Raw genomic sequence first — 66,328 nt, forward strand, 5'->3', positions numbered from 1 at the left:
AATTGGAAAGCCGGGGTTTGAAAGGACATCGACCTCGGGCAGGTACAGGCCTGCTGTGATAAGCTGTGACAGCTAGGGACCGGTGGGCAGCTGGGTCCCTCATTAGGAGAGACTCTGGGTAAATACCAAGCTATTAGATACCCAAACAGAAAGGGGCAGTTTGGGAGGGGATGAGCTTTTGAGGCCGCTCCCCCGTCCAGGCGCGCGTTGGCAGCACCTGCGCACCGTTAAGACTGACTCAAAGGAAACCTGTGAGGGGGAGACAAAGGGCTTTACCGAGCTGAGCTGGTTTGGGAAACAAACAAGCAACAATACAAAACACTTGCTGAATCATGATAAAGGCCTGCCGTTGCTGGCTAGCACTGTACAACTCAGAATATAATTGTAGCGAATTCGGGGGACAACGCAACCACAGGAAGTGCCGCGGCCGGGAAGCGAACCCGTGTCGCCCGCACCGCAGGAGGCATCGCCAACCGCTCGACTAAAGGGTCAGACCCGCGAGCCAGCGGCCAGCGTGTCTTCTTATCCGTGCACGTTACATTATTATTATTATTATTATTTTTAGGTAGCACTTTAGTATGAGGAACGTAGTCACCATTAATTAGGTGCTTATTAGCATGCAAATTAGCAACATATTGGCTCTTAATTGGTCATTATTACGTACTCATTAACGCCTTGTTCTGCGTGGCCTTATTATACAACCAGTAAGCCATTAACTATGAGTTTTCCCTCTATAACCTCAGAATTATTGCTTATTAGTAGTACCATCTCAATATGCTTTGCTTAGTACGGCCTTTATAAGGTGGTAGTACCACAAGAAGAGTTATTCTCCCTTACTAACACTTAATGAATATGGTCTGTTCTTACATAACAACACACAAAACTACAAGTGCTCATAGTGTTAAATTACTCTACATTAAGTTTTTGTTACTTAGAATATGTTCCCCATACTAAAGTGACATCTTGATCATTACTAATTCACTACTAATTACGTTTTTTTATGTTCCCCATACTAAAGTGTTACCTATTATTATTATTATTACAGTACATCAATGGTTCCCTTATTTAAAAAACTGGGGCCCCTGCAAAGCCCCATCATCGATGTGGGGTCTACTGCGGCAACACGAGAGGACAGAGACGGTACCGGGTCCACAGCTGCTAGCAAGCCATAGCAGGGCGCTGGCTACAGCCCGGCGTGGGTAACCGTGGCTCTGGCTAACACTTGTTCAGCAAATGAAATCACTTTGCAAGATTCAAACCAAATGCCCCATGAATGAAAGTCTGGCACCCAGCTGGCTGCTAATCAACATCATCGCAGTCGATCGACCGAATGGCCTCCCCCCTCGCCGTCCCCACGCCTGGTGAATCTCAAACGCAGGCGGTAGAGGCACTTAAAAGAAAAGGAAGAAGAAGAAGAAGAAAAGATTTTACACGCCACTTAATAGGCAGTTATGCCCCGCTGCGCATGACAACAAAGAAGCAAAAAATAGATCACTTTCATTACATCATAGGACACAACCAAACACAGCATGATTAGGTTTTTCTCTTATGCCATGCTATCTTCCTGGGGGGGGGGGACCCCCAATCACTGTCCCTATAGCCGTTTCCATCCCTCCAAACCACTACGTCAGCTCGTCTTTCTATGGAGAAGGCCGAGGGACTTCTTGATGGTGTCCCACCTCCACCATGATCCCCTGCTGCCTCGGTCAAACTGATACAATGTTGACAGATGAACTGTTTCACCTTGTTGGATTGTCTTACCCGGGTTAGTGAGCATGCGTCAAGACGACCTGGTTGGGTCTGAAGGCTAAAGTTCGGGTTGGATTTACAATAAACCTTGGTTTGTCCTCACTTGAGCCCGTCCTCATCCCAGTCATACATTACTGACACACACGTACTTGACAGAGCGTCCATACGTCACATGGAGGTACGGCTTCTGTATGAGACACGGCAGGTTAACCAAAACATATCAAACAAAATGACCAATATTTGGTCTGACTGGCGTAAATATAGGCGGTGCAGCGGCACCAGGGCCCGTCGCTAGGGGGGGCCCCGTCAATATGTCTGCATGCATTGTCCTAGTCCAACGTTACGTGTCTGTTTCGAGCATGCGATGATAGCTCGTTTAGCGCGCGCAATGTCATTTACCTATGTAGCCTACATAAGCACGCAAGCGTGAGTTACACGCATAAAAGTGGGTGTAAAAAGAGGAAGGAGAGCAAAACTGCAGAAATTCGGATGGGTTTTTCTGAAAGAGCGGTATAATTGATGGCGATGGGCGGGAAGAAAATTCGGCACAGACCGGAGGGTAGCAAGTCACTGATGTGGTTTGGAGACCGTCTGTTTAGGTTTCCCAATCCCGTCCGTGGTGCGTCCGCTCTCCGTGGTCCTGAAGTGTAGCCAGTCTTTGACGTACTGACCTTTACAATAACTCATCCGTGCAAACTTTGTCTGTTACTTCGCTATTTCTATTTTATTTGTTATATTTTATGCTGTGTGAAGCACTTTGTGATTGTGTATCTGTGAAAGGTGCTATACAAATAAATTACTTACTAAACCCACCTGTGGTGGTGGTGGTGGTGTGTGTGTGTGAGCGAGTGAGAGAGAGATGGGGGGGGGGTCTAGGAGGGTTGCTTGCACCAGGGCCCATAATAAATATGTTACGCCAGTGGTTGGTCTGCTTCTGTTGGCTGGAGATTTGACTGCACATCATGAAAAGCTTTTTTTTTTCTTATCCTGCATTTTGATTTTACACCAATATACAGCACAATTGCCACCGCCCAAATAGGTGGAATATGTGTGGGTTTTTTTTAATTATTATTGGAATGGCCCTTTAAGATCAGGAGCTTTCTGACAATGGTAAGCTAGAGGCAATGGGGCCAATGGCAAAAAAATTCCTCAGACTTTTCTAGAAACAATTGACAAGGGGGCGTCCGCGCAGTGTGGCGGTCTGTTGCCTACCAACACAGGGATCGCCGGTTCGAATCCCCGTGTTACTTCCGGCTTGGTCGGGCGGGCATCCCTACAGACACAATTGGCCATGTCTGCGAGTGGGCGTTATTGTGTCAAAACAACCTGGAGTCCACACACACAACCTAAAGTGTCGCACCCGACAAATGAACGGGGGGGGGGCAGATGGCTGAATACTTAACCCAGGGGTCCCCAATTACTTTTCATAGCGGGCCACTTTTAAAACCACGGGCCACTCAACCTCCAGCAGCACGTTGTTCGTTAAGTTTGTTTTTGGTGTCGCTACGTTGCAGGTATTATAATTTAAACAGAGATTTTTCATCTATTTTTCGATATATTACTAGTCTTACTTTTACTAAGATTTTTTTTTTTTTGGTAGGGAAATAAAAAAAATTCTGGCATTTCTCCAAAAATTCTCGCGGACCATAAATCAACCCGTCACGGGCCGGACGTGGCCCGCGGGCCGCCTATTGGGGACCCCTGACTTAACCAGACGCACCGCTGAATACTGTAGGCCCGCGCCCGAAACCTTACCCTGCTGAGGATCCCCGGCGCGCGAGGCTCGGCGCGGCTCGGCTCGGCGTCCTAATCTCTTTAAATGTATGCAGCCATTGGTCGGCACAAAACATGACAGCTGTCACCCAACATACCGGATGCGCTCGCTGTGACTGGTAATGGCCGGCTTGCTTTTCAGAGCGGATTCAACCTGCCCGAGCTGACACGCCGGGCACCGGGGGCCGCTCCTGACTGACTGCCGCTTAGCGGGAGATGACATGACAAGCACATGGTGCTCTCTGCCGCCCTCCCCCGGCGCCCGGACTGGCCCACTTTCCCCCCTAATTCCAATCCCCCACCCCCCCACCCCTATAACTCGTGTATCGCTGGGCACGAGGATAATGCCCCTTTTTCTTACGGATGGGGGGGGTTTGGCGCGCGTGCTCCCTCCGCCGAGGGCGAGCTGCAAGGCAACGCCAGGCTGTTGTTTATTCTGATTATGTGATATTATTGTGATTATGACGTCATTCGACGGCATGCGACGCTCCCCGGCTCACGCACAGGGCCCCCGCTGGAGCTGAACCATCCCTGCTTTCCAACTTCTCCCGCTGAAGAGAGACCGAAGAGCCGCCGCCATCATGGAGGGGCGTTACATACTGGGCATCCGGGTGGCGTGGCGGTCTACTCCGTTGCCCTACCAACACGAGGATCGCCGGTTCGAATCCCCGTGTTGCCTCCGGCTTGGTCGGGCGTCCCTACAGACGCAATTGGCCGTGTCCGCGGGTGAGAAGCCGGATATGAGTCCTGGTCACTGCACTAGCGCCTCCTCTGGTCGGTTGGAGTGCCTGTTCCGAACTGGGGGGGGGGGGGGAATAGGGTGATCCTCCAATGTGCTACGTCCCCCCTGGTAAAACCCCTCACTGTCAGGTGAAAAGAAGCGGCTGGTGACTCCACATGTATGGGAGGAGGCCTGTGGGAGTCTGCAGCCCTACCCGGATCGGCAGAGGGGGCGGAGCAGCGTCCGGGACGGCTCGGAAGAGCGGGGTAATTGGCCGGAAATGAAGGGGCAGGTCTCGGCAGAGAAGGCCTCCCAGACGTCCCAGCACGGTGGCCCAGTGGTTAGCACTGCTGCCTCGCAGCAAGAAGGTGCTGGGTTCGAACCCCAGGCCGTCCCAGGTCCTTTCCGTGTGGCTTTTGCATGTTCTCCGCAAGTCTGCGCAGATTTCCTCCGGGCGCTGCGGTTTCCCCCCCACCATTAAAGACATATGTGTTAATGCCCCTGAGCAAGGCAATGACAAGAGGAACTGGAGTTGGTCCCCGGGCGCTTGCACGGCAGCTATACCATAGGCGGGGTTAAATGCAGAGGATGAACTTCCCCCACGGGGATTAGTAAAGTATATCTTCTTCCTCTCCATGATTTAGTATATGTCACTGCGTGCCGTGGCGTTTCTCCCGGGTCTGTCTGCAGAACTAGGTCTACCCACTATAGGGTACTCTGACTGACTGGCTGTGGGGGGAAAGACAGCCTTAACGCAGGCCGACTTCCTGTTTTCCTGCCGGGCTCGGCTGGCTGGGGGATTCTCTGCAGCTGAATAATACATCCCCCCCCCCCCATTTTATTTGGAAAGCAACGGTAATGAGGCACTTTCCCACTGCATTTCCCCCACACTGAGCATTCGCCATGTCGGAAGTACCACGTGGTCGAGTCTGAGGAGGGTTGGTGGATGAGAAGACGAAACCTTAATGGCAGTGTACGGGGGGCGGGGGGGGGGGTTGGCAGCAAAAGAGCCGGAGAACTGTACGCATTTCTTTCGCCTTAATTAGTAGATGCAGTTAACTGGTTCAGATCAAATTAAACTCAGATCAGCGGCAGCCCGAAGAAGCCTCGCGAGCGGTGAGCCACTGATCTGAATCTTCAAACCGGTCGGCGATAGTCGGTTTGAGGCGAGTCAACGGGTACAACTCCGGCACCGCTCTACAGCTGCAACTGAGGTGCCCTTGAACAAGGCACGAATCCCCCGCCTGTTGCCTCCGGAGGTGCCCCTCGGCCGCTACCTCCGACGCACGACGCTGCGGTAGTGCTGGGTATCTCTCCTTTCAGCCGGTGTGCGAATGCGTGTACCCTCGAAGAAGCAGGCTACTCTGCCCGAGCCATCCATGTAATTACATGTGTTTTTTTTAGAGAACTCGCCTGAATTAAATATGACGCCGCCCTCTGTTTTGGGCCTGGCTCGCCCCACTCCGCTATCGTGAAGAATGCAGAGAAGTGGGTTAGGAGCAGGGAGGAGAGCAAAGAGAGGCATACCGAGCATTTTAACCCAGGCGGCACGGCTCAGGAGGTGGAGCGGGTCGTGGGTTCGATCCCCGGCTCCTGCGGAGAGCGTGTCGAAGTGTCCTTGAGCAAGACACTGAACCCCAGGTTGGCGCCTTGCATGGCGGCCTCCTCCGTCGGTGTGTGAATGCGTGGCGTACACTGTAAAGCGCTAGGACTAGAAGTGCTTCATAAACGCGGTCCACCCACACAACGCCTCAGCTGAAGAACACGAAAAGTGGTTCAACGTCTTACGACGGCTTTACCATGCATAGGTCAACCACGTCCTCTATGGTGCGAGGCCATGAATACTGGGACGGCATCCCGCGCTATACTTGTGCCCCCGTCCATAGGGTCAGTGGCTGTGTCAGGAAGGGCATCCAACGTAAAACTTTGCCGGATCAGTACACGGATTGGCAAGACCACACCAGACTGGTCGAGGCCCGGGTTAACAATGGCCGCCGTTGGTGCTGTGCCCTCAACGGGGTACTGATGGAAACCATCACGTTTGCTCTGGTGACCCCTGAGAAACAGGGAACAAGCTGAAGGAAGAAGAACATGAAGAAGAACAACTATAGGGCAATACTGGCAAATATAGGGTTTGAACTTATTTCTGGGTGCTTACTTCAACCACCAAAGGGGAGAGTGAGACAGGTCTGTAACATCGGACCACTTCCTGTTACATTCACGAGCACATCAATCCAGACAAACGAGGTTTGCTCTTGAAGTTTTTACTGGAGGTCCTTTTCTTTTCTATTCTGGTTCACACTAGTCCATCATGGGCAGCATGGCGGCGCGGTGGCTAGTGCAGTCGCCTCACAGCGAGAAGGTCCTGGGTTCGAGCCCCGGGGTAGTCCAACCTTGGGGGTCGTCCTCTGTGTGGAGTCTGCAGGTTCTCCCCGTGTCTGTGTGGGTTTCCTCCCACAGTCCAAAGACATGTGGGTCAGGTGGATCTGCCGTACTAAACTGTCCCTTGGTGTGTGTGTGTGTGTCGACCCTGTGATGGCCTGGCGGCCTGTCCAGGGTGTCTCCCCGCCCGCCGCCCAATGACTGCTGGGATAGGCTCCAGCATCCTCGCGAGCCTGAGAGCAGGATAAGCGGTTTGGATAATGGATGGATGGATGGACCAGTCCATCATCACGGTTCTTCAGAATCACAGGGAATGGTGCGTTTCACCGCAGGCCCGTCGTAGGCTACACCGCTCTTCAGGATTCTTACCAAATTCTTCCTTCATACCTGCTGATGAAATAACACCTTCATTCAAGCCCGTTTAGTCAAAAATTTTGTTGACAGATAAAAAAAAAACAGGATGTTTGCAGATGGAGTCTGTATTGGGGGGGGGGGTTGGGGGCAGGGGGGCCAGCGAGACAGAGGAAAAAGTCAGATTGAGAATAGCAAATCTGCCTTTCCATCTTCACTTAAGATAAGTGATGGAAAAGTGAGATTGCCGTCAGTGGCGAGGCAGACGGCTTGCTGTTTGCCGTATAATCCCCTCTGAGCCGCTATCGCGGCATCAGGAGCATGCGGCCTTTCCTCGGTCTAGACTAGATTATCACTTAGCTTATTCGCAGACGAACAAATCAATTTGTCAAGAAAAACAAAAAGAAGCCATACAGGGAAGAGGGAAGCGGGAAGATAAAGTCCTTGTGTTTGTGTATGAAGTCATTATTAGGTTGCTCGCCCCCGCGGGCGCCACGTCCCCTCCCTGATCTGCAGAGGGGCCTCGCTGCAGCGCCGGCTCAATTAGTCAATAATACTCATATTTTCAATTACATGGATTGTTTGAGACTGATTGATAGTTGATAGTTGAAAGTGAGAACGTGTCGATCTCTCTTAGGACGCCTGCACCACGTGGAGGCTGGTTTAAACACGCAGAAGGTCCGTTTAAACTGATCTCAAACCAGAGAGGAACGGCCGGGATATGGAGCTCTAACATGACCTGAGGAGCCAAGAGGACACCCCCCCACACACACACACACACACACACACACACACACACACAGCTGCACTACTGTGTGTGTGTGTGTGTGTGTGTGCATGTGCATGCATGAGTGTGTGTGCATGCATTGGTGTGTGTTTGTGTGCGCGCACGCATGCATGAGTGTGTGTGTATGAATGTGTGCATGTGTGTGCATGAATTTGTGTGCACGCGCGCGTGTGTGCGTGCGCGTATGAATGTGTGTGCGTGTGTGCGTGCGTTCGTGCACGAGTGTGTATGTGTGTGTATGAGTGTATGTGCGTGTGTGTGTGTGTGCGTGCATGAGTGTGTGTGTGTGGGTGGGTGCATGAATGAGTGTGTGTGTACGCGTGTGTGAGTGTGTGCATGTGTGTGCATGAGTGTGTGTGTTTGTGTGTGCACGAGTGTGCGTGTGCGTGCATGAATGAGGGTGTGTGTGTGCATGCGTGTGTGTGAGTGTGTATATGTGTGAGTGTATGTGTATGTGTGTGTGCGTGCATGCGTGCGCATGTGTGTGTGTGTGTGTGTGTGTGAGGAGTTTAAGAGAAGTTCAGGTAATGTGTGTTCACGGCATTATGGCAGAGAGCCAATGCAAGGAAACGATGCTTTCTACATGCAGCTCATTAACTGGGGTTTAGCAGGTCAACGCCCACACGCTTAATGTCTCTCCTACACCGGCGCAAAAGGCTGAAATACACACAACATGCAGCTTGAACACACACAACATGCCGATTAAACACACACACCATGCAGAGTCACCGCATGCCATCATGAGTGGCGCTCATCTGCTGTCGGTGGCTTAAACAAGCTGTGCATCCCCTGCCCTGCAGTCGGTGCAGCGGTTCCACCTGGCGTCCGCCTCTCACGGGGACGCTCGAGATTCAAGGGCAGCAGCATGGAAAGGAATAGAAGCGATGCCTAATGTATATGAATAGGACTCATTGTGGCATTCAGGTGTTTCACACCGCCAGCCCCCGACAGAAGCTAAAGTGAATAAGTCGTCAAGTCATATTGAAATTCATACTGTATCCCTGACTGGAGCGGAGCCCATTTTCTCTGCTGCAGGCTCGCGGTGAACACCACAATAGTTGGGGAGCCGTCTAATGAGGCGGGAGGAGGCGAGATTAAAAAAGGAAAATTCTTAAAAGTCCGGAATGGGCATATTCAACAGCTGGTCTCCACATTCAATGAGGTGATCCTCTGTTAAAACGCTCCAAGAGGAGGGGGAAGGAGACCAGGGAGGGGAGGGGAGGCGAGGGACAAAGGGGTAAGGGGAAAAACTGAGGGATTGACTGAGATGGGTTAGGACAACGCCAGCTTCGGTCCATACAGAGGACAGGAACACAGCGGGCGAGTTAGTACAGGTGCATAAAGAACATCTGGTGGTATCCTTAAGTATCCATGGTGGCATCCATAAGTATCCATGGTGGCATCCATAAGTATCCATGGTGGTATCCTTAAGTATCCATGGTGGCATCCATAAGTATCCATGGTGGTATCCATAAGTATCCATGGTGGTATCCTTAAGTATCCATGGTGGTATCCTTAAGTATCCATGGTGGTATCCTTAAGTATCCATGGTGGCATCCATAAGTATCCATGGTGGTATCCTTAAGTATCCATGGTGGTATCCATAAGTATCCATGGTGGTATCCTTAAGTATCCATGGTGGTATCCTTAAGTATCCATGGTGGTATCCATAAGTATCCATGGTGGTATCCTTAAGTATCCATGGTGGTATCCATAAGTATCCATGGTGGTATCCTTAAGTATCCATGGTGGTATACTTAAGTATCCATGGTGGTATCCATAAGTATCCATGGTGGTATACTTAAGTATCCATGGTGGTATACTTAAGTATCCATGGTGGTATGCATAAGTATCCATGGTGGTATCCATAAGTATCCATGGTGGTATCCTTAAGTATCCATGGTGGTATCCATAAGTATCCATGGTGGTATACTTAAGTATCCATGGTGGTATCCATAAGTATCCATGGTGGTATACTTAAGTATCCATGGTGGTATACTTAAGTATCCATGGTGGTATCCATAAGTATCCATGGTGGTATCCATAAGTATCCATGGTGGTATTCATAAGTATCCATGGTGGTATACTTAAGTATCCATGGTGGTATCCATAAGTATCCATGGTGGTATCCTTAAGTATCCATGATGGTATCCTTAAGTATCCATGGTGGTATCCTTAAGTATCCATGGTGGTATCCTTAAGTATCCATGGTGGTACCGGGTAAGGGATTGTTCCTTATCCGATACGAGGGTCTAAGCACAGGATGTTGTGTTGCTGTAAAGCCCCTCGAGGTACATTTGTAATTTGTGATTTTGGGCTATACAACTAAAATTGACTTGGCTTGACTATCCTGGTGACGGTAGAAGTGATCTTATTGGCAAAGCGGCATCAGTGGGTGGGATTTATGTGAGGGGGGGTGGAGGGGTGGGTGGGGGTAAATCACGGATGAAATTCGGGCAAGGATAAAGGAAGGAGACACGCTCTACTGACAATTACCAAGTCGCCCTCAAGCCGGGAACACCAGCGTGGCTTTGGGGTCAGCGCTAGAGGACACTGACGGCGCTGCACCGAGCAGCTCCCAGGTAGAAACACGAGGCAGGCTGCAAAACGGAGGCATGTCGACTCGATCGTGCACGTGCGGTATGTTTGCTCCTTGGCCATAGGCCCGCTTAGTCTACAACAGTGTTTCTCAACCGGGGGTCCGCGGACCCCTAGTGGTCCGTGGTGTAATTGCAAGGGGTCCGTGAAAATAAAATCTCTTTAAAAAAAAAGATCCTATGACATTTATAGAAATAGGATTATTTTACTCAAATGTGACTGAGACCTTTATCTACCTAAACCATAAAGGGTAACAGGACTTTTTTCTCTAATTACATCTGTTTCACAAGTGTCATTTGTTGTATTTTAATAAGAGATCTCGCTCCCGTTTGCATTGTTAAAAGTTACTGCATAAAAATGCTGTTGTTACATATATCTGAAAGTTACTGAATACATATTCTGTTTTGTTACACATATCTGAAAGTTACTGCATAAGAATTCTGTTTTGTTAACTATATCTAAGTTACAACTGAAAGCTCTTATTTTTGCCCCCAAAGAGTGAATAAATGCTATAATGCAATTTAAAATGCAGTTTCTACCGTTTCTATCAAATTGCAACCCCCCTCCCCCCAACATCAGGTGGAGGGGTCCTCAGGGTAGATCCAAAATACGCAGGGGGTCCAGGACCCCAAAAAGGCTGAGAACCACTGCTCTACAACACAAGTCAACACACAGCTGCTTGAAGTAATACTTGGGGTAGTATTGGTCGAGGATCAATGACCACACTGGGTTATAGAACTCAGGTTTAATCGTGGCTCAGTAGGCAGACGTAATAACCATACATGGTAGTGGTGTAACCATAATAACAGTCCGGGTAGTACATAACACCTAGTGTAGTTCCAGTGGCTATACATGGCGTTATATCACTACACTGCTGGGCCTGTGCACCCTCTCGCCAAGCCACTGCTGCTTGAGCTGCACGCTATTCGTTAAGAAGCGCGCTCCCAGCGGTGAGCGGGGAGTCGGAAAGCGTGCGGCGAGCAATTAAACACCGCCCACCCTTCTTGGGTGCTGCAGAACGTCTTATCGACTTTCACTCCGTTTCTAAAACCGTCCTGTTGAACGGTAATCCTCGTTCTGACGCGGATCCTAAACTGACCCCTCCTCTTACAGTCAGGACCAATAAAATAACGCAAGCCGATCCGCTGCGGGCTGAATTCAGAGCGCACGCGGCTCCGCGACGGGCGCGCGGGGAATGAACGCGCAGGCGCGGCACGTGCGGAGAACTGCAACAAATAACTGTAAATTTAATCTTCACTTAACATTTGCAACAGACGTTCTTTAAACAGCTGCTCTCGGGCAAAGATCAAATTCCTGTGCCTGTGAGCCACTAATTAGACGTAATTACGATCCGGGTTCACACACATGAAAACAATCCCGGCAAACTGTTTGTTTGATGTCTCCGAGCTCATTTAAACCCGTTTCAAAGCAGCGGCGGCGGCAGCAGCAATCATTATTTCTGAAGTTCGGGTAAATATCTGCTCCGGAGTTGCCGTTTGTCTTCTTCTCAAAAGATGCAGCGAGGAGCTCACTATGTCCGGCTACACACTGCCCCCTAGTGGACGCCCGGTCTCTTCAGCCGGACGCTGCGCCGGCGTCGGCGAGGCCGGTGCACTCGTGTAAATGAGGCCATCAAACGAGGCGTGTACAGTGCTGAATACCTGTTATTATTATAATATCCACCTGCAGAAGTAAGTTAAGTGTTCCTTTGGAAAACCAATTTCACTTCTGCAAAATGACCAGCAGCTTTCAAGGAAATAGTACTCATTGAAGTACAGCAGGTAAAGTCTCTCTTATGATATGACACACACACACACACACACATATATATATATATATATATATATATATATATATATATATCCAGTGAGTCAAGTAAATTCTTTGAGACAGTACAAGCCTGTTTTATGCCACAAGCAATCATCAGCTGTCAAATATATATATCTATATACATATATATACATCGACGTATATATATATATATATATATATATATACATCTATATACATCTATATACATCGACATATATATATATATCAACACAGATACAGGAAAAAAGATTTTAATTTTTGCAGTACAGGCCTGTTTCATGCATCTCGCACTCATCAGCTTATATATATAAGATGGTGGTCCAGTCTCAGCATAATGTCATAGCCTGGTTCTTAGATTGTAATAAAGATAGGAGACGCAGCAGTTTCATTAGCAAAATAGACTCCATTTATTTACAGCATAAGAGTCGATTTCCAAAAAAAAAAAAAAAAGAAAAAACAGGTAGTGAATATACAGATTACTGAGCCAGTGGGCTCAGTAATGCGCTGGGTGGACATGTGCTGTAGGGGTGTTATGATGCAGAACCTAACGGTACAATAGGGGGAGAAGCCACAGCTTCTCACAGCCATAGCCTGAGAGGGGGGGGGGGCGAGAGAGAGAGAGAGAGAGAGAGAGAGAGAGAGAGAGAGAGAGAGAGAGAGATAGAGAGAGTGTGTTGGACAGTAGGAGTCTGTTGTCCCAAATAGGACTCGGCCTTATATACACAAGGACACACCACGCATATTATAATGACCCTTTACGCTCTGCCCGCCAGGCCCCTGTACAGAAAAGCCCAAAACACGAGACAGGATACCAGTGGATCGGGGAGGGGGGGATCGTCACAAAATCTTCACTACCCCCCCCCCCCGAATACTTCCATTAACCCCCCACACATACACACACACACGTCGATGAAATGAAATGAAACGGGCTACGAGTGCAAACTACCAGCAGTCAAACATATTGTGTTCAACCCACTACCCGCACTGTAAAGCCTGGTGTGCTACAGTTGCCGAGAGCCGTCCTCCTCTGCAGCGTCCTTCATGCCACGCAACGCCGGGGACATTTTCAGGGGGGAACAACAGTGCCCTCCCCAGGGCTTAAAGAGACGGCAACCCATGTCCAATTCTGCTGTGCTGGACACCGGTGTGGGTTGCGTAGATATCGCGCTCGGCTGTGTTCCTGGCTCGGTCCTGAAGGTGAAAATGTGTGCACAGATGTTTACGCAGATCTGCTGGGATCGTGTGACAAACGCGATGCTGAGATGTGAAGACTGACCGCCGGTATTTGATGTTCAAACGAGGAACGGTCATCCTCGGTACCGCATCGGTTCTGAAATGTGGCATGGTGTGATTCTGAGACAATATGCTTTATGCAGGATTCCACAGTGCTGTAAATTCACCCGTTATGATAAAAATCAAATTACATCCACAGCAGCTATACATTTGATGGTTTTAGAAGTTCATTTTAAAATGATAATAGAAAGAGACGGGAAATAAATCTGTGCGAACACTTTCTATGAAGCTTGCATCTATAACGCCCTATAAGCATCTATTGCATCTGCAACGCCCATACTTTCCTATAATGTGTATTACAATGACTAACGGCTATGGCTGAAGACTGTGAAATAGCACTGAAGTCTTATTATACATCTCTACAAAACAAGTTGGCTATGATGCATTATGACATTTGACAGATAAACAGGCTAATGATGACATATTTATAATGCATAAATCCGTTTTAAATTGACATAATGTATCATAAAGGTGGTTATGAGGCGTTGTGAGGGCGTATACATGGTTATAATTAATCTTACAATGACTTATAGCAACACTTACAGGGCGTTATAGATGCTTACAGGGCGATATAGATGCTTATAGGGCATTATAGATGCAAGCTTCATAGAACGTGTTACCAAATTGTGTTTTTCATAGATTCAACTTTGGCTTAGATTTGCTCATAACGATATAAAAATAGTGTTTTCGTGAGCGTCTCCTACAAAACAAGCCGGGGACAGGAGACGACGTCTTCATGTGGAGCGCCTCAGAACTAAACACAACAGCTGCCACAGATACACTCATTATCCCTTATGTCTGGATGCGGCATATTTTCATTCCCCCCATTTTGCTCTGCTGTCTGGTCCGCATTGTGCTTGTTCCATTAGTTTCTAGTGTGTGCTCCATTATGCTTTCATTATTACTCCTTCAATCTCTGCCCTCGCCTCGCCTCGCCTCATCTACGCCAGGCATTTTACACTTTTTCATGCAACCCCCCCCCTTTCGATACATTTGATTTGGCATTAACTTTTGGCGTTCTGTCGCACTGAGGGGATCCAAACTAAGTGTGGCTCATTTGTCAAGAGCCAAACTTCAGACTCCCCCGGACAACACATCGACTGCTCAGTGGCTGTCGCATCGATGACTCAGTTACGTAAAATTGGGAAAAATATGACAATCACGTCGTGTTTCCTGTACACCTTGAGGATACCGCTGGTCACCTTGGTAACAACTGAAAGTGCTCTGCTGAAAAACAGGGAAAAAAAATATGCACTTAATGTGATTCTTGGGGCGTCTGGGTGGCGTGGCGGTCTATTCTGTTGCCTACCAACACGGGGATCGCCGGTTCAAATCCCTGTGTTACCTCCGGTTTGATCAGCTATCCCTAGACACAATTGGCCATGTCTGAGGGTGTCTTGGTCGCTGCACTAGCGCCTCCTCTGCTCGGTGGGAGCGCCTGTTCAGGGGGGAGGTGGAACTGGGGGGAATAGCATGATCCTCCCACATGCTACATCCCCCTGGTGAAACTCCTCACGGTCAGGTGAAAAGAAGCGGCTGGTGACTCCACATGTATCGGAGGAGGCATGTGGTAGTCTGCAGCCCTCCCCGGATCGGCAGAGGGGGTGGAGCAGTGACCAGGATGGCTCGGAAGAGTGGGGTAATTGGCCGGATACAATTGGGGAGAAAAAGGGAGAGGGAAAATCCCCCCCCAAAAAACTGTCAAACCAACCACGTTTCCCCCAATGATCCAATGGCATTGCATCATGATGAGCCAGATTTGAGTCTACTGAAATCTACCACCAGTACACAAAACATCAACCAGTCAGCCATTGGTAAACCACCCCTGGCCGAGAAAGATATTCAACATATTCCCAAGGAATAAATTTAAAAAATTCCTTATTTTTCTATACCCCACAATAACACAACCAGAATAACCATATCTACGTATCAGAAGGGCTGCTGTGGTAGAACTGGTGGAGAACCTCGTGTTCCTCTACATCCTACCGACCACATCACACTGGTGGCCATGCAGCATGCAATACTCCACGTTAAAGCTGCAGACCTGAAGATTCCCATGCAAGCTAATACCCCCATCAACGCTTTCTATTGCTAGCGTTCAATAGCTGACTACAAATATGCAGACCATAACCGCTCTTGTGGTGACTTATTTTGATGGTTACTGTGGGGTGGGACTTCCAACAGGAAAAACCACTCGATGCACTTCAGGTTTTTAGCATGGCAACCAAACGTGGGGAGAGCAGAGTCTGTAAAGGAAACGAAACTGCAGCGGCTAGCAAGCAGATCCGACAGAACGAACTTGTAAAAAGACCTTTAGCAGCAGATAGGACAACCTCTAAACCCTGTTTGGCCAGAGAGGAGGTGCTGACATGACAGCAACGGCGATTTCCTCGTTTTGAATGGATCTCTGGGATTCAGATCGCTCAAACACCGCCGAAATTACCATGGCGTCCAGAGTTGATAAGTCAAACGAAACCGACATCCTACAGGATTGTAGAACTACCCATGAGACAGTAGTGATAACACAGTGTGTGTGAATGGCAGGAGTAGGCTTACAAGAACAGCGACACACATTGCTGGACCCGCACTGTGCCGCCAAACACACAGAACAGTCTGGTTTATTTGGCTATGTAGGCCGCCACTTCTTTCTCCAGACTCTGGGCGAAGCGGTGGTTGAGGAAGAGGAGCTGTCCGTGAGGAAGCAGACGGCTGAGCAGAACGTCGATGCGGTCGCTCTTCAGCAGGACCTGTGGGGTTGAAAACCGACAAAGTTGAAACTTACAAGCCGCAGCATTGTTAATGACCTCCCGCCACATACACACACACACACACACACACACACACACACACACACACACCTCCCTCAGATAAATAGCTGTGCTGGAAATGATCCCAACAAGTTAGTATGGTGATAAAAATCGCTTTGCCTACAATCATTATTCATCACTGCCTCTTTGGCTTTTATTACAACCCCTGTACTGTACAGGGCTGCAGCCGTTTTGCCGTGCATTGTTCGTTCCCGCTGCTCATTTGAAAAGCTCCTGCCATATTTTCAGGTTATCACAGCCACACACCGTGAGCCGCATATATATGAATTCCTATACAACGACCCAAGGGGGGATTAATAAAGCAGAACTGCCGTGAATTGATTACTGTTTAATTGGGTCTTCTGGCCGTTCATGCAGCTCAATTTCGAGAGGTAAGTTACGGGCTCCAGTAAACGGACGACTAGATTCACAATGAGGCAAATCTGGTATGCTGATGAATAGGAGTCCTGATCAAAACGGGGATGTGTCACAAAGATTTCACTTCTTCACTTTTTTGGGGGGGGGGGGTTTCCCCTTTTTTCTCCCCAGTTGTACTTGGCCAATTACCCCACTCTTCCAAGCCGTCCCGGTCGCTGCTCCACCCCCTCTGCCGATTCGGGGAGGGCTGAAGACTACCACATGCCTCCTCCGATACATGTGGAGTCGCCAGCCGCTTCTTTTCACCTGACAGTGAGGAGTTTCGCCAGAGGAGGCGCTAGTGCAGCAACCAGGACACACACCCACATCCAGCTTCCCACCCGCAGACACGGCCAACTGTGTCTGTAGGGACAACCGACCAAGCCGGAGGTAACACGGGGATTCGAACCAGTGATCCCCGTGTTGGTAGACAACGGTATAGACCGCCACGCCACCCGGACACCCTGACATAATTGTTATTAACATGTTTGCTGCACACAAAGCTGCACACACACTTCTTCTTTCAGCTCGTTTCCTGTTTTTCAACAAGGCAGACAACGGATTACACCGCTACGCTACCCTGATGCCCCACTTCTTCACTTTTTCAGAATTTTTTTATTGATACTTATGTTAACATATATGCTGCATCACCTCCTACAATTGGATCCTGTTATGTTGCACTGACAGTTGACTGCTTGTTTAAATTCGTGTTGAAAAGTCGTATCACATGATCTATTTTCCATTTTTGTTGCTGACACTAACAAATTCAACCACTACGGCATTATGCCACAGACAGACAGTCCACAGCAGCGGCGTGCCCCACACGGGACCGCAGGCGCACATTGTTTATGCATTGTCTTTTAATGACGGCTTCCCACAAGACTCACAAGTTTTTGTCAGCTTTCCTTGTTGCAAAATAGTTGACAGCACTAATGCTGAGGAGACGAAGTTCTGTCCTCACAACCAAACAAGTGTATTTATACCTGAATCGTGGCGTTTAAACCTGACCAGCTGACCTGAACTTGTTTCTTGGTGATAAAACTACGTGGTTAAAATGGCGTGGCGGTCTATTCCGTTGCCTACAAACACGGTGATCGCCGGTTCGAATCCCCGCGTTACCTCCGGCTTGGTCAGGCGTCCCTACAGACACAATTGGCCGTGTCTGCAGGTGGGAAGCCAACTGGTGTCCTGGTCGCTGCACCAGCGCCTTCTCTGGTTGGTCAGGGTGCCTGTTCAGGGGGGAGGGGCAACTGGGGGAATAGCGTGATCCACCCACACGCTACGACCCCCTGGTGAAACTCCTCAGTGTCAGGTAAAAAGAAGAGGCCGGCGACTCCACGTGTATCAGAGGAGGCATGTGGTAGTCTGCAGCCTTCCCCGGATCAGCAGAGGGGGTGGAGCAGTGACCGGGATGGCTTGGAAGAGTGGGGTAAATTGGTCGGGTAAAAATTGGGGAGAAATTCAAAAAATAAAAATAAAAGTTGGCCACCCTCCATTTTCAACATTCAGCTATGTTCAGTTTTTTTCTAAACTAATTTACTAAACACATGTGCGCATGTGCTCTCCTCTGAGCACCACCCTGAGTCATATTAACATGGGTACATAAATTCACTTGTGTCAGCTGCCCCAGTACAAATGCAACATTTTACAATGGACCATTAAAAACACTCCACTGGAGCAGTTGTAGATTATGTGCCTTGCGCATGGGTGACATGTCAAAGGTGTAATGGAGTAATAACGAGCAAGCATGTGTGCAGTATTTACGGTGAATTGTACTGTGCGGGACATTAAACACTACGCAAAATAATTATTACAACAGAGATGATAGTCCTGATAGTGACGAGATGGGATGCCAATTAAAACAGATATTAAGGAAGACTTGAAAAGGAGAGACTACAGCCCAGATGCACTTTTGAAAGCAAGAATTGGACACACCTACACTGTACTTAAGAGCATAGAGTGAAATCCTAGACAAAGTGGAAGAAATAACCACATCTATAAAAGGTACTGAAAGTGTGCTCACCTCGCTCCCAGGCCCCAGCATGCGTAGGTCCTCCAGACAGTGTCGGGCGAGGTTCCGCAGCGTCGTCTCAGCCAGCAGCAGGTTCTCGTGGGGTTCGCAGACTAGCGTGAAGCCCAGGCTCTGGACGGCCAGCCACAGTGCACTCCTCTCGCCGGAGAAGGGGTCTCCTGCTCTCAACCTCAACACTCCGCTGTCGGCCTCCTGGAGGGCCAAGATCTCCTCCCCCGGCACAGTCTCCACCAGCACCCTGCCAGAGGCCTCCCGGGACAGGGTGGCCGCACTCTGCACCTGCCTGACGGACGTGGAGGGCAAAATGGGAACAGGTGGAAAAATTCAAATATGCCGAGTTAACCAAATGCTACCACACATTTGTTGTGGTCGTCTATGCCAGTGGTTCTCAATTCGGTCCTCAGGCGCCACCAGCAATGCTACTGGTTTTCTATTCTGCCGGGTAGTTCCGTTACATTCAACTGCTTCCAGTTATTGTTCCAGTTATTCCAGATTTACAACCTGGCAGGTTTTAGACACTCACTTTACCATGTGGCTAACTTTAACCAAAACCACCTGGCAGAGTAGAAAAGCAGCAGTGTCGGGGGTCCCAGAGGACCTGATTGAGGACACACCGGTATACACCACGGGCCTTTTAAACTGGTAAACAAGAATTTTCTAGGGGTGCTTTTTGACATCCGAATATTAACGTTGGTGTAACCGGTTATGTTCTTGCCCGGTGCGGGATTCGATACGGGGTGTACTGCGCCACAAGGCGGCGTCACTAACCGCTCGGCTAAAGGGTCGGACCCGTTAGCTAGGGGCTAACGTGTCTTATTAGCAGTTTACATTGGTTTTTAGAGTCTCCTATAACCGTCATTAGATCCAAAATGGGGCAAAAGGGACTGCTGGGGGGGAGAGAAGAAAAAGGAAAGGAAAGGGGGGAAAGAAGGAAAGAGAAAAGGAGGAAAAAAACATACAATATATCCATTTCTTCTCTACTCATTTATCTTTTTGAAATGGTTTTCACACACTTCCGCACTTATTGCAAGGGATATCATCGCTTTTATTTTCACATCTCTTGCGGGATTCGAACCTACTCTGCGGCGAGAGCGGCCGACACGCGTTTGAAGGAAGCTGGTGTTACGATTATCTCCTTCCTGCGGAAACGTGAGCCAGGGGAGTTATTCGACAAGAGTTCCGGCCATACGCCATTGGGTTAATCGGGTGGGGGGGGAAACTAGAAACAAATTTAAAATATATATAAATAACAGTAGAACTGATGAGGATTATGTCCACAAAAGCAATGCAGTGGTCTTTGAAAACAGCAAATATAGCCAGAGGTGGGAGGCGGCGTCACTAACCGCTCGGCTAAAGGGTCGGACCCGTTAGCTAGGGGCTAACGTGTCTTATTAGTAGTTTACATTGGTTTTTAGAGTCTCCTATAACCGTCATTAGATCCAAAATGGGGCAAAAGGGACTGCTGGGGGGGAGAGAAGAAAAAGGAAAGGAAAGGGGGGAAAGAAGGAAAGAGAAAAGGAGGAAAAAGAAGGAAAAAAACATACAATATATCCATTTCTTCTCTACTCATTTATCTTTTTGAAATGGTTTTCACACACTTCCGCACTTATTGCAAGGGATATCATCGCTTTTATTTTCACATCTCTTGCGGGATTCGAACCTACTCTGCGGCGAGAGCGGCCGACACGAGTTTGAAGGAAGTTGGTGTTACGATTATCTCCTTCCTGCGGAAACGTGAGCCCGGGGAGTTATTCCACAAGAGTTCCGGCCATACGCCATTGGGTTAATCGGGTGGGGGGGAAACTAGAAACAAATTTAAAATATATATATATTGTAACCGGTTATTTTCTTGCCCGGTGCGGGATTCGATACGGGGTGTACTGCACCACAAGGCGGCGTCACTAACCGCTCGGCTAAAAGGTCGGACCCGTTAGTTTACATTGGTTTTTGCGTCTCCTACAACCATCATTAGATCCAACTTGATTGGCACGACGAAGCGTTGGAACCCCTCTACTAAGTCTGACCATTAAGCAGTAAATCCATAAAACCGTGAGTCTATCCGCTCACCTTGCCACCACCAGCACCTGTTCTTTCCGAAGAAGCCGCCTCTCCTCCAGCCCAAGACCTCCACCTCGGCGGCTCGGGACGCTCTCCTCCGGCCCGAAGACGGCGGAGTACAGCACGCGGCTCTCCGCGGGGCACAGCGCGCTCACCGGGCACACCGTGTGCACGAGGAAACAGCGCACCATTTTACTTGCCGCCGACGACACGCGCGTCTGCCGACGAAACGTACACACGAGCACAGGCACGAGAGTCGCCCGCCGCACACGGATCGCGGGCGCTTCCGCGTTGGCCACGTGACCGCTCCGCGCAGCGGCGGCCCCGTCGTCTCGGAAACGCTAGTCGGCGCTCGCGTAACGACGATCGACGCGCGCCATTTGGGGGGGGACGCTTGCGGCTGTGAGGTCGGTCAGCTAATCAGTGTTCTTCACACGTGAGGAATCATCTTCATCACAGCTGTGCGGCCTCTGACACAGCGGGGTCATAATGACCGGAAGTGGAGAATGTGGGGTGGGTGGGGGGGGGATACTCGAGGAGAGCGAAAGAGAAAGAAAGGGAGGGGGGGTCTCATGAAGACGAGGGAAAGATGAAAGAGCCTGCAAAAGTCTGGGGGTGGGGGGGGGTTGCAAAGCCTGGCGCAGACCATCGTCTGATCGGGATTTGGGTGGACGACCACAGACAGCTGTTCTTCAAGCAGCTGCTGCCAGTCACTCTTCTTTAACGGCAAGCCCCCCTCCCATCCCCACCCCCGCCCCCCACCCTTTCAGAAGAAACACAAGGGGAGACAGGGGACAGGCATCCTCATCCTACCCACCCTGCCTTGTCTTCATCCACCACGCCAGCCTGCCGACGTCCCAGCCCTCTGCCCGTGGACGTGACAACCAAGACTACAGTTCATAACCACGCAGTTAAGCCTTTTTAACTCGCTCCCTTGTGCCCTGGAAGCATAAAGGAGTATAAAGGAGCTGCTGTGTGGGCGATGGCATGTGCGGGCCCTGCCGTGGACCGATAACCTCCACGGGGTGTCTCCTAATCCCCCGCCGGGATAGACTCCAGCCTGCCACAAATGTGAATTGAATGAAATGGGTACGGAGAGCGAAAGAGCGAGTGATTAAACAGGGCCTCAGACCCACAAAATTACAAGTAGGTCATGTAGGGGAGTCAGCTTTCAGAGACCAGACGCAGTCGCCTTGACATGACATATTCCACAAATGCCCCGCAACCGGCAGACAAATTTTGCCAGTATTCCGGTGAGGTAAAGTGTGCAGAGGTAGCACGGTTACACCGGTCGCACAGACACAGAAAGAAATGTCGGGAAACTCGACCGGGAAGACCCAGCGAGAACTCATTTTAAATGGGTCCATTAAGGGTTCTGACATTTTGAATTAATTTATGTCATTTCTTCACATGGAGAAATCCCATCGTGGCTCTAAAATCAAATTTTTTGGAAAATCACAGTTCCCTATTATTTAAGAACTGCAAATACAATGCATTATTGTGACGACAAAACAAGATTCCAAATATTAAAACAGTAACCCTTTGCATTATCAGAATCAGAAGCACTCTTATTAGTCATTTCATTTCATGCACTTGCGCACATGAAACGAAACGAAACATCATTTCCCCCGGCCGGCCCACAGCAGTGCAACACAAAGACAAAAACACTTATCCAAAAGACTGCAAGAACTGCAAGAACACATATATCCAAAATAACACCTATTTAACAATAAAAAATAAAAAATCTCACTGTCCAGGATGACTGTCAGAACTGCCGGTCTGCATGGGCTAGCAGTTAGCTTAGCCTGCCCCGCTTCCGTGTCCTGTCAGACCGCCCTCGGTGTTTCCTCTTCAGGCGCCGCTCCGGGCAGGGCCGTGGTCCTTGGGCCCACAGGATGCAGCAGACCAAGCTCCCTCAGCCGATCCAACGCCAGCTCCTCCAGCCAGACCCCTTCGACACACCTCCCCGCACCCCATATGACAACACTAAAAACACAATCAAGGCTTGGCGAGGCCGCCGCCAGACCGCCCTCGGTGTTATCAGAACTGCCGGTCTGCATGGGCTAGCAGTTAGCTTAGCCTGCCCCGCTTCCGCATCCTGTCCTCATTTGACGGTATAACAGGGTGGTGTCATACTGTCGGACGGGTCGGATATCACAGTAGGCTTTGCATGCGTTGAAATGGTGTTGACCTTTCCTGAAAGACCGAGAAAAGTCAACCCCACCCGGCGCCCCGTGGACCTCAGAAGCACATGAGCGACATACCCGATCCATTTGGTTCACCAGCAACGATAGGTTGACATTAATTCCCCCTGCTTATATTGATATAGAGACATGTTGCCAACACAACACACAGTGACACGCACACTGTACAGAAAGAAGGCATCTCATCTTCATTACAAGACAAAACACACAATAGAGCATTTACAACGCGATATAAAAACAAACCGTTCTGTCACTGTACACTGTTTGTGTAATGTGGCGTGATTACAAGTAATCATATTAATTAACCCAGTTTATGTTGATTACGTGCTGTGATTGCAGTTCAAAGCAGGTAATCAGGGAACAATGAGAGCATCAGTTTCTCGGCGCTGCACTAATTGAGTTTATGTGACCATAAATGCTCTTGGTGAGCACCACCCGAAGCAGTAAACCGAGGCCCGGTTTTTTCCCCCCCCCACCATAAAGCCTCAGCGTGACTGCCTGAGTGTAGAGGAACAACACGGCAGCTGAATATACAGATTACTGCTGCAGTGATCACTTTGTCTTTCTCAACTGAAACTCACAAGCTGCACAAGCTACGTGCATGTAAACATCCCCAGCAGTTCGTAGGATCGGTCTGCCAACGTCAAATTGTAGTTTTCAGCTCACAAAGTGTGACTGTAGCGAAGTGGCATGTGATCACTGTTGCTGCATGAGGAAGCGCAGCAGTTTCATATTTTGGACCTGTGAGTCACAGTTCCTCTGATGAAGCAGACCCTCTGACTGAGAGAACAACAGGATGCGGTCGCAGGGATGGGAGATCAGCTGATGACACGGGCCAATGACTGTCGAGCCCGGGTGTTTGAATTAAGCAAACTAAACAACATCTGCAAAGGTGGAAACATCTTCTTCTTTTTTTCTCTCACAAGCGGTAATGAAAACTCTTGTTGCCTTACAGTAACCCCATGTGAGCCAATATAACTAGAAAGCAAGACCGGCAAGTGGGAGTAGGCTTTTTATTTTTGGTCACACACACACACAAAAAAAAAAATCCAATCCAGTCCAATCAAAAACATCTTGAGAATTCTCATCCTCGGTAAATTATGCTGACATGCATGTTAGCCTTTAACCAGCTCCTCGGTATTTCTGATATATTCTCTGTAGCATTGCCTCTTAGCATCTCTTATTTCGCCTGTACGTATAAGTCCACCCTTGTGTAAAGGCATATTGTTTATTGTATTGTATTGTGTATCTGTGGGAGGAGGGTGGGGCAAATTCACGTTTACAGCGGCCTCACCCAGTACCGACGTGGGAAGATGGCGGCATGAATTCACATTTGTGGCGGCCTCCCCCAGTACCGTCCATGCAGTGTCTTTGTCCACATCTGCGTCTAAGTTGGTCTTCGTTTGATGGCTGGGAGAGCTGGCGCTGGATCGGCTGGGAGAGCTTGGTCTGCTGGGTCCTTTGGGCCCAGGGACCACGGACGGCCCTGACCAGAGCTGTGCCCGAAGAGGAAACAGCGAGGGCGGTCTGACAGGACGCGGAAGCAGGGCAGGCTAAGCTAACTGCTAGCATGCAGACCGGCAATTCTGACGGTCATCCTGGCTGGTGTTCGTTCTCCTGGACAGTGATCCCCCCCCCTTTAGATATACATATGTCTTAGTTTGGATATGTGTGTTCTTGTAGTTTTTGGGTGTGTTTTTGTCTTTGTGTTGCACTGCTGCGGTCTGGGGGAAACAATGTTTCCTTTCGTTTCATGTGCGCAAGTGCACGAAATGAAAGGACAAATAAATTGTTTCTGACTCTGATGGATCTGAAGACTGTTGTGTTGTAGTGTTGTTATTCTATGTTCAGTACACTGAGAGAGCCACGAAACCGGAGTCAAATTCCATGTATGGCCAGTAAACATGATTCTTATTCTGATTCTCTTATTCGAAGTTATTGATTATGATTGCAATGACTGAGTTCATATATTCGGTCTCCGGTGCACAGTACCATGTGTTTCCCAACGGTGCACTGGTCAGTACTGTGAATACTATAGAAGCTGTCTATACATTGTCTGTTGAAGTATTTTTCCATTTTGCACTCTGCATGATACCTATTGCCTAACTTCCTTTAGTTGCTTGCCTACATGCATGCCTAGACATGCAGAAACTCAGATTCCTGGTTAGGGTTTATATCATATAGAAAAACATAGTAAAGATGCATACGGAAAAAGATTTTGAAAGGTTTTGTTTTGTTTTTTTTCAAATTCTAGATCCCCAGCTTAACAGCCACCCAGTGAGGATGTTTCCCACAACTAAGTTTAGGTGCTGTTGACATGCCAAGATCTACCCCCCCCCCCCATCCTGTGAAACCACAATGTTATGCTTCATGTTCAACCTTCCTCTGCCTGGGCTGCTAGACTCTTTTAAGCGTCTGTCCAACAACTCGAGGCTTGTCAGTTTACTGTCATGTGTCAACAGGTCAGAGCAAACAGGGGGGGGGGCGGTAGGGTCGACACCCAGGTTGCAGCTTTGACTGAGGGATGCTTTGATGAGACCTCCACCCAAACTGCTGCATACAGGAACTTGTAGCTGCGTGTCAAATAGCACAGAAAAGGGTGAGGATGAGGTGACGAGGTGGATTTAAAATGTAAATGCAGTGGGGTGTTGGGTAACTTTCAGCCAATTCTGCTCAGTAACTGGTGGCTGAGGAGTTGCAGCAGTCTTGTTGCTTAATCACAGAGAGAGAGGGGGGGGGGAGAGAGAGAGAGAGAGAGTGAGGGGGGGGGCACGGGAGAGAGAGAGGGTCAGTGAGTGACCAAAACACTGTCAATTACTGTTCCAGTTACTGTCAATTACTGTTCAAATAGCAGTCTATATTTCTACCAGTTCTAGCTATTCCCTTTTCCATTTATTTTGAATTTTGTTTAACACTCTATTAACCTATTTCACTGTCACCTGCTTTGGCAACATTGTAATGAATGCAGTCATGCCAATAAAGCATTGTTGAATTGAACTGAATTGAACTGAATTGAGAGAGAGAGCATGAGAGAGAGCACGTGCGAGAGCGCGTGAGAGAGAGCGAGAGAGAGAGAGAGAGAGCGGCTCAGAATTATTATCAAGTTTTCCCATGAGAGAGGGAGAGAGAGAGAGAAGCAGAGAGGGAGAGGGAGAGAGAGGGAGAGAGAGAGAGAGATATGTTTGGCTTTTTTCAATGTTTGGACACTTGCTTTGGCAATATGTACATCATTACCTCATGCCAATAAAGCCATTTGAATTTGAGAGAGAGGTTCAGAATCATTATCAAGTTTTCACACGAGAGAAAGAGAGCAAGAATGATAGAGAAGCAGAGAGAGAGACGCAGAACGAGAGAGAGAAGCCGAGCGAGAGAGAGAGAAGCAGAGACAGGCTCAGAATTATTATCAAGTTTTCACATTTCACATACTGGCCATCTGACTCAACATTTTGTTTCCACAGGGGGACGTAAAAAGCCTTCTCATAAGAGGCAGAGTGAAAAGCTCCCAGTAAAAAAAAACTAAAGGGTAACTAAAGTTGGCCTTACACACCAAGTTTTCACATCAACAAATAATGCACTCAAAGAAACACAACTTATTGTTAGCGGATAGCTAGCTAGCTAGCCAGCCAGCCAGCCAGCCAGATACATACATAGATAGATAGACAGACAGACAGATAGACAGATAGACAGATAGATAGATAGATAGATAGATAGATAGATAGATAGATAGATAGATAGATAGATAGATAGATAGATAGATAGATACTACTGTTTTTCTGTACAGAATGTGTCTCTAATGGAGGTCAAAGTGAATTCAGCTCCACAGCAGCATCACCTATTAAGCTGGTTGGGATTCAGTCTGTGTCCTTCTCAAAGAAACGTCAGTACAGGCAGGAGCTTGCTGGCTGCGGGATGGTCTGCTCTTTTTAACCACGAAAACTACCACGCTATGTTGCCATCAGTAAAACCAGCCAATGCCAGGCCAGATTGTTTGTTGCATATATGCTGATGAAGCTATTCACTGCGAGCCGAGCCAAGGTGCACCTCATGTTTTATTCGGCAGTGCCTCGCTGTGTTTCCTGCCTTTCACACCCTTGTCTTCCTTCGGTGTTTGAGTAGCGCAGCACCTGCAGCCTCGATTCGGGGTCAGGGAGTTAAGCAACTGGTTGAGTTTTTTTTGTTTTCGTTTCTGGGGACAAGCCTAAATGCTGCGTTGTATCTAAAATTTTAAGGACACGTTTATATCCCCAGCTGACGGGAGAAGAGGCTCGGCCTCAGAAACTATGGAAGCGTTGCAGAACTCACGCCTCCCATGAAAGGTGTGAGGCCCCCAGTAACTGGCGTGCTAACCGTCACATTCACAGGCCACTGCCTGACATGAATGGAACGGCCTGGTTGACAACCACATGTTAAGACTGCGGAGAAAATACCACACCCCCAAACTCCAACCTTTAGCCGCCAGAGAAGAAGCCAGCTGTTTGTTTAGCAGGCTCATCATACGTCAGCCTGTCAACACAGTATGACTGGAATGCAAATGTGCCAAGAAGTCGAATTTCCGAAGAGCTATACTGCGTATTGTTGGTCAGCATCTTTGCATGAGCAATGTTTTATCTTAATGTGTTGGAGACTGGAAACCTGCCAGTTTCTTCCCACATAAAGAGAGTATTGTGTGTATCTGTGTAGTATGCAGTTATGTGGTTTGCATGTCAAACTCCATCAGACGGTACATATTCACAGTTTGCACGCTACATTAGAAAGTGTGTAGATGAAAGCTTGAGATAAGGGATGGGACACTTTGTCATTTCATTTCCTGTGCGGAAGTACAGGAAATGAAATACTGTTTCCTTCAGCCCATAGCAGTGCAACGCAAAGACAAAAACACATATCCAAAAACTACAAGAGCACACATACTAACTAACACATATATCTAAACTAACACCAGCCAGGATGACTGTCGGAACTGCCAGTCTGCATGGGCTAGCAGTTAGCTTAGCCTGTCCCACTTCCGCATACTGTCAGACCGTCATCGTTGTTTCCTCTTCGGACGCAGCTCCGGGCAGGGGCCGTGGTCCTTGGGCCCACTGGATGCAGCAGACCAGGCTCCCTCAGCTGATCCAACGCCAGCTCTTCCAGCCAGACACCCTCGACACACCTCCCCGCACTCCACACGATGACACCAAAAACACCACAGTCAAGGCCAGGTGAGGCCGCCGCCGCCATACTGCCCCCGGTGCCATCGAAACCACCAGTCCGCGTGGGCCAGCAGCCATCTCAGCCTGTCCCACTTCCGTGTCCTGTCAGACGGCCCTTGGTGTTACCTCCTCCATCGCAGCTCCAGGCAGGGCCGTGGTCCCTGGGCCCACAGGATGCAGCAGACCAAGCTCTCCCAGCCGATCCAGCACCAGCTCTCCCAGCCATCAAACGAAGACAAAACTTGAACGCAGACATGGACACTGCATGGACGGTACTGGGTGAGGCCGCCGCTAACGTGAATTCACGCCGCCATCTTCCCCACTTCCACACCCGATTCCGGTGTGGGAAGATGGCGGCGCGAACTCACGTTTGCAGCGGCCTCACCCAGTACTGGTGTGGGAAGATGGCAGTGCGAACTTAACATTTGGGGTGGCCTTACTCAGTGCCGTCCATGCAGTGTCTTTGTCTGTGTCTGGGTTTGTGTCTTCATCTGATGGCTGGGAGAGCTGGTGCTGGATCGGCTGGGGGAGCTTGGTCTGCTGCATCCTGTGGGCCTGGGGACCACGGCCCTGCCTGAAGCTGTGACCGAGGAGGTAACACCGAGGCCAGTCCATACCTGGGTTAAAATTAAATCTCAGGATGTGCCACATCAACTCTGTGGACAACCACATCAAGTTCACCAGGGAGGATGTGGAAAATGACAGGGTAGCCTTCTTACACTGTGAGGTTGCAATTGGTGATGGGGGACATTTGATTGTTGTTTACCGCAAACCAAAACATACTGATCAGTACTTATGGTTTGACTCTTATCATCCACTGGTCCAAAAACTAGGAGCCATCAGGACGCTGTACCACCTGGCTGACAACGTCCCAACCGACAAAGCGGCCGGGGAAGGGGACAAATCCCACATTAAACAGGCCCTGGTTAAGTGTGGTTATCCTAACTGGGCATTTGTCAAAGCCAGGAAGACGTCCAAACAGTGCACCAGCCAACTGAAGAAAGCGTAAACCAGCGGTGATTACATATGTGGCGGTAGTGTCAGAAAACCTGAGATGCGTATTTTCCAAACACCGTGTCTCAGTTGCTTTCAAACCCCAAAACAGGCTGCGCCAGACGTTGGTCCACCCCAAGGATCGGGTCCCCCTGGCACAAACAGAGCAATATAGTGTACCCTGTTAAGTGCCAGGAGGATTGCCGTGACCCTTACATTGGGGAAACTAAACTGACACTGGCACAACACAGGAGAGCTAACATGTCAAGCCAGGACTCCGCAGTCTACACCATCTACAGGCCAGTGGCCACTCTTTCAGGGATGAGGATGTGCACATCCTTGATAGGAATCCTCTGTGAATAGTTACATGGCCATTGTAACTCTAGTTAGTGGTTATACCCATATTTGCACATGAAACTGGTTGATGGTTTCAGTCGTTAGGCAACAGTATTGTTTATAAGGGTGGGATACCTGCAGTCAGTTGAGACTGAAGATGTCACTTAGTTGAATGATGCAACGTATCTGTCAACAAACATTGGATCCAGATGATCTGATTCAACCTTCTTTGAGGATTTGGGAATGGTTGCATCAGAGGATTGTAAGATGGTGACAGATGTATGCTTAAGGCTTAATGATGTGATTGCAAACACTCCCAAATCCTCATGGCCATTGAAACTCTAGTTAAAGATCACAACCATATTTGCATATGAAACTGGTCGTTGGTCTCCGTCGTTATACCACTTTATTGTTTATAAGGGTGGGATACCTGCAGTCAGTTCAGACTGAAGAGGTCACTTAGTTGAGTGATGAAACGTTTCTGTCAATAAACATTGTATCCACATGAACTGATTCAACTTACTTTGATTTTCTTACCCAGATTATTGAGCATCCATCAAAACTCTATGATCAGTCAGCCAGTCAGGGACATTTGCCTGTGTAGGGCTTTCCCCGCTGGCTGGTCCAGCCAAAACAAAGATCTGTCCTATCTGTGATATAATAAAAATGCTTCTTAACAACATGTAAGGTCAAGTGTTTTAGTCCCATTTTAAGCACATGTTGTTATCAGAATCAACTTTATTGGCCAAGTGTGCGTATGAACACGAGGAATTTGACTCTGGTTCACAGCAGCTTCTAGCACTTGCAGACATCACTCACACACGCAAAAAACCCACAAAAAAACAGGAAATAAACGGAACAATAACAGGACATTGGAGGCAAGCATGTACGCACAACACATATGTCACTACTATACAGAGTTTTGTTATGGTTGAGTAATCAACAACCTTTGCCCATATACCATATTGCTTCTTTGCTATATTGCCCATATTATAGGGAATCCCGGTTGTTTTGGCCAGGATAACCTTGACATGAAGTTTTAACATCATCCCACCCCTACTTATGATATTCACAGTACATTTTGTCATATAAAAAACATCAGTCATATTGTGAATCCGAGTAGCATAAGCAGTGCAGCTTTCAAATATGGCTGTAGTCTTTAGACTTCAAGCGGCGGAATGTAAACAACAAGTTCAGCCGCTTCTTTCTAGACCCACAAGGCCACTGAGGAAAAACTGCTGGATTTCCAACCCTGGCAGCGTGCCTGGGAATGGGGAGGGACGGTGTTGTGTTTTTATGACTTTCTCTCGCTCTGGATCGGTCACATGTTTGCAACACGTGTCTCTCCATTTAGCCCTCTCCCCAACAGAATCCGCTGAGCTCCTGCCAGGGCACGTGAGAACGGCTGGCTCCCGTGCTCTGGCCCACATAGAGCCACTCCCTGCGCAGACAGGAATGTGTGTGAACGCATGTGTGTCAGAGGAATTCCGTGTGGGCACGTGCTGGAACCAGTGAGCCACCCTAGGTCAGCCCGAGCGGGAGAATTTGAAAAACAGAAACTGTATTGTGCATGTTACAAAAGGCATGCAGACAAGCTTTGCCCTTCACTAGTGAGCTAAAGTTCAGACCCGGAACCATAAACTGCTCAGCTCCCCTAGGCAAAATGTACTTAGTATTACCTCTGATTTATCTGGGTCAAATTCAGGACATACAAATTATAAAGAGGTAAAGAAAACGCGCTGAACAAGATGGATTATGATAAACTGGTAATTCTGGGGGCGCCCCGATAGATCACCTGGCAGAGCGCGTACCACCTATCAAGGCCGAGCCCTTACCGCAGCGGCCTTGGTTCAAATCCAGTCCGGGCCCTTTGCTGCATGTCACCCCCTCTCTCTCCCCTGCCTTTCCTGTCTCTGTCTCTCTCTGCTGTCACTGTCCAATAAAGCAGAAATGCCCCCCCCCCCAAATAATAAACTTAAAATAATTCATGCAAATGCTCGAAAGAGCACATGCAACCAAGATATCCATCTCCAAAAGTCAGTTTAAGCAGAATTCCCCTGTCCCAAGGTTTCATAAATGCCGCCATTGAAACTTTTAACCATGCCCCAGATCGCTCGCTGGGACGCTCTGACGTCACACGGACGCCACACAGGGCGAGCAAGACGATCACATCAACTGTTTTTTACACCACATTCCTGCGATAAAGGACAGGGTTTGTCCAATTACTCGCTGCGTTACAAGTTACTTTCCACAGATGTTAATTTGGCTTTATACAGGCTGCACCTTCTGTATTGAAGAGCAAACACTGGAAGTTTCCCAGCATTGAGCCCGACAGCCACGCATAGCTCCCAACTTCCTCTTAAAAGCCTACAGCTTTTCTTAAAGGCTTAATCTTACTCGATCATGCATAAATGCATTTATTACATTTTCACAGACTTTAACACTGAAATGCTTCAAGAGTTACACGTTGTAATAAGAGCAATGTACTTAACAGAATCAGGCACATTAGATTTTTATTTAAGCAACTCCCATGAACTTGTGAAATGAAATCACCCCATTCGCTGTTAACTGACAACTGCAGAAGGGAAGGGGTTTTTTTTTCCCTCTTGAAACCAAAGGGTTCAAAGCAAAACAAGAATGCTCTTCATCGAAATCGTCACACTTGCTGACCTGCAGCATGAAAAAGAGTCACTGCAAAGTTAACAAATTTTGCTTTGGGATCTTTTTATCAAGACAAAAAAAATATATTGCAACCAGAGAAAGAGAGCACTGCACCAGTCTAGTTTTTAAAAAGTTCTTAATTGACAAATGTACAATGACAGTGAATTGTGGCAGAGAACAGCCAAACACTTGGGGTCACAACAGCCAAACACTTGGGGGGGTCCCCCCCACCCCCCGCTTTTCTCCCCAATTGTACCCGTCCAATTACCCCACTCTTACGAGCCGTCCCGGTCACTGCTCCACCCCCTGCCGAGCCGGGGAGGGCTGCAGACTACCACGTGCCTCCTCCGATACACGTGGAGTCGCCAGCCGCTTCTTTTCACCCGGCAGTGAGGAGTTTCGCCAGGGGGACGTAGCGCGTGGGAGGATCACGCTATTCCCCCCAGCCCCCCCCCCGGAACAGGCGCCCCGACCGACCAGAGAAGGCGCTAGCTTAGCGAATAGGACACATACCCACATCCGGCTTCTGATGGATGCGCGTTGAAGTGTCGCACCGGCTGCATAGATGTTCCGCGTGAAGCGAGAAATGGCGAGCGAAGGTGAAAACCTCAAGCTGCAACTCAAGGACGCGCCACCGTCTTGCAGGTCAGCAGTTTGGGGGGCATTACGGATTTGGCTCTACACTGGATAAAGACGGGGGGGGGGAACAGGTGGATAGATGGGAGAGTGTGCGCAGCATTGCTCGACACAAACATGGTTTGCCAATTTACGCCGGCAGCATCCTTCGGCGTCATAAACGCCGGGCTTAGGCACCAAACCAAGGCGAAAAGACACGCGACACATCCACTGAAGCTTGAGGACAGTTCACGGCCAAGATTCTGGACCAGAACGACCAGGACGGTCATTATGACCGTTTTTGGATTTTCAAAGTTTAATAACTTAGACTAGCCCCTCCCTGAATTCTCTTAAAATTGCAACTATTTGCATTAAAATGTGTTTCGGATCAATCGCGCAACAACAACAACAAAAAAGGTTACGATAGGATGTACCTAAAACGACCAGGGAGGGCCCATTTGCGCGTGCTCGTCGTGGCACTACTTATGACGTGTGCCGGCCGCATCATTTCCTTCGCAAAGTTCGTCGCCCTGTCCACGAAACACGCTAGCGTCCTCCAGTGCAGAGTAATAGTCCAACATTTTGATTTTTCAGACGCAGTTGCAGACGCACCATGACGCGTTGCAGCATTTACAGGCGTTGGGACAGCCGCCATTTTAAATTGTTTTGAAAAGTAGCATTCAAGTTGTTAAACTGTTAATTTTGGGGTCAGGCGTTTCTTAATGGACATACTAACACATGCAATGCGTTCATATCTCAACTGGGTATTTATCTTGACCGAATACAGAGTTGTAAAAACTGGCCCGGCCACGGCGGTTTTCGGTCGGAGTGAGATCCCGGTCGTTGCGGCGCTAGACACAGGACTCAAACGTTGGAGCCCCGCTAAAACGTTCACACCGCGGCGCCACATCGCATGCAGCCTCGCCCCTGACCTGGACCACCGAACACGGCGTGGAACCCTGAGGGAGCCAAGCAGGGGAGCGCACCACCGACTCGTGGAGTTGTTTGACTGACGGCTCGTTACTTCGGAGGGGGGGATGGGTGGGGGGGGGGAGCTGTGTTAGACGGGTCCATTGGCTAAGAGCCACGCGAGTCACCACTCGGCTGACGCGCTCGTGGCTGCTGTTGAAGAGCGGAGATTGGTGGAAGTCCAGCACGCGAGGCCCAGTCACCACTTTTCCTTCCCTGCGTGGTGGTGCAGGTCGCGTGGCTTGGGTCCTCGAGCTGTTCCGGTGGCGTGTGGACTCTGACCGGCATCCTGCGCGTCATACTCTCCATACACGTTATGATTGTTCTCCTCTTTCAGTGTCGCATTCGGTGAATCGTGACGCGGGGAATCGAACTGGCGATGCATAGGCGACGGAATAGACCGCCACGCTACCCCGGACGCCCCAACGACAGGGTTTAGCAATTAATAGAGTGAAAGTTAAAAAAAAAAAGCACCCGAACATTTCAAAAATATTTAAATTAAGTGCTTAAATAAAAGGTGAGCTATGAAAATACAAAACAACAGAAAAAAAAACCAAAGACATGTCCAATGAGGCTCATGGAAAAAATACAAAACGACAAAGAAAAAAAAATAAAACCCAAAAAAATAAAACACAAACATGTCCAATGAGTTGTGCTATTGCAACGTGGCAGTACTATTGCAACGTGGCATTACTATTGCAATGTGGCAGTGACACAATTTATTTGAGAAACAAAAAAAACAAAACAAAAACAGTACAATAGCTGTAAGGCTCATAACGGCTTTTGGTTTAATTCAGACAGCTTTTTTTTTTTGTCTCAACAAGAAACTGATTCTCTGCATAGGGCACCCCAGGAACTTATTTAGGGCCACTACATCTCATCTTGCTCCCTTACTTATTTGCATAAATAACTAACTTAACTCTTTAGTTTGGGATTAGTGATTAGTGGACATGCTGTGTGTGAAAACCTACGGCCTTTTTGTAAAACTAGCTGAGCCCAATTCAAAAGATACTTCCTCTCTGGCGAGTTGGGGGAAGAAACCGATACAGTGGTGTGGGGAGGGGACTCAGGCTCCCAGAGACACATCTACTGCATCTTTTTTTTCTGGAGCGGGCGCCAGTGTGGTTTAGTGGCAGTTTTGGGGGAGAGGGGGGGGATTGGCAGTGTGTTCTCATGGCTTCTTCATACGGCTGTACAGGTCTCTCTTACTACGCTCTCCAGCCCAGGTACGGCTCTTGAGGCGAAACTTCCTCAGGTCCTCCTTGTAGTCCTCATGGTGCATGGGCCGGTAAGACTGGGGTTCACAGTTCGACTGCGAAGGAGGACAGAACGGAAAGAAGGGGATTAGCCCAATGAAGATGAGAAGAGTACTGTTCCCAAATGAATGAATTGCAAAACAAGCTCACGTGAAAAAAAGAAAATGAAATAACATCGATTTAACATTATTAAAGACTGCAGGCAACCAAGTCACAATAAAAACAAAGGTATCTGTAATTAGCAGCATGTGGGATGTAATAAGGCCACTGGTTTGGGAGCAGGTCAAAGCAGTACTACCTCATTACAAAGCACTAACCTGAAAATTAGGGAAGAACTCCTTGTAGCCACCCTTGAGGATATAGAGCTCAGGGTAATGTAGCTTTGGGTAGTCATTCATGGCACGGTCGCGCTCCCTGACGAAGCGGCACATGCGTGGGCCACGTTCCGAGGAGAACTCGCAGTGGAAGACCACCAAAACGCGTTTGTCTGGGTACGTGGGGGTGACTGGTGTCTTGAGGAGGTACTCCTCCACCTGCTCCTCCTGGTGCAGGTTCAATGCTCCCTGAGGGATCACAACACAAGCAGGAGGAATGTTTGATTAAATGGATATGCAAAAGTAAAAATATAGGGGTAACTGTCAAGAATAGATCAGCAATGAGAAAATCAATATGATAGAAATTAAGTAAAATGATCAACAACTAAAATAAGATTTGGGTCTAATATATATCAGTAAAGCAACAACTCAGGAAAAGCAATGCTTTAGAGGTCCAATCTGGAGGATTCAAACAAAGGTCTCAGTCCAGTATCTAGGTATAGCCAATAGATCACAGCCAGAGGATCTGAGAGCCTCTTTGGGTGCATACCTTAAAAACAAGTCAAATAAAAGCATACTAGACTGTGGAAAGACTTGATTACAAGAATTTAGAATGAGTTAAAAAACAAGCAGGTAGTCAGTGTACCGCTTAAGTGTTGCTACTCATGATTCTCTGAAGACAAAAAAGAACAACATCCATTAATTCCAACTGGACACCTCCATACTGGATTCCTTTCCAGTATGGATGCCACCGTTGTCAGATACTCACCTTGATGTGCCCTCCCTCAAACTCGTAGGGGTAACGACAGTCGATGATGATGATCCGCTCCACCAGATCACTAAACTGTCCATTGACTGCTGCCATCATCTGGGAGAGAGAGAGAGACATACCACCGTGTCAGACATCATGATCAACTTTATTTGTAAAGTTGGGGTAACTGCAGCAGACAAAGGTGGAAAATAAATGCAGTGAATGCAGGCAAACTCAATAAAAAAAAAAAGAAAAAAAGAAAAATACAAATGCTATTCAAACACCATGCATAGTATGGTTACAATTATGTCTATCCAGAGTAGGAAAGAATAGTGACTAGTAGCCACAAAGAATACAGGCAAAAATTAGTAAATAGAGTATAAAAAGTATCAATGATATAAAAAATAACTACAAACAAACTTTTGACCTTGCTTATTTGGGTTGACTAAAAACAGAAAAGTGCCTGCTACGTGCGTATTAGGTGGCTAAATTTACACAACGGGAATAGAAAAGAATTGGAGGAAGCAAAAGCCCTGACTCACCATCTCCGGGGTGATATACTTGAGGTCTTGATGTCTGCCCTCCACTGTGGCTAGTACAAAAGGCTGAATGGGGGGGGGGGGGGACTTCAGTTATTAAAAGAAACTCAAAACACACAGGGAACTTGAACCAAGAGACTTTTTTTAAAACTGCATTCTTACTTTGGTGAAATCCCCTATCAGTTCTTTGGCGCCACTGTCACCATCCAGCAGCTTCTCAATCTCCGTCTGACAGAAGGACTTGGACCTCTGGACCAGAGAACAACCCTGTAGGGAGGGAGGGAGGGAGAAGTCTTCGTCAGGGCTGGACGTAACTTGCTTGGGGAAAAGCAGGTGATGTGATCATTTTCAGGCTAGCGTGACTGAAAACGATCATTTATTGGGGAAGAGCCATTTAACAGCGGCACAGCTCACAAATCAGTGCTGATTTTCGAAGTGCCCCTCATGACAGACATTTTATGCTCAAAAATACCTCTATCATGGCTTAACAACAACTGAAAAAAGTTTCCTTAAGAAAGGAAAAAAAAGCAGTAGAAAACACATTGTTTCCTAGCCTGATACTCTGTTACCTCTGTGTTGTACTCTCCATTGCCTTGCCATGGGGCAAAGAAAAGGCAGCAAATGCCCCATTATCATTGTACCAAAAAAGAAAATAGAAAACGAAAATGGACAATAAGGATGTTTTTCAACAGATAATTCAAACAGTAGGGAGAGAATAAAGACATGATGTGATCAATAGAACCTCCTGCAGTGGTTTATTGCGACAGTTTTCTGTTGGAATTTTCAAGCACAAGAAACAGATTCAACACTGAAATTGGTGCTTCACTTTCCCAACCTGGTGCATGCCGGGCACGTCCATCAACATAGGCTCTAATAGGAAATGGCTGCAAAATCATGGCACTTCGTGGAGCAGCTCTTGTCTTTATCAGCCACAAATATTAAATCAGTTGTCAGTCAGTGCAAAAATAATCGGACAATCACTTCAGATATAAGTTAACCACCTAACAAACAAGATGCTATCGGATTGACCCCACAGCCAAAGCTCGTCTGACCCAACTGCCAAAGTGAGACCTTCGGCTCTCCAGCACTTAGCTCCGTGCTGAACTAAAGTGCAGGGAAATGGGCGGCTACACAGGACGCATTTCAAGACTGGCAGCCGCCATCTTGGCCACAATCTGCTGGTATTTCCAATTATCAATGTCATTAGCTGGGAGGACAAAGTTTTCTGCTATCCGCATATCGTCAACAGCTACAGAATTTTGACAGTTGGCTCAAGTAAGTCTTTTACCCCAGTGATAGTTTTAACATAAGAGCCAATAAAAACAATAAGCAAACCCATAATGTCTTTTCCCCGCCTCATGTTTACAGTGCTGACTCAACCCTTGCTGTTAAGCAACATCTGATAATGTCTGAGCCGACAGCTTGTACTGACCATGCGTGGGGAGTCGGTGTCCTGCGTTCCTGCCACGCTTCGTCGTCTCTTCACCCTAACTGGAGTGTTTTCATCCCGGGGGTAGTCTGCACGCTTCATTGGGGGGCGAGCCATTGGACTGGGCATGGATTGAGAGATGAAAAGGCTCCGTGGGCGACAGCGAATCACAGGCTGAGGATGAAGGGAAGGATGAGTGTGGTTGGTTCATTTGCCGTGATGATAATCAGGACGCTGAACAAAAACTTGAATGGTAGAAGAAGCCAAATTGGTGTCACCCCCATATTCAAGCATCCCAAATCAAGAAGCCCATCTCAAACTCTTACATATGCAGTTAACATATACAACTTTAACTTGAAAATTCTAAGTAGAGTGAAAACTACTTGAAATATAATTAAAATACACAACCATCAGGACGATACAAAAAAGGGTACTCACAAAATTGGCATATTTTAAATGAATTCCAGTGAGCAAGACAAGAGATGAGTAACGGTGGGACTTGAAATCAAAGTAGCGTTTGTCATCTTCATGAATTTCCCAAAAGAACCTCACACACACATACATTTTTTTCCTGTGCTCATAAAACATTCCCATTGCACTCACCGAATCGTCTCCTTCAGCGTCAGCCACTAGAGGGGCAGTGAGCAGACTTGCCATTCCCATGGGCATCCCAGAATCACTCTGCAGAATTAGAGATGGTTGGTTGTGAGACTAGCATTAAACATATTTTGCAAAGAGGAGAGGACTATACCATTTATATGGCTATCTCAAAATCACATCTGGTCACTTGAAACATTGGTGGGGTTTTTTTTTCTTCCAATTTTAAGGTTCACAATTGGATCAAGGACGTTATTTCAGTAAATTTCAAATTTTATACACAATTCAAATTTTTCTCCAATGGGAGATGAGTTGCACTTTTTTTGTTCTTTATAGCACCTTTTAGGAAAATGTCTAAGTAATAACAGGTAGGGCTCACCCCTGTGTCATCCTCCAGAACATCCAGGAAGCCATCGTCCTCCTCGTCATTCAGAGAGCAGCGTCTCAGGAACATGGGGCTGTTTTCATTTAAAATCTCTAGGTGCTTGGAAATGGGTGGGGAGAGCTGGATGGAGAGAGTGGGATGATGATATGGCGTTAGGTTAGGGAGATGATGCCGCTACTAGAGGTACAAAGTGAGTATACCTAGGCAGTCTACGCAACCAAGCTGGGGCAGTTCTTCAACCATTACTGAACATCTGCGTTAACATTTCAAATAGTACCGAGTAACTTCTCTTTTGTTAAAATCCATATTTCAGAATGGACTTTATTTAGCCAAATTCAGCCACTGTCGCTGACAGACAAGATGATCCAAATCAGGGGTCTCAAACTACCTGCCCAAGGCAGTTTTGTGCGGCCTGCGCTATGTTTTAGATTTATTAAGAGATCCCGACGGCGTATCATTTTGCACACTGCCTCCGTGTTTTTGTTTTAGTTAAACGTGTCTGTGTTTCTGGTTCTAAGTACTCAGTTAAGACTAGCTGAGGCAAGTTGCAGATGACACACCCTAAATGTCAGTTTTGCAGCACTCATGCACGCATGTACACACACAGTACCCAGGCAACCCAGTAGGCTAGCCCACTGCGAAATATCTCACGTGAGCTTGCTAACGTAAATTGTTGTCACTGCTTGCAGATGTTTTGTAAAAATGTCACTTTCAAAAGCCAAAAGAAAAATTGACCAGGACCACCAACAGTTCCAAGAGAAATGGACATGTGACTACTTCTTTGTTGAATTTAATGCGCCCGCAATCCGTCTAATTAGCAAGGGAAAAGTTGCCGTCCTGAAGGATTTCAGTCTGGAGCGACATTACACTACTAAATATGCAGAGGAGTATGAGCGGTTCAAAGGTGAGGAGAGGAAGAGAAAGGCAGCACACTATCAAAAAAGTCTGTCCTGTCAGCAGAACTTTTTTCACAAAGCCAAACAAGACTGACGCAGCTGTCGAAGCTAGCTATGTGGTAAGCAAGGCAATAGCGAAGGCTGGCAAGCCATTTATGGAGGGACAGTTTCTGAGAGACTGCATGCTGAAGGTGGCGAATATCGTTTGCCTACAGAAGGCATCTTTATTTGGAAACGTCAGTCTCAGTCCAAACGGCAGAATGGATTTACAGCCATTTTTGCATTAAAGCGAACGATTTCACGCACTATTCTTTGGCACTTCATGAAAGCAGAGATGTAAATGACAACGCTCAGATGACATTTTAATGATGACCATTTTACAAGCACGTTTGAATCAAATTAACGATGCAATTTAAATCGTGACAGCTCGTCAATTCCTACACATGCGCATAGAATGTGTGTCACGTTGGAATATACACTACCGTTCAAAAGTTTGGGATCACATTGAAATATCCATATTTTTGAAGGAAAAGCACTGTACTGTTCAATGAAGATAACTTTAAACTAGTCTTAACTTTAAAGAAATACACTCTATACATTGCTAATGTGGTAAATGACTATTCTAGCTGCAAATGTCTGGTTTTTGGTGCAATATCTACATAGGTGTATAGAGGCCCATTTCAAGCAACTATCACTCCAGTGTTCTAATGGTACAATGTGTTTGCTCATTGGCTCAGAAGGCTAATTGATGATTAGAAAACCCTTGTGCAATCATGTTCACACATCTGAAAACAGTTTAGCTCGTTACAGAAGCTACAAAACTGACCTTCCTTTGAGCAGATTGAGTTTCTGGAGCATCACATTTGTGGGGTCAATTAAACGCTCAAAATGGCCAGAAAAAGAGAACTTTCATCTGAAACTCGACAGTCTATTCTTGTTCTTAGAAATGAAGGCTATTCCATGCGAGAAATTGCTAAGAAATTGAAGATTTCCTACACCGGTGTGTACTACTCCCTTCAGAGGACAGCACAAACAGGCTCTAACCAGAGTAGAAAAAGAAGTGGGAGGCCGCGTTGCACAACTGAGCAAGAAGATAAGTACATTAGAGTCTCTAGTTTGAGAAACAGACGCCTCACAGGTCCCCAACTGGCATCTTCATTAAATAGTACCCGCAAAACACCAGTGTCAACATCTACAGTGAAGAGGCGGCTGCGGGATTCTGGGCTTCAGGGCAGAGTGGCAAAGAAAAAGCCATATCTGAGACTGACCAATAAAAGAAAAAGATTAAGATGGGCAAAAGAACACAGACATTGGACAGAGGAAGACTGGAAAAAAGTGTTGTGGACGGATGAATCCAAGTTTGAGGTGTTTGGATCACAAAGAAGAACGTTTGTGAGACGCAGAACAAATGAAAAGATGCTGGAAGAATGCCTGACGCCATCTGTTAAGCATGGTGGAGGTAATGTGATGGTCTGGGGTTGCTTTGGTGCTGGTAAGGTGGGAGATTTGTACAGGGTAAAAGGGATTCTGAATAAGGAAGGCTATCACTCCATTTTGCAACGCCATGCCATACCCAGTGGACAGCGCTTGATTGGAGCCAATTTCATCCTACAACAGGACAATGACCCTAAACACACCTCCAAATTGTGCAAGAACTATTTAGAGCAGAAGCAGGCAGCTGGTATTCTATCGGTAATGGAGTGGCCAGCGCAGTCACCAGATCTGAACCCCATTGAGCTGTTGTGGGAGCAGCTTGACCGTATGGTACGCAAGAAGTGCCCATCCAACCAATCCAACTTGTGGGAGCTGCTTCTGGAAGCGTGGGGTGCAATTTCTCCAGATTACCTCAACAAATTAACAGCTAGAATGCCAAAGGTCTGCAATGCTGTAATTGCTGCAAATGGAGGATTCTTTGACGAAAGCAAAGTTTGATGTAAAAAAAAATCTTATTTCAAATACAAATCATTATTTCTAACCTTGTCAATGTCTTGACTCTATTTTCTATTCATTTCACAACATATGGTGGTGAATAAGTGTGACTTTTCATGGAAAACACAAAATTGTTTGGGCGATCCCAAACTTTTGAACGGTAGTGTATCTATATATATATATATATATATATATATATATATATATAAATGTAAAAATCTGAAAATATTGGTTAGCAGTTCATTTAAATGACCCGCCAAGCTTTGTTCGGAACTATTCGGCAGCTACATGAACCACGTGACCCTCTGGCGATCTGACCCCTCATTGACGTAACTCTCTCTTTCTAGGGCTCTGGCGTGACCCTCCCACGTGCTACATCCCCCTGGTGAAACTCCTGTCAGGTGAAACGAAGCGGCTGGCAATGCAACATATATTAGAGGAGGCATGTGGTAGTCTGCAGCCCTCCCCGGATCGGCAGAGGGGGTTGAGCAGCAACCGAGAGGGCTCGGATGAGTGGGGTGATTGGCCAGGTAAAATTGGGGAGAAAAAGCCCCCCCCAGAAAAAAAGACGTGACTTTAGTGTCAAAGAGCAGCAGTATGTCAGCTGTCTGAACCTATTTTGGATTTAGGAAAGAAGATGGTGCACAGAGTCAGGTATTGTGCAGAACGTGCGTAGCTACAACACGGGGCAACACTACAAACCTGTTCCAGCATTTAAGAAAGCATTGCATGGCTAAAAACCCGACCATTAATGTGTCAAGTAGGCTGAATACCACCCGGCAGCGTTCACTGACCAAAATGTTCGAGGGTATATCTCCATATGAAATGACTCAGGCAATAGCGGAGTTCATAGGGAAAGATATGATGTCCCTCAACACGGTGACCAAGACCAAGTTAATGGCTTTGGTAAAGACATGTGACAAACGGTACAGCATGCCATTCTCATTCTACACATAGTTTAGCCAGGTTGCCATACATACATTACTTTCGGATGCTCCCGTTAGGGGTCACCACAGCAGATCATCCGTTTCCATCTCTTCCTGTCTTCTGCATCTTCCTCTGTCACACCAGCCACCTGCATGTCCTCCCTCACCACATCCATAAACCTCCTCTTTGGCGTTCTTCTTTTCCTCTTCCCTGGCAGCTCCATATTCAGCATCCTTCTCCCAATATACCCAGCATCTCTCCTCCACACATGTCCAAACCATCTCTATCTTGTCTCTTTCTTTGTCTCCAAACCATCTAACCTGAGCTGTCCCTCTAATATACTCGTTCCTAATCCTGTCCTTCTTCGCACTCCCAATGAAAATCTTAGCATCTTCAACTCTGCCACCTCCACCTTCTGTCTTTTCATCAGTGCCATTGTCTCCAGACCATATAACATAGTAGCTGGTCTTACAACCATCTTGTAAACCTTCCCTTTAACTTTTGCTGGTACCCTTGTGTTGCAAATCACTCCTGATACTCTTCTCTGCACTCCCCATTACTTTGAACAGTTGACCCCAAGTATTCAAACTCATACCCCTTTGTCACCTCTACTCCTTGTATCCTCACCATTCCACTGTCCTCCCTCTCATTCACGCATATGTATTCTGTCTTGCTCCTATTGACTTTCATTCCTCTTCTCTCCAGTGCATACCTCCACCTCTCCAGGCTGTCCTCTACCTGAAACCTACTCTCACCACAGATCTTCTAACATCATAGTCCACGGAGACTCCTGCCTGATCTCCTCCGTCAACCTATCCATCACCATTGCAAACAAGAAAGGGCCCAGAGTCGATCCTTGATGTAATCCCACCTCCACCTTGAACCCATCTGTCTTTCCAACCGCACACCTCACCATTGTCACTTCCCTCATACATATCCTGCACCACCCCTACATACTTCTCTGTAACTCCCAACTTCCTCATACAATACCACACTTCCTCTCGGCACGCTATCGTATGCCTTCTCTAAATCCACAGACACAATGTAACTCCTTCTGACCTTCTCTATACTTCTCAAAGCAAACATCGCATCTGTGGTGCTCTTTCATGGCATGAAACCATACTGCTGCTCGCTGATCGTCACCTCTTCTCTTAACCTAGCTTCCATTACTGCTAAACAGCAGCTAAATATTTTTTGAGTGATAGAGCCACAGGTTTGTTATTTTTTATATTTCTGCACTTTAGTCTGTGTAATTTGTTACTTTTACTGACTGGAGATCAGTAAGATTCGTATTTATTTTTCATATTTATGTTCACACCAAGCCTGTTGTTCTGCAGTGCTTTGTTGTTACTTTTTCAGATTTTATTAAAAACTTAAGTCATGATAATTATATTACCCATCTACAAGGCTTGAAGTTAAATCAGTCAATATTCTGTGATTGAAAATTTTCTTTTCACAATTAAATTGTTAAATGAAGATATGTTATTCATATCAATTCATCTCATAACATGTAGACCTCGCTTACAGGAAAGAGCAGTTTATGTTGACTGTTGTGTTGGTCATACTATAGAATGATTTATTGCTGTGTTTGATGGATAACACAGAAGAAAATGAACTTTTTTTGCTTACTAGATCGCAATATTGGTCTAAAAAAAGACTCACAATTAGATTATTTTCCCAAATCATTTAGCCCTAACTTCTCAACATGCCAGTCAATTATTGATGTTGGTGCCAAAGTCAATGCTGATGAGTATGTGACTGTCATTGATAATCTGCAGCAGGAGTTTGAGCATCACTTTTCTGATTTTAAGACTCACAGCACCACTTTCCAGTTATTTGTAGACGTTTGATGTGGACACTGCTCCAAACACATTTCAAATGGTGCTCACCGACTTGCAGTGCAACACCTAACTCAAGGCAACGTTCAGAGAGGCACAACGAAAGCAGGAGATGCTTGGACAATTTCTCACACAGCTTCCCGAAACATTCGTAGTTGTCCAAACTGTTCAGGTAGGTCATGTGTCTTTTTGGCAGCACTTATCTGCGTCAGATACTTTAATAAATCAAAAGCATAGGTCCAGACTGACCAATGAACATTTCCAGGCTGTCCACTGCCTAGTCCCTGAAAGCAAATGTGCCTCACCTGTGTCAGCAGATGAAGTGCCAGTTTTCTGGCAAGAAGTAGGCTAAATATGTAGGCCTAGGCCAAGCTATACTATGTGTACACATGCAAAAACTCTGAAAAAAATGTGAAATAATAAAAAGCAATGTGAAGGTTATATAGTCAAATGCTTTTTTCTTCATCCCTATTGCACCGGCCCTCCTCCAGGTAATTTGAATTTGAGACGCATGATCTAAATACTTTTTTTGTACTTGGCCAATTACCCCACTCTTTCGAGCCGTCCCGGTTGCTGCTCCACCCCCTCTGCCGATCCGGGGAGGGCTGCAGACTACCACATGCCTCCTTCGATACACGTGGAGTTGCCAACCACTTCTTTTCACCTGACAGTGAGGAGTTCCGCCAGGGGGACGTAGTGTGTGGGAGGAACATGCGCTTCCCCCCAGTTGACCCTCCCCCCCGAACAGGCACCGCGACTGACCAGAGGAGGCACTAGTGCAGCAACCAGGACACATACCCACATCCGGCTTCCCACCCACAGACAAAGCTGATTGTGTCTGTAGGGATGCCTGACCAAGCCAAAGGTAAAACGGGTATTCAAACTGACGATCCCAGTGTTGGTAGGCAACAGAACAGACCGCCGGGCCACGCGGACGCCCCACTGATCTAAATACTAAAGACTGTATACTCTGGGGCGTCCAGGTAGCATGGCATTCTATTCTGTTGCCAACCAACACAGGAATCGCCAGTTCGAATCCCCGTGTTACCTTTGGCTTGGTCAGGTGTCCCTACAGACACAATTGGCCGTGTCTGCGGGTGGGAAGCCGGATGTGGGTATGTGTCCTGGTCGCCGCACTAATACCTCCTCTGGTCAGTTGGGGCACCTGTTCGGGGGGGGAGAGGGAACAGCGTGATCTTCCCACGCGCTACGTCCCCCCTGGCGAAACTCCTCAGTCAGGTGAAAAGCAGTGGCTGGCAACTCCACATGTATCAGAGGAGACATGTGGTAGTCTGTAGTCCTCCCTGGATCGGCAGAGGGGGCGGAGCAGCGACTGGGAAGGCTCGGAAGACTGGGGTAATTGGCCAAGTACAATTGGGGAGAAAAGACTGTATGCTCTGTACTTCAGAGGTTCTTTAACTGTGTGCTGTGGTACACTTTGGTCACTCACTCTGCATCTATGCAAGACAAATTCCTCAACATTCATCGCACTTGTTGACAAAAATCTTTCCAGTTCCTTGTGGGAATGGAGAAAGTCTCACCATAAGGGCTGGTGCTGAGTTGGGACGGCGAGCAAAAGCTTCCTTGGGCTCTCCACTGATGAAGGAGCGCATGCGGCATCGTGACACTGGCTTGGTTGGTTTCTTGAATTCAAAGCCCTCCTGTAGTCCGAAAACAATGTAAATGAATTTATGCACGACACTTCCCTTGGAACATCTCATAAAACATTTTGTCTCATCATGGACCTACCTGGCTTATAACTTACTCACACATTCAATCATGTTGAGCAGGCTGAAGATTCCCCATAAGGGGGAGCTGACCACTCTTGCATAGCAAAAAAGGGGCTATGCAAGAGTGGTGCTCTGCATAAGTGGTTGGCTTTTCATCAAGCCAGTTTACACCTAATATGACATTTCAAAATGAGGAAAGGCTGAATGGAAACAAAAGTTTGGGGAGAAAAAAAGAAATTGCAAAAAATTTTATATTCGGTTGAGGTAGTTTTTGCCTTTGCTGATAAGAGTTCAAATGCTAAATGGGCGATGGAAAAGCATTTGTTCTATCAAAAATGAGACGGGATCAGAATTTAATCACATGTTTTTTGATCTTAAATGTTCCAACTTTGTCATGATCGTGGATGTATGGTGATATGACATAGGACATGTGAAACTACGTTCAGGGTTTTATTCACTTACACAGAACTGATGAAATTTTGCTTAACATTTGCCAACAATTAGCTTACTTTCAGGAGTTAACGTGTAAATAATAGGCCCCAAAATAATATTTTGACAAAAACAAATGTGTTGCTGTAATATCCCTTGAGACAAATTTGTAATTTGTGATATTGAGCTATACAAATAAAATTGACTTGACTTTTCATCTCACAGATTGCCACGACAACTGTGTTAAATTTCTACAGTTGCCCTCACAAATGTGCCAGCTGATGGCCAAATAAAGAATGTATGATATGAACGGAAGACATATCATTTAAATTCTGTGATCAAACTGCAGTACGGACCTTTGGAAAATTTTCCTTGTTGGCCTGGTCAAAGTTGGAAGTAGTTCCCTGGAGGGGGCGCTGGCCAAATATTCCATAGCGGTTCAAGTCTTCTTCCTGTCCTTGTAGCACTGGGCTGAAACCTAGCAGGTGAAGCTGAGGAAAAGAAAAACCAGTAAGCCTTTCAATAGGAAGGTGAACAGCAACACAATAGGTTTTTGAAACTCTGGAAACAAACTTAAGTTTTCAATGTTTTAAACTGCATGCAAGAAACAAATTCTATTTGGTAATTTAGCTCTCAACATCAACTGACAAGTCATTTGATGTATTGGCTTAACCGGGAACAACACACGGCTGTAAAAAAAAAAACAGGAGATTTGTAGGAATTGCTTACTGGTAACGAGTTGGTTCTACGAATTGGCATCTTCCTAAAACAGACAGTGGGGGAGGGGGGGGGGACTCTGGTCAGTACAAGGTTGTCAGCAGGTTAACAGGCTCAATCACTTAAAAAAAAAAGTAATAACTGCCAAGTGTCAGTTAATAATTATTTAGTCATTGAGTGCAATGCAATGAAGCACAAGTGACTTACTGGTGGATAAGACTGCGAGACTGCTGAATGGCTTTTTCAAATCTGTAAAAAAAGCAAAAGGGAAACAAGCTGAATACACCAAAAAATTCAACGCATCGCATACAAATAAGCACAGCCATTGCCCCTCTAATTAAGCCTGCCAAGTAGGGAGGCCATCGGAGGCAGTCGTCGCCCAGGGATGATGCGTAGCATGCCCATTAACTACTGTGACAAAACAGCCTAAAGAATTACTGAGGGGAAGAGACAAGGAGTTGGGTGAGAGGAAACCAAGTGAATGCAGAGAGCCGAGTGGTCTTTGCATCGGAGAAATGCCCACCTGTATGCTAAACAAGCACGGGGAGATCCCAGTGTTGCAGCGCTGGGGAAGAGGGTAGGGGTGGAGTCAATGCAGAGATCAAGCTAACCTACCATATGCCTGCTGGAACTGATGTCGCCAACCCATTTTCTACAACAACCCTTTGTTTGCTTGGGGTGGGGGGTGGGGGGGTAGCGTTGCAGTAGGTCGCTTTCAATGGAGAGCAGGGAGAGGGGGGGGGTCCTCTGATAAAGAGTTGGGGGTACCCCCTTTCAATAACTTGAACAGAGAAAGAACTCAAGCCCGTGACCAACCCCCCAACCCCTTCCCCCATTGAAATAACAGTGCATGGCAAGAGTGTGCCAAAAAATAGAAGGGGTGGGCCATCATTAATTATCCCTCCCATCCTCAAAAACCATCGGCTAATAAACAGCCGGATGGAAGATGAATGAGGCCTTGGGGGCCAAATGCTGCTGCAGAAGAACTATTGCTATCAGCAGTGGCAAATGTTTCAGTAGAAGCTCATACAAAACTTGAGACTCAAACTTGGGAGAGGCCACCCAAGATTTGGCAGGCAGGCGCAAGATAGCTGGGCAAAACAAAGTAAGATAAAAATGCAGAGACACAGCTACTTATGCCAGTCTTTGACTCCCAATGGCGAAAAAGTGAAACGTCGCTAATGTACCTGCAGTTTGTACGCTGCGTACTGGGCAACACACATACATGTAGGATGTGTGCCATTTCCTTTCCTGGAATGGCAAGCTACATTTCCTGGTATTGTACCATGTGCATCTTTTATTTTGAATGTTTAACACATCTATCCATGAACAAAATCCAAAAACATAATCACAATGTATAGAATATGACAATATGACTTATCACACTCAGTCACCCCCCCCCAAAAAAAACCCCATATATACAAAGAAAGTTAAGCTTATGTGCATCTTTCCTAAGCCGCTTAACGACATTGAATAAAGCAATCATCTTAAGGCCAACGGTAGAAACAGCACAGCAGATAAGAATGGTGCTTGGCTCAGCTGAACCCCAGCGTGGGTTGGGGGGCTTGGGTTGGGAGAGTCACAGCTTGGAAGATGATTGATTGGAACGGACAAGAGGGGGACAGTGCAACTTACGGCTCATCCATATCCACTTCATCCATGGGGCTTGGTGAATCCATGCCAAGGCCTGGAGGGAGGGGGGAGGAATTAAAATAGATCAATATTTCCACCTGGTGACATACAGTGGGGAGACAAATCCTAGCTTCCAGACAATAGTGGTGGATTGTGACAAATGTGTACACTCTGTTTCACAGGGCAGAGTACCAATTAGCATGACCCCCCCCCCAATCTATAGATTACTTTGGCTTATTATGCGCCATGTGAGATTCATATGCAAAAATTGACACCAGTTTGTAGGGACAATAGCCCAGGGTTTTTGTTAGAGGGCTCACCGGCATCAGACGACGCATCGGAGGCGAAGGAGGGAATCTTCAGCAGGGGCTTTTTCCTTTTCGGGGTATCATATTGTCTGCAAAGAAAGACGCGCCAGTGGATGATGAGTAACAATAGCATTGGTTCATAGTCACAACTTGATTCACCAGCTTTTTTTTTTGTCTATGCTGTGCAAGAGATAGCGGTCTGCCTAGCGTCTTAAAGTCGACCAAAACAAGCCATCTAGTGCCGATAGGATACAGATAGAAAGATTGACGTTACCCTCCGAGTACGGCTAAACTATTCATGTTCAGCGCCAGGTTGGTGACAGGAGAGAGCACGGCGGAAGGCCCGGGGGAGAAGAGGTTTCGGATGCCGTGGGAACTCCTTGTGCCCGGGTCGGGCAGCGAGGAAAGCCCGGGGATCCCATCGGGCCTGCGGCGCGACGACGTGTTTACGGGGCTGGTGTGGACGAAAACTGAATCCGAATCCATGTTTTTTTTTAACGGTCCAAGATGCGATTCTCCGCAGACGTCGTGGTATTTTTGTTTAAAAAAATAATAATAAATTTTTTTTAAAAAGGTGCAAATTGGTGTCGCGGCGAGGTCCGAACTTCGAGGTAGGTAGCCCCGAAAGCTAAGCGAGTTCGCAAGGGAGCAATCAGGAACGCATGTCAACAATAGATACTCCGACACATCGGTGGCATCTTCTACGGGCGATTCCGTCTGCGCCTGACGCTGTATCTCGGCCCTTTTCGACCCGCTAAAACCGCATAGTTGTTCCGAGTGTCAGAGCGCTGTAGCACACGGAACCCCCTCCCCTGACAGCTGCCTCGGTCTGCGAGAGGACGCGGCGTCAAGTATTTATGTTCAAAATAGGAGCCCAGCAGCGCCAATCGTTTAGCCAATCGGCGCCGTCCGTTCGTCCAGCTGCCCAATCAGAACGCCGCGCCTTTCTTCACGCGTCCTGTCACCGGATAAAGAGAGATGACAGAGCGGATGTGACGCAATTCTCCGACGCGTTCGTCTTCCTCAAAAAAAAAGGAAAAAAAAAAGAAAAAGAAGTTCATCTTCCTCAGCAGCTTTGTTCCCCGACGTCGTGTAAACCCGACCCTTTGTTCGGTCCACTGCAACAAAACGGTTTCCACCGACCTAAATATTTGCTCACTCCGAACCGAATCAAATGAGCCAACCCAAGGTCATCAGACTCATCACAGCCAATCCAATTAGCACGCATCACATCAGAACCCGTGCACGTTCTTACACAAGGGGTGTCCGAAGGACATGTTGTCACAGTCCAGCGAATTTACCAGAGATGAGAGTAAATCGTATAGCAACCTATTTGAAAATGGACGAAAACAAGCCTCTCTATGCAAAGCAAGACGCCTCATTAGTAGCTTATTTTCAAGGTTAAAAGGAGACAAACTGTTCACGTTCATCTTTGCAGATGCTGAAGCACATTGTCCCTCAGCTCTCTGCGTGGCTCGGGGCAACCGACTCAGCTTCCTCCCTGGTGTAACGACTCGGGCAGAAGTTTGTCTTTTACCGCTTTAGTGGCGTCAAATAAGAAGGGCCCCTAAAACAACCATCTCTCATCCTGTGTGTGTGTGTGTGTGTGTGTGTGTGTGTGTGTGTGTGTGTGTGTGTGTGTGTGTGTGTGTGTGTGTGTGTGTGTGTGTGTGTGTGTGTTTTCAGGTATGCAAACAACAATAGTGGTAACCTATGGTTGACTCCAGTTGACCATGACTCCACGTTACCAGTTAACTGCCCTCTGAGTGCAAACAGCACCAGGACCAACGTGCCATGGGAATTAGTTTGCAGGTTTGTACTTGTGTTTGTAAAGCCAAGTACACTATTGCTTACTCACACTCACACACAGACACCTGCCCGTAACCATGTCTTGATGCATACTCAGTAATCCAGGTAAGACAATCGGGAACTGATTCAACCTTCTTTGACTGCCTGCAACTAGTTTAACCAGACTGCAAAGGCTGGTCCAACTGACGAAACATTGCTTTCACTTATAATAACAATGCCTTAGAGTTGGAGGCCATGTCTCTGCGGAAAAATCCAGCTCAATCCAGTTTATGGTGGTAGGTGGTATTTAGTGGCTCTTTGTGGGGCACATGTTGGTCTCTTGCTTGTTCAAGCTGGTTTTGATGGTTGATTAAATCAAGCCGGTTTAGCAGCTTAACAGTCAACGCAGAAATGAAAAGGATCCTAATCTAGTCATCAGGAAGGCCATTTTAACATGGTCGCTGCCTTGACTGCGTTTGAATTTTTTATTTGATTTTACTTTTTTTGATTCAGGTGGGCCCAACAAAAGCTTATAAAGCATTCTTCCTCCAGGGAGAGACTCGTAGTTAGGCACACACTGACAAACACAATTCCTTATCTGTAAGTGTCGGGAGAAATGTGTTGTGGGAAGAGAGAACTTGTCTTTCAACTGAGTCTTCTGAGGCAAATTGCTTGTTAATATACAAATCTTTCAAAGTGACTATACCTTCTAGCCTCCAGCAGTCAAAAGATGCATCTGAGGGATGGGGGAATGCATGATTGCGGTATACGGGGGTATGATCATGAAGGCCATTCTAATATGGTCGCCGTCTTGACCGCTTAATAATTGATACAGTTGTTGAATTGAATGAGGTGTAGTTTGAATAATTCAAAATCCAAGCTGACTAAGGTTTTCTGTGTGCATCAACAGCTTGTGTCCAAATGCTGTTGTATCTATCAGTTGAAAATACAGAAGTGAGCTTGACTTCTGAATCAGCCATCACATAACACCTCTTTCGCCATGATAACGGCACTCATTACAAACAAGACAACCAATGAGTAGGCCTTTGCTGATTTACTTTGGTCATTTAAGGGCGGTTGTAAAAAAAAAAACAACGAAACACCCAATAGGGTCATTACTAAATTCTGTATATATTCATGTTAATATGTTCACTTGCCAGTGTGATATTCTATATTGTTGACATTATATGTTGAACCCGCCATTGTCCGGGTTTGCAATAGTTATTTCTTTGATTTTTTTTTTGCCCTATTCTTTTCTAAATATCCTTAAGTCTTCTTGCTTGTGGTGCTGCGTTATGTCATTTGTGTTGTTTTTTATGTCAGCATCACAGCAAGTCCAATTTTCTGTTTGTGCGAACTCACTGAGCGATCAGTAAAATGAGGCTTAACTTGACCTAACAATGTTGGAACTTCCAGTGTTAGGATCAGGGAGTGCAGTGACCTTTTGGTTTGCAAAATGATGGCCATTCATTTGCCGGAAAAGTATTCTCGTGATTGGTATCGCGAATGTAAATGGAGTTTGATGAACTATCCAGTTAGAGGAGAAGAAGGCACCCGCAGACCTACATCTGAAAAGAAGAGACAAAAGGGACAGAGACGAGGGCTCTCCCGGAATTTCTCTCTCTCTCTCTCTCTCTCTCTCTCTCTCTCTCTCTCTCTCTCTCTCTCTCTCTCTCTCTCTCTCTCTCTCTCTCTCTCTCTCTCTCTCTCACTTGCTCGCTCTCCTTTCCCCACCAAACCTGCATGGTCATTCCATCCCCCTTTAACAACTGATATAATTGACGGGTACACCCTCATGCAAACAGATGGGCGCAGGCAGAAGCACGCATGCAGGAGTGCACGTGCCGCACACCAAAAAAAAACACCCACACACACACACACACACACACACACACACACACACACACACACACGTGAATCCGTGCACAGCAGGTGACCATAAGGCAAGTAGACCTAAGTAAACAAGCATGTATTGACACAAGCACATGCACACACACACATGTATATATTAACTCCCTCACAACAGGCAGCCAAAATTTGAGATGTGTTGCTAATCCTGTAGCTGATTACAGCTACAGTCTCTCATACACCTGACATACAAACAACCAGGCCAGCGAGTGAGTCAGTAAAGCCCGGACAACCGGTAACTGGCGGTCTGCCGGCTCTTTGTAGCGGCTCACAGCGGCTTGTAATTGGGATGCTCATAAATTATTCTCCTCACAAATGGTCTCAACGCTCAGCCACCTTTCTGTCTGGGGGAAGGCAGCTGTTCAGCTGGGAGAAAGAGGGCGATGCTGAATGTGGGGGTTTTTTTTTTCCCCAATCGTTTCCATTCTTGCTTACAGCAGGGGTCAGGGGAAGGAGCTGTAGGGAAGGGAGCGGACGTGTAGAGGAGGAGGGAAAAAAACCAAGCCTGGGTTATGGTATTTGTCTGGGTGTACTTAGGATGTATACGGTCATGGCGACTTGTGTCAAACTCACGTCAGAGGTCCTTGAAAGATAAGCATAAATGAATGGATTTTATTCATACTGGCGGCGGGGTGGGGTGGGGGGGGTTTCTATCTTATGCTTGACCAACTTTTTGTTTTCTTCAACACAGCTGGGAAGGGATAGCACATTTATACACAGATTTTGGATTCACCGCCTGTTGGTGCTAAGTTACCAAATCCAACTCGGCAGGAATAAAGAAATTATTAACAAGCCAGGGAGGCGGCGATCTTAGTTTCGATATTCAGACTTGCCCGCAAAGTCTAAGGGTTTATAAGCAATCACATCGCCTTCCTACTTTTAGGCTACTGCCACCCGAAGAATGATACACAACTACATAATGCTGCACGCATGCACAAAATAATGCTTTGCTGGTAAAATGTTATTGCATTATGTATTGTTTTATTGTTAGGTTATGCAATGAGGAACAGCTTGTGGGTGCCAGTTGCACACTTACGGTTAACCTTTGTACCTTTCTTATCTGCAAATGTTATGCAGCGGCACCATTAACATTAACACTAGCCCTGAACAGGGCGGGCTTTAATCGACGGCTGCTGTAAGTGGTCCCATGGCAGCCAGATTGTCACATGGTGACAGGAGACCGTTTCCAAACACAAGATCTGTGATCACAACCTTTGTCTCCCCAGTATCACACGCCGCACCCAAAATAAACTCTCAGAACTTCATTCAGCCCCACTGGTGTGTAATTATATGTTGTTGCTCCAACATGGTTTACTATTCACACAGTGTGATTGATTTAGGCCGTCTGTATGGCCTCGTTCCCACCAGGGAGAGTAAAATAGCTTTTTTTATCCACAAGACATTGTGGTTGAAGTATAAAAAAAAAATCCCCATTTATTTCCGCGATATTATCTGGTAAGTGTGATTTCTAGCACAAACTGAGAAACCTAAAATGTGATGGCTGGTTGTCTGGCAGGGTATTTCAGGGCAGGGTTAAGTGTCATGGATAACTATTCAAAGCAAATCACAGAAAGGTGAATCAGTTCACCGGGACACGTTAATTGACAGAAAGGTTTCGTCACTCAACTTAAGTGACATCTTCAGTCTCAACTGACGGCAGGTATCCCCACCCTTATATATACAATACAGCTGCATAACGACCGAAACCAATGACCAGTTTCATATGCAAATGTGGGTGTGACCATTAACTAGAGTTTCAGTGGTCATGTGTACTATGCACAGAGGATTTGGGAATCAGAACACTATGGATTTTGTGAATAAGGTGAGAGACATCATTATGGTCTCTTAAGATATTAAGTCTCTCTTCACGTGCATACCAACTGATGAAGCAGTGGAGGTAGTCCATATGAAATTACAAAATGACCCCACCCTTAGCGACAGGACCACGCTTAACACTGACCAAGTGTGTCTGCTTCTGAAACTGTGTCATCAGTTCACATATACAGTGCATCCGGAAAGTATTCACACCCCTTCACTTTCTCCACATTTTGCTATGTTACAGCCTTATTCCAAAATGGATTAAATTCCTTTTATTTCTCATCAATCTACACACAACACCCCATAATGACAAAGCGAAAAAGGTTTTGTAAAAATTTTTGAAAATTTATTAAAAATGAAAAACTGAAATATTGCATGTACCTAAGTATTCACACCCTTTGCTATGACACTCAAAATTGAGCTCAGGTTCATTCTGTTTCCACTGATCATCCTTGAGATGTTTCTACATCTTGATTGGACTCCACCCGTAGTAAATTCAATTGATTGGACATGATTTGGAAAGGCCCACACTTGTCTATATAAGGTCCCACTGTTGACAGTGCATGTCAGAGCAGAAACCAAGCCATGAAGTCATTTTTAATAAATTTGCAAAAATTTCTACAAAACCTTTTTCACTTTGTAATTATGGAGTATTGTATGTAGATTGATGAAAAAAAGGAATTTAATCCATTTTGGAATAAGGCTGTAACATAACAAAATGTGGGGAAAGTGAAGGGGTGTGAATACTTTCCGGATGCACTGTAGGGGACAGTACTATAGGCAGAGGCATAGGTGTGCTACGGGTTCCCCAGTCTCACCTGTAGTGGCCAACTTGCATATGGAGGAAGTGGAAAAGAGGGCTCTGATGTCCTATCCAGGGACACCACTTAGCCATTGCTTCATATTTGTGGACTACACCTGGGTTAAAATTAAATCTCAGGATGTACCCCGTTTCACCAACCACATTAACTCTGTGGACAACCACATCAAGTTCACCAGGGAGGATGTGGAAGATGACAGGGTAGCCTTCTTAGACTGTGAAATTGCAATTGGTGATGGGGAACATTTGATTGTTGATGTTTATCGTAAACCAACACATACTGATCAGTATTTAAGGTTTGACTCTCATCATCCACTGGAGCACAAACCAGGAGTCATCAGGACGCTGTACCACCGAGCTGTCAGCGTCCCCACTGACACAGCGGCCGGAGAAGGGGAGAAATCCCACATTAAACAGGCCTTGGTTAAGTGTGGTTATCCTAACCGGGCGTTTGTCAAAGCCAGGTAGACTCGCAAACAGTGCACCAGCCAATCGTAGAGAGGAGAAGGACAACAGCTGCCCAACTGTAAACCAGTGGTGATTACGTATGTGGCGGGAGTGTCGGAAAAGCCGAGATGCATATTTTCCCAACATAGTGTCTCAGTTGCTTTCAAACCCCAAAACATGCTGGGCCAGAAATTGGTCCACCCACAGGATTGGGTCCCCCGGCACAAACAGAGCCATATAGTGTACAAGGTTAAGAGCTGGGAGGATCGCCATGACTTGTACATTGGGGAAACCAAAACAGACGTTGGCCAAGAGAATGGCACAACACAGGAGAGCTGACATATCAGGCCAGGACTCCACAGTCTACACCAGCTACAGGCCAGTGGTCACTCTTTCAGGGATGAGGAGGTGCGCATCCTTGATAGGAAGAAACGCTGGTTTGAACGGGGAGTCAAAGAGGCCATCAATGTGAAGACGAAACGACCATCCCTGAACCAGGGGGCTAAGAATACATCTGTCACCATCTTACAATGCTGTGATTGCAACCATTCCCCAATCCTCTGTGACTAGTACACTTGGCCATTGTAACTCTAGTTAATGGTTGTGCCCAAACGTGCTCTTCAGCGGACCTGCAGGAGACTGGAACATAAATGGCAAAAATCAAAATTGGAAGTTTTTTTTATCTATCTTGGCATGGGTGTTTATTGAAATACAAACATGCTTTATCTTCTGCAAAAGCAGCGTATCTCTCTCACTTAATCAATATTAATAAACATAACCCCAGATTTATCTTTGACAATGTAACTAAACTTGCTAAAAAGCAACAGTCTATTAGCTGCTCACCATTCACGGCCCATGAGTTTCTAGATTTTTTCTGCAATGCGGTTGATGAGATCATAAAAAAAAGTAGTTCTTCAACTCCAGCTACTCCTGCAGATCCTGTCTTACCAAATTCATATCTATAAAATGAGTCAGATAGTCACTGTTATTACAGTTTTTGAGACTATCTCTCTTGATACTTTGACTAAGCTCATGTCAGCTTCTAAACCAACTACTTGCCTACCTGACCCCTTACCAGCAAAACTTTTTAAAGACCTCTGACCTTTCTTAGGACCTACAATGCTAGACATTGTTAACTTATCGCTTACTACTGGCATTGTTCCCAGCAGTTTTAAGACAGTTGTGGTTAAACCTCTACTTAAAAAAATTGCACCTTGATCCAGGGTCTCTTAATAACTGTCAACCAGTCTCTAATCTTCCATTCTTTTCTAAAGTACTCGAGAGAATTGTGCAGCAACAGCTTTTGACCCATATAGAAGAAAACTATCTTTCAATCGGCTTTCACTGCCTGTCACTCCACTGAAACTGCTTTGACCAGAGTGGTGAATGATCTTTTACTAGCTATGGACTCTGATTCTACGTCTGTGCTTCTACTACTGGACCTCAGTGCAGCCTTTGACACTATTGATCAGTGTATACTATTAGACAGAATAAATTGTAATTTTGGTGTCTCTGGCTTAACTCTAGCTTGGCTTAAGTCCTACGTATCTGGAAGAACACATTGCTATAGTAATATTACATCAAAATTCTCTGATATTAAATATGGTGTACCGAAGGGCTCAGTTCTTGGCCCTCTACTTTTCTCTCTTAATATTTCACCTCTTGGTCAAATTATACACAATTATGGAATACATTTCCATTGCTATGCTGATGATATTCAGCTGTATGTGGATGGATGGATGGATGGATGGATCGATACTGAAATGACTAATTTAGAGGCCTGCTTGGCTGCTGTGAAAAATTGGATGTCACAAAACTTTCTGCTTCTAAATTCCAACAAAACCAAGATGCTGGTCATTGGTCCTGCTAGACACAGACACCAATTTGATCAAGTGACGCTAACAACTGACAACTCTGTGATTTCACAAAGTGTGGCAGCCAAAAATCTTGGGTGTTATGTTTGATCCCAGCCTTTGCCTTTACCCAATTTCCCCTCAGGGATTAATAAAGCATTCTGATTCCTATTCCTTTGATAAGCACATTAAAGAAATGACCAAGACTGCCTTTTTTTTTAACTTACATAACTTAGCTAAAATTCAATATTTCTGTCCATGGCTGATGCTGAGACTCTAATACATGCATTTGTTTCATCCAGACTTGATTACTGTAAAGTTCTGTTTTCAGGTCTGTCACATGCTAGTACTTAAAGTCTTCAGATTGTACAGAATACTGCAGCTAGAATCCTAACTAAAACTAGACAATTTGAACATATCACACCAATCCTTGCCTCCCTTCATTGTCTTCCTATCCATGTCAGACAGGGGCGGAGTGGGAATGAAAAATGGCCCTGGACTTTTTGACTCAGACTGGCCCACCAACCCCCCCCCCCCAAGTAATACATCACCATCACACTTCATTAAAACAAGATACCTGAACAATATTTATAACAATAACTTTAGTAAAATAGACATAAAATAGAACAAGGGGGATGTGTTGCTCTTAGGGGGAGGCTGGCTAGAAGGAGCACATTTTGGCACAATGGCACTGGCAGCAAGGTGGCAAGAGTCTCTGGAACCATCTGACCCATCTGACCAGTAAAAGAAACAATTTTAACCACCTTTACATTTTTTCTCTTTTTGTTTGTCCATCTTGCTCAGCTCCACTATTTATCCAAATGTCACCACTTAACAGAGACCCGAAAGGGTCGGGGCCCCGGAAACGTTAGACTGGACCGGACCAAAAGTAATTTGCTGGGAGAGAGATGCTGATAGATTTAATAACAAACCGCAGTGGGCCGGCAGCCCACTCACCTGGGCCAGTCAGACACACAACATGTGGCTATTGTTATTTAAGTGGGGGCTGGGGTTATTTATATTTTGTGTTGCATCGACCCCAATTGTCAAGTGGCCGACCGGGAAAACTCCCGGTGCTCCAAATGGCTAGTCCACCATTGATGTTAGATCAGACTTAAAGGTGCTTCTGCTGACATAAAATCCTAAATGGGCTTGTCCCATCTTACCTGTCTGATCTCCTTAAACTATACATTCCATCTCGAGCTCTTCGCTCTCAAAATACAGGGCTCCTGTTTGTACCCAAAGTTAAAAAGAAGTCAGCTGGTGGCAGGGCCTTTTCCTATCGGGCCCTATTCTTGTGGAATAACCTGCCTGCTGCCATCAGACAATCAGAGTCTGTTGAGTCCTTTAAATCCAAACTTAAAGCTCATCTTTTTGCCTTAGCTTACAATTAGCTGCCTTTAACCTGAGTGCTTCACAGCCTGTACTGCATGGCGGGTCGGTCTCTCAGAATGATGTCTTCTCCTTTCCCTTTTTCTGCATGTGAATGGTGTGATTTCCCTCCTCTGTTGCTCTCCCTGAAGAAGTTTTCCCATTTTTTCTCTCTGTTAAAGGATTTTTTTTTTTTAGGGAATTGTTCCTTATCCGATGCGAGGGTCTAAGGACGGGATGTTGTGTTGCTGTAAAGCCCCCTGAGGCAAATTTGTAATTTGTTATATTGGGCGATACAAATAAAATTGACTTGACTTGACAGCTTGAAATTGGTCGTTGGTTTTGGTTGTTATGCAGCTGTATTGTTTATAAGGGTGGGGGGGGGGACCTGCAGTCCGTTTACATTGAAGAGGGTCACTTAGATGAGTGATTGAACCTTTTTGTCGATAAACGTATCCAGATGAAGTGATTCCAATTTCTTTAATATTAAGATTTGTGTGTGTATGTGGGGGGGTTGACATATTTGCCAAATCAGAGGGTGAACACAGAAAGGAGATCCTGAACCGAACCCCAGACTCAGGACGCTGCAGTCAGATCTGAGCTGACATGGGAAGTGTGCCATTGCTGCTCTGTTGTCTTCAGGTATTTCACAACTACCTCTTGGCTACATTTTCAGGAAATTTGGCATTCAATTTCACTGCTGTGCGGATGACACCCAGCTTTATCTATCCACCAAACCTACCTCCACTCTTCTCCCCAGTTCCCTTTCTGACTGCTTACTAGAAATTAAATCCTGGTTTTCATACCACTTCCTCAAACTTAATGGTGATAAAACCGAGGTCCTTTTAGTTGACACTAAATCTGCTTTGGCCAAATCTGATAGTTTTTCTCCGGCCATTGACAATTCTATAGTTCTTCCATCGCCTCAGGTTAAGAGTCTGGGTGTCATCCTGGACAGCACATTATCTTCTGAAGCTCACATCAGCAATGTTACTCGGTCTGCATACTTCCACCTACCCAATATTAAACATCTTTGCCCGTCACTTACACCTAGCAGCACCGCCATACTCACTCACACCCCGGTTACATCCCGTATTGACTACTGCAAGTCTATCCTCTTTGGTCTCCCCCCTCAAGTGTCTTCATAAACTTCAGCTGGTCCAGAATTCAGCTGCCCGTATCATTACCAGAACTCCTTCCATAGATCACATCACTCCTGTTCTTCAGCATCTCCACTGGCTCCCTATTAAATACCATATTGACTTCAAGATCCCGCTCCTCACCTTTAAGACCCTTAATAACCTAGCTCCTTCCTGTCTTTCCAAACTCCTTCATAGCCACACACCCTCCCGCACTTTCACATCCTCTTCTGCTCTCCAACTCACTACACCATCGGCCCGCTTGACTACCATGGGGTCTAGAACTGGACTACCATGGGGTCTAGATCCTTCAGTCGTTCTGCCCCCCCCCCCCCCCGCCTATGGAACTCTCTCCCACAAGACCTTCACAACACTGACTCTCTTTCAGCCTTCACATCCCATCTCAAAACGCACCTTTTCAAACTGGCATGTTCAGTCTGATCCACGCTTCATTGAGTTTTGTGCAGATGATGGTTTTATACTTACCTGTTGTGTTAACTTTTTATTCTCTACCCTGCTTTGTTTTGATTTTATGCTGTCTGATACAGCGCCGCTTGTTTTTTACTGTGTACTGTAAGGTGTCCTTGAGTGTTTTGAAAGGCGCCCACGAATAAAAAGCATTATTATTATTAACTCGAGTTTTGTGGTGCCACATTTGCATGTTGGAACGCTGACAATGCATATATATATATATATATATCCATATCCATATGCTAGGGTGGTTTATGATATGTAAATCACATCCATTTAATTCCCAGCAGCTTTGCATGCTCACTGACAGCAATTTCTTTTCAAAGGATTTCTAGTTTGCCACTAACAGAACATTCAGTTAATGAAGTACTGCTGGAGTAGAGTACCCAATGGGCCAATTGCAGCCGTAAGTATTAAAATTTCTTTTATTTCAAGGATGCAGGCAGGTTTTAGGTCACTGCCAGAGTAGAATACTAAAACCCGACTACACGTTCATCTTTTAATGTTGTATTCATGGTTTGGCTCAGCAAAATGTGTTTTTATGATTGGTATAAATTTTTAAGGTCCATCACTTTTATAACAATACTGACATATTGTTTGATAACCAAGAGACTTAATCCCACCACTCGGCTCGCGTCTCGATATGAGGATACGAAATGAAGTATCACAATGTGGAGGCGTCGCACATCCAGGCTGGAAACCTGCCAGGCACACATAAAGCTCACCTCCCTCGCTTGCCCACACTTTTGTTCTGCTCTCCTGTCCTTAGTTGTATCAATGTAAACCCTCCAAGGAGGGAGGTATGGGTCAACCCCCGACCGGCCAATCCCCGGCTGAGGAGGAGGAAAGGAGTGAACATCTGCTCCTGGAGGAGGCCCGGCCGGCAGATGGACAACAACACAAGGAGAGTGCTTGTGCCCCTGGCCAAGAATTCTGGAGGGAACGGCAGACAAAAGACAAGGAAGGGCGACCGAGGGAGGTAGGGGGGGGGGAGCTGATAAAGAAAGAGGGAGGCTTAAAAGAGCCCGGCAGAGCTAACATGCCTTGACAAAGTCCCGGCAGATGGAGGATAGGCCCCCGGTGCAATTTAAGATAACAGGGAGAAGGCGGAGAGAGGGAAAGCTGATCAACTAACTGATCGATAACATTGTCAGTGGCACAGAAAACCACAGCAACAGGGGTTTTATTCCAAACTGCTATACTGATGTTACTGATGTGTGTGTGTGTGTGTGTGTGGGTGGTGGTGGTGGTGGTGGTGGGGGCACCTGTTCCTCAACCAGAAATGTCGCATCTTTTAAAATGAATCTATACTTGATATAATACATTCAAACTAGTTCAGCAGAGTCAGTGTTTATTATTCACAATGACCGCGTAAGTTTGCATATATGCAAATTGACTTGGATCGCATTAAAAGCACAAATGAGAGAGAGTACAGTCACCTAAACGTAAGAGGACCAACAGTCTGATAATACCTACAAAATAAAAATGAAAATACAGTATCCAGAGAAAGGGAAGTGGGCAGCGGGTGAAAGCCTTTCTGGAACAGGTGTTTTGGTGCAGAGTGCAAAAGCTAAAAACAAGCAACAGGAAATTTGTGCAAAAATAAAAGCGGCAGAGTTTCTCAACTACATCACGCTCACACATTCAATTATTACACGGTTAAGAAGCCGAAACGCTCATTGATTTTCGAATAATTCAGAGAATCAATATTCATTTGCATATGATGTACTATTTTCAAGCTAAGACTTGTTATCTCACAGGAGCCCCTATCTGAATGACTCAACTTTTAAATAACAGTCGTCGTTCTGGGTGGTGTGGCGGTCTATTCCGTTACCTACCAACATGGGGATCGCCGGTTCGAATCCCCATGTTACCTCTGGCTTGGTCGGGCGTCCCTACAGACACAATGTCTGCGGGTGGGAAGCCGAATGTGGGTACTATGTGTCCTGGTCGCTGCACTAGCGCCTACTCTGGTCGGCCGGGGCGGGGGAATTGGGGGGATAGCATGATCCTCCCACGCGCTACGTCCCCCTGGCGAAACCCCTCACTGTCAGGTGAAAAGAAGCAGCTGGTGACTCCACGTGTATCAGAGGAGCCATGTGGTAGTCTGCAGCCCTCCTCGGATCAGCAGAGGGGGTGGAGCAGCGACCAGGACGGCTCGGAAGAGTGGGGTAATCAAAACAATTAATAATAATAATAGTCATTGTTAGGGGGGAAACCAGTCTCCTCTGTGTCTGTAGTTGCCATCCTATAACTTCCCACATGGCCCTCTGTGACGCATGTACTGGTCTGTTAGCATGTATTGGTGAGTCTGATATCAGAACACAGGGCATTTAAAGGATCCGTGTGTTACATAAAGAGGCTGCAGACACAGCTGCAGCTGTTCATGTGCAGCAGAGTTCTGATACACACACAGTTATGGCTATGGACACGGGTGGACACCACTGTCGCTTGAATGACAGGCACAACTACTTAACTGAATGACAGTCACTTCTGTGTGCACATGTGTGCGTGTGCATGTGTGTGTGTGTGTGTGCGTGTATAGCCCTTGTGCGCAATGTAAATATTGCATGGAAAAGCTGTTGGCAGCAGTTGCACTACCCGTCGGCCAGCTGCAAGAGCCGGCTTTAAAAGGATGAGCTACAACGCATTATTAATCATTGATAGGATCAGAGATTAAAACTGAATGAGTTCATGAGTATCACAGGTGAAGCTAATGAAATGTTAATACTTTGGAAAACCGTCCCCAAACTTTTTGCTCTTGCCGTAATTGACCTCCAAACCGACGAACTCTCTAGAAATATGCGGACTCATTAATTGAATTGAGCGCAATGAAAATTTAACACCCACACATTCCTGCTGGATGAAAACTTACTTGGCAAATAAAACCCATACTAATTCTCATTAGAAACCAGTCGATGTTTTGGGAAAAAAAAGTTTGACCCAACTTTTCCCAGGTAGCATCCGGATGTGGGCCACTTCAGGCAATGACGTGACACTGATGGCCTTCTTCTGGCCCTGACAACATGGATGTGAGCCTGAAGTGGCCCACATGTATAATAGCAAATATGGCCCAAATATGCCAAATCAAATGTGGACCTTTTTTTGGCAAAGATGCGGTGCTCTCGGCAACATGTAATCTGGATGTGGCCCTGAAGTGGCCCGTGTGATAAATGGTGACTATGGCCCAAATATCACAACACAAATATGGGCCACCTTTGGCAAATATGTGGCACATGCGGCATTGCTATGGCTTGGTTCTGGCCCAGATTTGGCAAACTGGAGCGGACCGCCCAAGTGCCATCATTCCACACGGTATGTGGGCTGGATGAAGTGTCGGGTGTGGGACGGGTCCGGGCCACAGCAGTTTTGCTATCTGGGCTGTTGGAACTTAGTGGGCTGAGCTTTTGTTGGTTTGCTCTGAGAGGCAGGAGCTGCATCAGCTCCACAGAACACACCTCTTTTAAATAAGTGTCCTTAGACCAGTGTTTCCCAAACTGTTTTTCTGGGGGCCCGTGTTGAAAAATGACAAAGCATCGCGACCCATTTAACAACAGACCTCATCTACAAATCGTGAGAAGAGCGAATTTGTGCATAAATGAACTTTGCTGACCATTATCTTGACTAGGTAACCAGCCATGTCAAAGAGACGCAAGTTTGATAAACCACAGCTTCGTTTTACGCACGTGTTATTGAAAACATATACACATTAAACACTGTAACGTGCATGGATAAGTAGACACGCTGGCCCTTGGCTACCGGGCCGGACCCTTAAGTTGACTGGTTAACGTAGTCGCTTGTGGTGTGGGGGCCCACGGGTTCCCCGAGCTGCCCCCCTGAATTCGCTACAATACTTTATAAATGAGACCAAATAAATACATTTAGGCGAAGTTCAAAGGCTCTCATTGTCTTTATTTCCTCTCATCAATAAAACAGAATGCACGCTGGCCTTTCATATCAGATTCAATGCTACAAGCACAATTATCAGAATACAAACATTCAGCACTATCAATAACACGCTTCTTCTTGCAAGTCACGCCTGTTGTCAGAACAAACAGGCTATTGTTATTAAACAGTCCATCAATCAGTTCGTTCAATAACCACATCAGTCCACGTCAAATCTCATCAGGCCCTCTACGCGCTATTTACTTATTGTGGTGACCCACATCTATATAACGGAGACATTCACCTAAGAGGACGGTGTACCTTTAAGGGAAGAGGCGAGGGGTCAGATAACGCACTTCCGCTTCCGGTTCACAGTTCAGCGTCGTTGTCGAATGTATGACGTGCTAAGTTGGAGCTAGTAAACTACCTCGACTACGTCTACTCTCACGTCTCCTGTCTCGTTGTTTTCTAACTCCACATTATCCTGAATATTTTCTTTTTTAGGCTTACTCCAAATATCCAGCTGTGCATATTAATTTTACTTGAACCTTGCTAATGTGATAGCGGGGCCTGCTTTCTTTTTAGTATCGTACTCCGGTCCGGTGTGCAAGAGGAGAACGCAACAGCGTTCAGTCTATCTATTTCTGCGTTATGGCGGAAACCGTGAGTGTGGTAGAAATACCAAGGAGCTCCCTCGTGTGGCTCAAGCGTGTACTGCAGAAATACGTCTTGAATAAAATAAAATACTCAGGGAAGAAATTCTGCAAATTTTATTCGGCGACCCACCTGTGAGTCGCGACCCAGTCTCTGGGAATGCCTGTCTTAGAGTAACAGCAGGATCAGCATACACCCGCTTACCCCAAAATGTAGTCTTCACCCAAAGCCTCAACCTCAACCTTTTTAAACATATATAATTCACAGAATGTCAAGCTAAACTCCATCCATCCAATTAGCCAAACCGCTTATCCTGCTCTCAGGGTGCTGGAGCCTATCCCAGCAGTCACTGGGCGGCAGGCGGGGAGACACCCCTGGACATGCCGCCAGTCCCCCACCCAGAATATCTATCATTGTTTCTAATCTGTCTGTCTGTCTGTCTGTCTGTCTGTCCGTCCGTCCGTCCATCCATCCATCTATCTATCTATCTCAGTAGCAACAGTCAGCACAACCCGTTAACATCGGTTTAGTTGTACTATAGCACCACCTGCTGGTCATTCTTGATAACCCTTAGAACGCCAAATAAGGCCTAAAACGTATGGACTACAAAGATGGCAGTGGCTCACAAAAATTGCGCCTTTCCAGCGCAACTTTCCAAAGTAAATCCCACAATCTCAAAACTTGCTTCAATTAACAACCACTCGTCTGGAAACAACGGCAACTTCCATAATCCCTTATGTTTTGAAAACC

General features: G+C 46.6%; 2 protein-coding genes across 4 annotated transcripts; both read right to left on the reverse strand.

Annotated features, from left to right (window-relative positions):
- Positions 1-12,448: 12,448 nt before the first annotated feature.
- Positions 12,449-21,040, reverse strand: ap5s1 (adaptor related protein complex 5 subunit sigma 1). Of its 3 annotated transcripts, none has more exons than XM_056295973.1 (4): positions 20,790-21,040; positions 18,714-19,005; positions 16,023-16,213; positions 12,449-13,503 (listed from the first exon to the last, which is right to left on the reverse strand). In XM_056295973.1, the coding sequence occupies exons 1-3, from the start codon at positions 20,969-20,971 to the stop codon at positions 16,085-16,087; spliced, it is 603 nt and encodes a 200-aa protein (XP_056151948.1). In that variant the 5' UTR covers positions 20,972-21,040; the 3' UTR covers positions 12,449-13,503; positions 16,023-16,084. The 3 variants fall into 3 exon arrangements, with proteins under 3 accessions (XP_056151948.1, XP_056151950.1, XP_056151949.1); XM_056295975.1 differs by having other exon boundaries at positions 12,450-12,764; XM_056295974.1 differs by having other exon boundaries at positions 12,450-13,364.
- Positions 21,041-30,123: 9,083 nt separating this feature from the next.
- Positions 30,124-50,242, reverse strand: cdc25b (cell division cycle 25B). Its single transcript, XM_056295913.1, has 15 exons — positions 49,699-50,242; positions 49,437-49,513; positions 49,120-49,171; positions 47,692-47,733; positions 47,497-47,530; positions 47,124-47,258; positions 46,150-46,269; positions 39,013-39,138; positions 38,640-38,717; positions 38,040-38,210; positions 36,770-36,874; positions 36,611-36,673; positions 36,087-36,185; positions 35,321-35,566; positions 30,124-35,059 (listed from the first exon to the last, which is right to left on the reverse strand). The coding sequence occupies exons 1-15, from the start codon at positions 49,908-49,910 to the stop codon at positions 34,919-34,921; spliced, it is 1,701 nt and encodes a 566-aa protein (XP_056151888.1). The 5' UTR covers positions 49,911-50,242; the 3' UTR covers positions 30,124-34,918.
- Between the last annotated feature and the right edge of the window lie 16,086 nt (positions 50,243-66,328).

This window comes from Lampris incognitus, chromosome 16 (assembly GCF_029633865.1).
Source record: "Lampris incognitus isolate fLamInc1 chromosome 16, fLamInc1.hap2, whole genome shotgun sequence".
In the NCBI taxonomy this organism is placed as follows: domain Eukaryota; kingdom Metazoa; phylum Chordata; class Actinopteri; order Lampriformes; family Lampridae; genus Lampris; species Lampris incognitus.

Excerpts from the sequence above, each read along its gene's own strand:
- cdc25b (XM_056295913.1), bottom strand. The coding sequence starts at position 49,910 with ATGGATTCGGATTCAGTTTTCGTCCACACCAGCCCCGTAAACACGTCG. Across the intron at positions 47,531-47,691 it reads TCTCGCAGTCTTATCCACCA|GAAGATGCCAATTCGTAGAA; the intron begins GTAAGTCACTTG and ends TGTCTGTTTTAG. Across the intron at positions 35,060-35,320 it reads AGTTCTTCCCTAATTTTCAG|TCGAACTGTGAACCCCAGTC; the intron begins GTTAGTGCTTTG and ends CCTCCTTCGCAG.
- ap5s1 (XM_056295973.1), bottom strand. The coding sequence starts at position 20,971 with ATGGTGCGCTGTTTCCTCGTGCACACGGTGTGCCCGGTGAGCGCGCTG. Across the intron at positions 19,006-20,789 it reads CAGGTGCTGGTGGTGGCAAG|GCAGGTGCAGAGTGCGGCCA; the intron begins GTGAGCGGATAG and ends CACGTCCGTCAG. Across the intron at positions 16,214-18,713 it reads TGCTGGGGCCTGGGAGCGAG|GTCCTGCTGAAGAGCGACCG; the intron begins GTGAGCACACTT and ends TCAACCCCACAG.